A 72,089-nucleotide genomic window follows, 5' to 3' on the forward strand; every position below is an offset into this window, starting at 1 on the left:
TGTTACCCGTAACCTTACCGTATGAGCCTCAACTTGATGAATGGTATGTATATCCACGCCGTTCATACGTTTTCTCGGTTAATTTCATGACGTTATTTCAAAACTTAAGCAGTTCCAAATCTCCGGTGGACCATGCCACTGTAAAAAGTAGTGAATGACCATTTAAATATTTTTTAGACAATAGAAGTTTTGCACAAGGGATATTTGTATTTTCCGAGGTCCGTTTGAACTTATCAACGGATTAGATGGTAAGTAAACATTATAAATATTCTTAAGGTGGGCCTTTGAAAATTTTAATTACTAGTGCTCAATCACCGCTGTTTCCTTTTGTGTGGCCAACCTAAGATTTGGATCTACCTAATTTTTTTTTACCACATCCTAAAATAGGCTGGAAAAATAGATGAATGGCATGGATATATATCACATCATCAAGGTGGGCCCAGGGTAAGGGTAACACGGTAACACCTAATTCCCTCCCGAAAAAATAAGCAGGATAAAAGAGAAAATTAACACCGTAGACCCCACCTTTTATCAATCGTCTTTTATGAAAAATTCATAACTGACATTTTCAACTTATACTTTGGACGTATGGATAGAGCATTCGAGGGTGAAAATACCTCTACTTTTCAAAGTAAATTTTCATTTCTAAAGACCTAGAGCTACAGATTATAAGAGCCAGTTTGGTTTTGGGTTTCTAGTTCAAGTGTAATTACCTTGTAAATGAGTAATCATTATTTACCAAGGTAATTACTTGCATATTTCCCAATGCTGATTTGACCAGTTACTTTTTAAGCACTTAAATTGGGGAATTTGTAAAATAAATATGGGGCCTACCATAATGTGTGTGGCTTATCCACACCGCCCATTCCTTATGCCAAATGAATTTAAGGCATAAGCCCAAAAATTAGGTAAATCTAAAGGTCAAGTGGACCACACCACACAAAATTATGAGAATAGAATGCCTACCGTTAAAAACTTGTTTAGGCCCTTAGAAATTTTAGATCAAGCTTATATTTATATTTTTCACTTATCCATGTCCATATGATCCTATAAACGGGTTAGATGGTGAATAAACCTCAATGTGGGCTCAGTAAAAAAATCAACTTTCAACGGTGGACAAATTAAGTCCATTATTTCCTTTCATGTGGGTCAATTGAACATTAAATCTTCCTAATTTTTTCGATCAAGCCTCAAAATATTTTAATAAAACAGATGGACGGCACAGATATATTACATACATTATGGTGGGGCCCACGGATTTAAGTCTACATTTTGGGACCGTTTTTCTAGGTGAAATTACTTCCTCATTTTCAAACAAGCGAAAAAATGTAATAATTACTTTTTTTACAATGACTTACAGTGATTTACCTGGATTCTGGAAAACCAAATAGGCCTTAAGTGTAGCCATAGGTAGCGTAAGGAAGGTATTATCAGCCTTAGACGCTGTGTCCGTACGTGCAAAGGTCTAAATTAGGATGGTAAGTTTTGGATCTTCGTAAAAGACGTGGGATAAAAGGTGGGGTCTACAGTGGTAATTTTCTTAAAAAAAGAGAAAAAGACAGCTCCGCTACACAACACGTGCTGGCCTGGTGAGAGAGCAGTGCCGCACCCTAGTCATCATCTGTAGCCCATCAACTATACACGTGACATCCACTCTACCCGATCCCAAACTCATGTGGGCCAAATCGTAGAAAATTACATAGTCACGCGTAAAATCAGCAACTTCAGGTGGTATGGCCCACCTAAGTTTTGAATCAGGTTAATTTTTAGTATTTCCATTCCTTATGGTGAGGCGCACTTTAGTGTCTCTTATTATTTTGGTCCTTGAATCTATGAACAGACTCTCCTTTCACTCCTGTGACGTGGCCAACTTGATACTTGAGTTGTTGATAAACAATATCAAATCATCTTATTTTTAAAAATAATTATTCATGCTTTAGGTCTAGAGTTTTTCAACCCATCTAAATCCTATGATGTGACTTATAGGGACAGCTCATCTATCCAAATCATTTGATTTGAATTAATGTACCAGATGCCTATTAAAATGGTTGTACCCTTCAGTCAATTTTACTTGTGTAACCATTAGACAATTGGTGTAAGAAAGTGGCAAAATTCACTTTATACATTTACCAACCCTCATTATATATATAGACAATATAAAACTCTAGTGGGTCCCACGGTTGAATTGGGTGGCCCATTGTGGAGGGTGTGGATTAGGTGAGCCTGCTATAACTGCTTAATGGGTGAGTCTCTGTGAGGCTGACCTCAATGTATGTGTTATAACAAGCTTATTATTATTTATTTTAGAGCTTGGGTAAAAAGATGAAGCAGATGTAAATCTCAGGCAGCCTGTGATATAAGAAATAAGTAGTGTTGGATTCCTATAAACTTTTTGTGAGCTACTGAGGTATTGGATTAAGCTGGTATTTGTGTTTATAGTAAAAGGGTAAATATGCAGTATTGGTGGACCGTAGAAAGTTTTTAATGACGGACCATTATTTCTGTGGTGTGGTCCACTTGAGATCTGCTTTATTTTTAGGACAATGACCTAAAATGATCTGGAAAAATGGATGAATGGTGTGGATATACAACAAATACATCGAAGTAGGCCCCACGGTCAGCGACTCACCCAGTAAGCTGTTTCCTTGGACTAGCGCCCCATTGTTGAAACCACTGTAGATCTGCCCGCAGCGGCACCCTAGCGGCGTCCGTGTTTCTCTCCCTTGTTTCCTCTCCCCTGCTCTCACACGTGCACTACACTTGCCATGCCTCCTAAGTTTCATTAAGACAGGCGTTCCTCTCCCTTGCTCTAACACGTGCATTGCACGTGCCATACATCCTTAGATTCATTAAGACCAGCGCAAATGAGACGAGGATCTCTGACTGTCAGTCTCCGAATCCCGCTCCTTACACAGAAGCTGCAAAATCCCGTCCGTTCCCCTTGAAAACGAGTAAAACAACGATCCAGATACAGAGAAGAGGAGGAGGCGAGCTACGGAGATTCGCCATGAAATCGCGAGCTACCTTCGGCCTCTTTACCGCTTTCATGGCGCTTCTAGTTTTCGTCACCACCAAACTCCAGTACGAACACATAAAGGTATTAGCGTCACACACCCAATTCTCATTTCTTTGTTTGCATCTGTATTCCCGCTCTTACACCATCCAACGGCTGTGATCAGTTGGAGAGTCGCTGGTGGCCTTCCTCCTCAACCAAGGTATGTAAGATCGGATGTCTGTGAAATTCCATCTCGTCCTTCTGCTTTGTTATTTCATCGATGCAATGGAATTTTCGTTATTTCAGGATCCGGACCACGATCGCTTTGGGTTCTCGGGTTCTTTGCCTCGGGGCATTGTGAAATCGACATCTGACATGGAGCTGAAGCCTCTGTGGAAGAACTCAAGGTTAAAAGTAACTATTCTGTCCCACTTATTATTCTTTTGAATGTTGTAGACTAGTTGTTGCAGGTGACGAACTCCTCGCTGTTTGAAATTGCTTGTTGGTTTATGTTATAAAGATTCTCAATCTCAGTTTCTGCAAATCTTGAAGTGGTTGTAGAGCTTTCTCGCATAAATTCGGGGCCGTTGTGTCCTGAGCAGTGCTGATGTGATGCTTATCTCTAGGTGGGCCACCTCCTGGATGGGCCATCTCCCATGAATCTAGCTATTGGACTGTGGTATCCACCTGAAAACAGAGCAATGGTCCAAATCCCACGGCGAAGATGGTAATAGCTGGATGGTTAGGGTTGTCCCATCACCGTGGGGTTTGCCCAACAGTCCATCCATGCAGTGGCCCACAAGATCTACATTCCCGGTCACCATACATGCATAGAACGAATATGTCAAGCCGTTGCAGGGCCCGCGTTAGCTTCCCTTGCATCGCACAAACATTGAGTTGAGTTGTCATTAGTGTTTTTTCTTTTTTCTTTTTTCCCTACTAGGAACATTGGTTATAGAGTTGTAAGATATTTATTCAGTAAATTTCAGCACTGCCAACTGAATTGCCCATCTTGTTGTTCTTTTAAATGCAGAATGCAAATGGTGTTCAGTGATTGCAGGTAAAAATTGGCTGTTGATGTTCATTGGTCCTTGATTTTGCAGGGCACTAGCGAGAATTACATTGCTCTCTTGGCAATGCCTGTTGGTATTGAGCAAAAGAAAAATGTGAACATAATAGTTCGGAAGGTATTTCTTCTACTCCAACTTACTCATTAACATGTGACATCCAAGTACAATGATATGGCACCCACGTATTTGGTGTCATTGAAGTTCAGTGCTTGCTAATTGCTAATCTACCTTTTCTTTAGTTCAGTTTCTCTCTGCGAATTGCTCCATTATACTTTTTCATTATGATGGGAATGTGGATGGATGGCATGATCTTGAATGGAGCGAGAAGGCAATACATATACTTGCTCATAACCAAACAAAATGGTAAGTATTCATGGCATCTCCCTTTTTTCTCGGAACAAAATTTTCTGGTCAATAAAATCATGAACAATGCCACCATTAAAAAAGAAGAAGAAGGAAGAGTGTCTCAAAGGCATCTATTGTATTATTGCAATGTTACTTGGAGATGTTCTCTTGTATCTGGGGTCATCAAACCATATGATACAACATGTTTTATGGAAAAGACCATTTCATCTAACCATAGGGCTTGCATCCTGGCATAGCTTCCTGGACAAAGGTTACAAATTGAATGGTATTTACTGTAGTTCATATTTTATCTTATCTCGGTTGGTGGTATTCTATGCAATTTGAAACTAATTTTCATATTGTGACATGTTTGACAAGAAATACGATCTTGATTTTTAGATTGGGTTCACATTTGTTGCTACAGGTGGTTTGCAAAACGCTTTTTACATCCAGATGTTGTATCCTCCTATGACTATATCTTTCTATGGGATGAAGATTTAGGAGTGAAGAATTTTCACCCTGGAAGGTAATTCTTTAAGCTCATATTTGTGAAGTATGAACTGGTTACATATTATTTAGGTATATTATTGATCATTTTGTACAAAAGGATGTTGGTTGGCTTCTATATTAATTTAGTTAGGTTGAAGGACTGCAAAGTATTTGGTTGATGTTGCTAGGTTTATAGTACACTTTCTATGTAGATCAACTATGAATGTTTCTAGTAGCACGTATATTCCAATCATTTGAATACCTTTTTTGGTCAACTCTTAACCATGCAACTTTTGTATGGAATTTCATGAGCATCATGGTTTGGGGTTTATCACAAACTACAACACAGATGATGACAATAGATGCTCAAGTGAAGCAACATGTTTTGATTGACTGAATCCTCACCGGTCACCATAGAACAGTGTGAGCCTTTCCTATGTATGTGAAAGGGTTGCTAGGCATTTACAAGTATCTATCCTCTTTGGCGGGGTTACTGTGAAGACTGTTAGACAGGCTCACATACGTTGTATAGCTAGTATACCTTATATAGTTCGTTTCCATAGGTAGAAGATTCTAATTTTATTATTTTCCTTGTATAGATGACTAGAATCTCTATATATTCAACCCCTTTGGGTTGTCTCAAATATAGAAAAGCTTTCAGCTCATCTCGGTTTTCATGGTATCAGAGCTTTACTGATCCGAAACTGGCACCACCTGTCAGATCCAACCCCCCTGCGTCGTCCGGCTACCCCTGCTGCGTTGTCCGGCCACTCCTCTACTTGTCTGGCCCCTCTGCTCGTCCAGCGCCCCTCTGCGAAGGGCGTGGAAAGGGAAGAGGAAGAACATCGTTGATGCAGGACGGAATGATCTAACCTAATATGATGCCATGAAATTATAAGACAAATTAACTAGAGCAATGAAATGACAAAATAAAACTAATTTACCATAAATTTAGAAAGTTCAGATTCATAACGTGTCCAAATTCAAGCGTATGACAGTCCCACATTACGAATCTCATAAATTACTAATTAACCAGGACCTATGGGAGAGAGAACCCCTATCCTAACATAGGGTTAAATATGAATTCAATGGAAATCATGTGTTTTATAAGATTTTTGACGTGTTAGGGCTGTTTAAAGGTTTGGGAATGGGGGGAAAGGGTTTGGGGTATCTAGGCTTAAAGGAATTATGGTTTGGAACGTTAGGGTTGAGGTTTTGGGTTAGAATTTCAGATTTTGGGTTTAGGGGATTTAGGATTTAAGGTTTCTAGATTGAGAATATGGGTTTCAGGTTATGGGAATTGGGGATTTATGATTTGGCCAAGGGATTTCAGATTTTGGGGATTGGATGTCTAGGGTTTTGATAATCAAGGGGTGGAGAATTAGGATTTTAAAAATTAAGGTTTGTGGAATTTGGAAGTTTGGCTGGTATAAAAACATACTAAACAATGGTTCAACGCAAGGAATAGCTCCGGCTCATACATTTTCTTTTTGTTGTATGAAATGCTGATATAAGGCTTAAAGCTGATTATAACACAATGTACCCAGATGCCCAATAAGCTAAGCAAGATGATAATGCATTTGATGGCGACCCATGAAAGATCCACCTTGCTAACTTTTCCATGCAAGTGACTAAAATGAGATAGAGCATTCATGCTCAAAGATTAGAATAATCGCCAACACAGCAAAAGTGACCCTGCCTGTGTGGTTCACGAGGCTCCATACTTTTGAGTATCACTGCAAAATGGTGACAAGGAGCTTGGTGAATGTTAGTAATTTCACCATTAGATACTTCTTTTTGAAGAACAATCGGGCATTTATTAAAAGCCGAAATAGAATTGGACCAGTACATGTTATTCATTGGGGTGGCAACTTTTTGAAGGTTGAGGAGAAGATGTTTTGACAATGCTTAGGAAGATCCAAGGTTGGTTGACTCGTTGAGTCTACTTGGTACTCGCCCAAGTTCACTCAGTTTTAGACCCCCTACCGAGTGAAATCGGGGTCAATTAGTATGGGGAAAATCAGTCCACACTCAGCCCAGTGTTCCTGAGCTTTAGAGATGTAGTGACTCATCCGAGTGCAAAAACTTGGGCGAGTTGTGGCGTTTCATGTGGCCATTTTGTCGAACGTGACTCGGGCGAGTTGTACTACTGAAATGATGGTAAATGGTAAACTCATGATTATTGTATTTATTATTTTAGGGTTATTAATGGTGGAGAGAGAGAGAGAGAGAGAGAGAGAGAGAGAGAGAGAGAGAGAGAGAGAGAGAGAGAGAGAGAGATGTGAAATGGTTTGGACTTTATAGGAGAGAGGAGGGAATGGAAGGGATTCTAAGAGTTTCTCTCTCTCTCTCTCACGCACATCTCATGCCTCTCCCTCCCCTCTTTCCCAGTTGCAAGTTTCTAAAGTGGTAAGCATCTTCGTATTTCTTCAAGCGTCTTAATGTTCTTCTTCCCTCACACCCCATGAATCATAATGTGATTGTTGATGTGCTATTAATCAAAGTTTGAGTTGTAAATTCTTTTTGTAAATTAAAATTTTATATTTATAATCTATTTCTATAATTACAGAATTATTTAAATTCGAAAAACATTACTTGCTTGAGTCGCTACGTCAACTCAAGCCCATTTTTGTAGGTCGGCGTTGTCAAGTTTGAGTCCCGAGTTGGCCAACCTTGGCAAGACCTTGCTAGTTTGGAAAACCATTTTGACGTTGAGGAGGATCTTGCTGGTTTGGACCACTGATTTGAATTTGTGAAGGAGGATCATTTTGGCTTGGACCACCATTTTGAAGTTAGGGAGGAAAATCTTGCTGGTTTGGACCATCGTTTTGAAGTTGGGCAGGATGATCTTGCTAGTTACTAGTTTGTTCATGTGGGATCAGGCTGGCAAATGGATAGGTTGATGGAGGTCTCAAATGGGCTGTTTGGCTGATGCTCTTGCTGCCTTTAGCATCAACAAATGCCAACAAGTGCATTGGCTAGTGCGTGCACTAGTGGCATTGATGGTACTGACTGTTGTCGCTGCATGTAGTTATGCACAAGCACATGCATGCATACATGCCAATATGTTATTGACACATTCATGTTCATGCGGAGCAACGTTTAATATGACACTAGTTCATGGTTCTAAATATCAGTATCGGGGGGTGTATTGGCCTGACTGGAAAACGATATAGTATGGGCATCACTTTTCAGTATGGGTCGATTTTTTTAAGCTAAATAATTAAGGAAAATATTAGAAAAATGGAAAAAAATGAGATATTAAAAAACTACCATTTTTTGTATTTTAGATGTATATAGTGGTGTTTCGGACCATTCTCTGGTAAGAATGTTGTTTGTCAGCTTGACCCATTAAAAGTCAACCAAATGATCCTTAAATAAACATAGGGTTGTCAATGGGCCAGTCGTAGGCCTGGCACAATCGAAATTTTGAATAGTTTGTCCATCCCAAATAGATCAAAATCCAGGCGAAAGCCAACCCCTAGCTTCCATTGAACATAACTAAACACAAAACAAGCATGATTTGGTGAATTAGGGCCCCTTACATTGAAATACAACAAAAAAGATGATAAGAACATGAAAAAAGTGAAGATTTTACCATATTTTCCGATTTTCCCTATAATGATCCATTCCGCTTCAATTCATCAAATTACCACTCAAATATTTTGTTTTAATCCCAAAATAAGCATGGATTTAGTCTAAAATGACTAGGAGTTCAACTTGGGTGGGTTTGGTTGGGTTAAGGGTCAACTTAAGCCCAACCTGACCTCAAGAGGACCCAACTTACCACCCAACCTGACTTGAATTCCAACTCGAGGTGCCCAACCCGAAGTCCTTTGTATTCGACCAACCTGACCCTACCTGACTTGATCCAACTTGACCCAAATACATGAGATTATTCCCAAACCAACGTAACCCAACCCGATTTGCTCAACTCGAACATAACTTGTGGATGAATTAACGATGCATTTGCAAGAAGAGATCCCATGGTGTATGTTTTTTGAAGATGACATAGCTTTGATTGACAAGACAATGGAGGGCGTAAACACAAAGCTATATTTATGAAGGGTGCTTTAGAATCTCAAGGATTTAAAATTAGTTGGACTCAAATAGAGTATATAGAGTGTAATTTTAATATAACAGACATGGAAATGAGGAATTAGTTAGGATTGTTGACTAAGAAGTTTCCCACAATGACAACTTTCGATATGTTGGGTCAATAATTCATGAGAATGGATAGATAGAGAAGGATGTTGCCTATTGAATTCAAGCTGGGTAGAAGAAATGTAGATGTGCTTTTGGAATTTTATGTGATCATCATATACCACTTAAACTGAAAGGGAAATTAATGTAGGGGCATTTTCACACCGGGCTCGAGTGGGGTGGCCTGTGGGATGCAGGAGCACACTTGGGGTGGGCGGTTCGTGTGAGGTGGAACCCATGTGAAGTGGGGTCCATGAGGGGGGTTCGGCCGATGTCTTAACCCATGGGATGTGGGGCCTGAGCTATGAGATAAATGGATTGATTCTCCATGCTCTATCAGTTCGAGCTTTTAGAGCAAGTGGTTAGTTGTCTTGCATCAAAGTGATATTAGAGTGGGAGGTCTAGTGTTCGAAACTCCTCACGACCGATGGTCTAATTGCAGGTTTGGCTCTTGATAGAGAGGAATGGTAGAATGGGATTCATGTAGCCGACCACAATTAATTGGGACAAGGTTTAGATGATGATGATTTATTCACACTTTCAAGAAGTGATCCGATTGGTAGCGTTAAATATTCTTAGATAGGGAAGCTTTAATTACTTAGATTTGTTTATTTATTTTTATTTTTATTTTTTGTCATTTAGAACATCCATTCAAATGGAAGTTTGTCAATGTTTTTATTTTTAATTGGTATTCATTTTGTCATTTTTTTTTTTTGGGTTAGGTTCCTCAATTTTAATTCTAGCATACTCCCATTTAGTTATATTTCTTCTATAAGGATTAGCTAACCCTTTTCTTCTGATTGCCATCCATTCCCCAATGATCATCTATCTATAATTTGTATTCATTCCTTCTAGTAATGAAATTTTCAATGGTTGGTGGTTTAGGTATTTGCAAATCATGATTTCTGAAGGTTTAGAAATTTCACAACCTGCTTTGGATCCTGATCTATCTGAAATTCATCACCGCATTACCATCCGCAATAAAACGGGGAAGCTCCACAGGTTTTTAAAGCAATGATTGTACAGAATCTCTTTCATTGTGCATCTTTATTCTGTACCATCTATTTGAAATTATTAACCCTTCATATGTGATACTTAGGCGAGTCTATGATTTTCGTGGGAGCTTGAATTGCTCAGATAAAAGCAGAGGGCCTCCTTGCACTGGGTAAGTTTCTACATCCTGTGTCAAGATTTTGCATTAGTGTTAGAACCATGACTTTCCTTCAATTTGATGAAACAAATAAATTTTGTTTATCCTTACCACTGTTTAATTACCCCGGTCTCTCATGCTTACTCTATTTAGCTTCTCAGGCTCACAGCTTAGATGTGATTCTTGGAATTGCAGTTCCTTTAAATAGATGATGAGTATATGTACAGAACTTCTAGGCAACAGTTCATTTTATGGCGTGTTTGTTTTCCTATTTACCATTGTAAATGGTGGTAAATAGGTAATTATAAGCTATTCCCTTTGTTTGGAAGAGAGGGAATATAAAGGGTAATTACACATCGATTTTTGGAATTTACTTTTTGAAAAAACAGGTGGGAATGACTGAGTGAAATTTATGGATCCCACCATGATGTATGTGATCGATCCACACCGTCTATCTATTTTATTAGATCATTTTAGGGCTTGTGCCAAAAAATTGGGTAGATTATAAGCTCAAGTGAACCACACTGCAGCAAACAAGGGGATATTGACGTCCATTGTTGAAATGTGAAGCCATCCGTGGGTCCCACACTGATGTGTATCTGTGATCCAACCTGTTCATATAATCACACAGACACAGATGAAGCGAAAACACAAATATCAGCTTGATACAAAACTCTTATGCCCCACAAGAAATTTTCAATGGTGGGTGTTTAATCCCCGTGTTTCTTATGTTATGGTCCACTTGCACTTTGGATTTGCCTCGATTTTCAGTTTATGCCCTAAAATGAGCTGAATGGACGGCTTGGATCAGACACATATATCATGGTGGGCCTTGCAAAAGATTGAACTTTGGTACTAGTGTTGAGTCAAATCAAAGGTCAGTGTGTATGGGTGGGTGCAGTTTATTTCTTATGGGAAACAGTGATTGTTTATTTACTTCTATTTACAGCCGTAAATAAGAAAACAAACACCCCCTTACTGTTTTTGTGGAGAAATCCTTTTGAACTGGAGGATTTACAAATTTATATTTTGTATACAGATGGGTGGAGGGAATGGCACCTGTGTTTTCACGAGCTGCCTGGCGTTGTGTGTGGCATCTCATCCAGGTGCAATTTTGAGAACTAGGTTCATTGGATCTTTCATGTGCCTTTTCTATTACACAATTTGTGCTTTCAAGCAGTTAGATCTTTGGTGCAAGAACAAACTCATGACACCCATTGATTAGATACCATTCCCATAGATCTTGCATGGAGGATGGAGCTTGATCAGGTATGTGAGAATTGAATAACCAAGGGTGGGACATGATAAGTCAAAGTCTTAATATAAAGGGCTGCAACTTGAACTAGCTTATGCCCTTAGGATTCTTCTACATGTATCTCAACTGTCATTATGGGCCCCCCCCCCCCCCCCCTCCCTAATTGTCCACTAGGTTTGAACCATGGGGGTGCCTGAAGGACTCATTTTCACTTTTCTTTTTGTTGTTGAAGCTTGATTTTTAGTACATGCTACTAAAAACTAAGAATGAGATGGAGATAAATCTGCTAAGAAAGGTGGGTACTGGAGTTTGAGGTCAGGGAGAATGCCAATGGAGGAACAAAGTAAACTTAGCACTTGGGGTTGATTGTCCTTTGGAAAGCATAAGGGAAGGTCTTAGTTAATGCAAAGTTTGATTCGAGGAGTGGGAGTTTGTAGATTGGGTTTTGTCACTTCTGCGTTTTGTACCCTGTTTACAAATATGCAGCCTGCGAACTGTTTCATCTGCAGCCCAACTGATGCAATCAGCTCCCAGCCTTGCATCTCTTCCACAGCTGGGTACAGTGAATCTATGGTGATTTTAGCATGGTATTTTAGACAACTAAATTACGGGAAGTCTCTTTGAACAAGTATTTCATTATAGTGGAAGGAATGTATTTATAGTTGTTTTCTTTATTGAAAGTGCAGATTTTATGTAACTAGGAAGGTAGAAGAGTCATAAAATGGGAAACTCATATGAAATGATCTATAAATATGGGTATGACCCACATAAGCATTTTATTTTTTGTTGGATCTCCATACACTTGTCCAAGGGGCGATTTGAAGGGTCAAGTGACATACCTGTTTTGGCCATGAATTCTGGCTATTGAGGTTGTTGGAGAAGATGATGCTACCTGATCTTTCGCTCCTCACTTCCAAACGATGGGGCTTTTGCTCTACCTACCAGTGAGGGTAGAGGGGACCGAAGCTCTGCCTATGTGGAAGGATTGGCGGTGGAGAAATCCCACCATCGCGGACTCTCCACTATTGATCATGGCTTCCATGGCTCTCTCCAAGTGAGAGAGAATCCCATTCAAATTGTATAACATATAACCGTATGGTACTCCGAGGGTATTAACACGACTGTGCACATTGCCATTCTGTGGGTCTCACCTGATGCTTGTTGAAGTGATCCAAATCGTTCATTCCATCACCCGCAAGGCTGATACCATGTGTGGCCCATTAAAATTCTAACAGCCCATACATATGAACTCGTTATGAAGAATATTTTTTCATCATTATCTAAGCCTGATCCCAATTAATTGGGATTGGCTTATGAAGAATATTTTTTAATAGAAAAATTTCAGTTATGTGTCCCTGCGATGGGAATTCCTTTTCTATTAGTCAGATGCTTGTAGAAGACGGAGTGATGCCTGAGAAGCCCTAGGGTGTGCTGCTTTAGGCTTGGGTGGGTGGAGTGACTTAACCTATTTATCCTTCCATTAATCTTCTTATTCTAAAAAAGAAGGTATCTAGCTTCTCAAAGAGTGATCAGTTTCTTTCTTTTGAATCTAACTGCATCGACAAAATTGTTTGTACTGGGATATACAAATCTATGGTCTGGGACTTCTTCAACGATATGCATACTGGTTTTAGTTTTCCTTACTGAAGTTTACTGTTGCTGAGAGAAAGTATATGTTTGCTTGCATTGGTCTTTTGCTTTGACGGTGCTGTATACAATTCAGTGCCCATGATGGGTGAGAGACCAAGGTGAGGCTTCATATGCCTGTTGACAGATTTCAGGGTTATGTGCACCTCACAGCTTCAAGACTAAATCAGTACCCTTATCAGCATTGATTCTATCAACTGGAGCTTGCTTGGTGTCTCACCAAAATGCATCCACATGCTTCCTACCACAACAAAAATTGTGCAGAGACCTACAATACATTAATATCACAAGTCTATGAAATGTTCTTGATGCTGTAACTTTCAATACCTTGATGGCACTATTAGTTTCTTCATGCCTTAGTAAGGCTTTAGGCAAGACAACCAGGGAAGGGACCCTAGATCACTCACACACACTACACCGTTTCCTTGAGTTTTATAATATATACATATACATATGCATATACACACATGTATTGGTGTTTATATATATGTATGAGGGAGGGATAGGGGCACTAAGGGCAGGTACACATTATACTGTGACGGCGGTCCATACAGGTAAACCTAAGGGTTATGGCGTTTCTTCTTTGTTTTGTTTGTTCTGCTATGATAAGGGACATTGTTCATCAATGCTACAAGTTGGTGCTAGTCTTTGATATGGTCAATTTTGCTGCAAACTATTTAGATAGTTGAGAAAATTAGGATCTGACAGGAAGTGGCAGTAAAAAAAGGCAGCCCCCATACTGAAATTTATGAAGTAGCACATATCTGTCATTTAGACTTTGAACAGCATATGATGTCATGTATTGTCTGATTCGTGTAGGAATCAAGACATTAATGGGCTAAACAATATCAATCTAAAAAAAAAATGGACTCACTGATGCTGATTTTCAGTGCAAGACCCAGATAAGTTCACTGGTGGGGATTATGAGATCCAAATGAATATACACAGGCGAAACAAATGCTTGTGAATATCAGTATCTTTAATACCCTGAAAAGATGGATGCTAACCTGACTTTCAATGCTTTGATTGACAGTTGCTTCACTGGCACCTTTTCCTCTTTTAATTTGAGCTTGTTTCTCTATGTTCGTAATGAAATGTGTAACATACGGTTTTGTTAAGGGTTCGAGGAATACTTGGCAGCATCATTTAATTGTAGCTTCTTATCAGTTTCTTCTTTTCTCTGTAGAACGATCTGATTCATGGGTGGGGTTTGGACATGAAGCTTGGATACTGTGCTCAGGTGTGAGGAGTTTACACAGAAAGACCTTTTATAAATGTTTGCTTTACAGGACATTCACTGGATAGAACATTGTTTTAATTATTTAGTTTGGTGGCTGCCACAATTATTGGTCTAGTGTTCTTGATTGGTACTGAATAGGGCTGTCAATGGGTACCTGGACCCGTGGGCACCCAATGAAGCTGACCCGATTTTAAGGGCTCCGGGTCCCATCTTTCGGACCTGTTAGGAAGTTGGGTCAGGTTTGGGTCATGCCTTTTGGATGTGGTTAAACATAGGGTCTGGTCGGGTTCTGGTGAAGTCCATGTGATGGATCTGATTAAAGTAGGGGTGTACATCGAGTCGAACCGAGTCGAGCTCCAGCTCGACTCAGCTTGGTCACTAGCTGACCTCAGCTCGAACTCGGCTCGGCTCGGTCTTCAAGCCTGACTGGCCAGCTCAGCTTGGTTCAGTCAGCAGCTCGGGCCAGTTCGAGCCAAGATCGAGCCGAGTTCGCCTGTGCAGCATTTTCACAAACACCTGGACTACACCTTCAAAATCTCACTGTATGTAAAACAGCAGCAATAGTTTTACAGGTATTTTATCAAACACCTTCTAAGCAACATAAAAATCAAGAAAAAAGAGTATTTGTTTCATATACATACCTTCCTTGCCACCAGCCACACTTTGTTGAGTCATTTTGTCAAACACTTGGTGAGCAACATCAATATCAAAGTAACCGAATCACCGAATTGGTTCAATCCGAGTCGAGCTGGGGCCAGCTCGAACTCATTTTCAAGCTCAAAAAATCAGCTCGACTAGGCTCGAACTCAGCTTCGAACCGAGTCGAATCAACCTTTTTTGAATTGAGTCGAGCGAGCTAACCGAAGCTCAGTTCGTGTACACCCCTAGATTAAAGTCGGGTTGGTTTAGGTCTAGTCAGGTCCAAATAGTTTTAATAGCATAATGATGCAATTTAATATATTGATGATTCTAGCAGTAGCAGCAAAATAAGGTTTTCTAGGCCACATGTAAGAAAGCCTGTTACACACCATGCAAGTGTCAAACTGGTACATGGTTATGCGATCTAATCCATCCATTGGGAGGGCTGAACCATGTAAATGCTCTTATCTATCATGAACGCAACTCCAAACCTAGGTCCAAAGTCCCGATGGGTAACCGAACCCAATTGGGATCCAGGTCTGTGCCCAGACCCAGCAAGACCATAACCCGGTTAGCCTGGGTATGGGTACCATAGGACCTGACCTGTTGACAGCCCAAGTATTGAAGGATACACTTGAACTAATTCTTGCAATTGGATATGCAAACCTTCTCATCTTTACCTGACATCCATTAGACCTAAAGTAAAATTTAATGGAGTAACTTATCTTCACTGGTTTATTTGGCTGGTGCATTTTATTTGATATACAGGATCTTCCTCTTAATCTGGCTTTGATAAACAAGGTCAAAGTTCTTGGCATACTTGTTGTAGGCTATTATTCTACTGACGTCTCAGTTAATACTACATTCACTACTCAAAAAGACATATTGCCTTTTTCATGTTGTTCCTGATGTAGGTTAGCTGTGTACCCATCTTAGCAGCTCTAGAACAAAGTGAGAGGTGTCATTCTTGGGAATTTCTTGGCATCAGAATTTCTAAGGAGATTTTCAAATGTTGCTTCTTTTTCTTCTGACATATTTGGAAAATTCACATGCAAAGTTATTGAAAAACTAAAGAGGATAAATGATAAAGATAGAAAAAGAAGGCATTTACTCTGGGGTGTTTTGCATGGAGGTAAAAGGAAATGATGTGGTTTTGGTGTAATTTTGAAAATATTGCAATGCTTTGTTAATTTTCCAGAATATCCTTATTTTTCAAAATATTGACAATTTTTTTCAGTGCTTTACAAGTAAAAACCTTGTGTGTTCCTTCAGATGTGTGGTAGTATCCTTTGTTATTCTTGATCCGTAAGGAATCTGAGTTCATTAGGGATATCTGATTATTAATCAACCCTGATCGGGTGCGAGCCTGTAGCTCAATGGTAGACAGGGTGTGTTTCAACATTGAAGTCTCGGGTTCAAGCCCAGCTTACCTATCATAAATATTAATCAACCCCGGTCAGGTTTCATGTTTTGCATATAATGGGCTACTCATGTTTGGCTTGTAGTTCAGTTTTTGCATTTTCTTTAGAGTCAAGTTTATGCCTTATGTACCTGCACGGGGTTTGGGCGAATGGCTAGCGCCATGGGTTTGCTCCCCACAGACACGAGTTCGATTCCCATCCCCGGGATTACCCGATGCACGTGGTTTGTGGGTGATTGCATGCATCCGCAGGGATTAGTCCTGCCTTAAATGGGGCAGGGACACCCAGTTGTCATAAAAAAAAAATAATTATGCCTTATGTAGGTGATGAAGGATATTCATTTTGTATTTTGTCTGTAGAATTAAATGATCATATGCCTCCTTTCTTATTCTGGTATGATCATTCTGTTTGTGGAAATATTGTTTTAAAAAAAATTCTGTTTGTAGAATTAAATGATCTATTGCTTCTTTTGCTTATTCTGGATGAAGGTGATTGTGACATCCTCATATACAAATTGGTATCTTGTGAAAGCTTTCAAATGCAAAAGTTTTGGACCTTGAATGTCCCACTAATGAATCAACCATGAAAACGCATATGCGTACTTTGAATTCCATTTTCTTTTCTTTTCTTTTTTCCTTAAATAAATGCGAGATACAGTTTAACTGTAAGTCGTTGCATTAGATTCTTCTTCTTCTTGGACCTTGAATGTCCCATTAATGAATCAACTATGAAAACGCATATGCATACTTTTGAATTCCATTTTCTTTTTTCCTTAAATGCATGTAGGATAGAGTTTTAACTGTATGTCATTGCAGTAGAATCTTTTCCTTCTTCTTGTCCCATCCTTTCTATCATGGAAATGAAATCGTTTTCCTCAGACATGACACTTTCCACAGTTTGCAAAAAGAAAGTCAGCTGTGGCCACTGCTTGCAAAAAGAAAGCTGTGGAAACCAATTTCCTTTTTCATGGTTTTCCTCAAAGAAGCGATTTCCATTTCCTTATTAAAAAAGAAGAAGAAGAAAAACCTAGGAAATGATGATTTCCATGTTTTTTGAGAGAGAACTCTCACATTTTGACCATTGTCATTTTTATATTTCCATGGAATGGGTAATAGAGGCGTATAAAAGGGATAAATGCCTTGTCATGTAATGGGCGATGGCTTCGAATGTGATTGCCCAGTTTCTGGACTGTTGGTGGGAGTTGTAAAGTTGCTTTTTATACTTATAAATTTGGCTTTGGCCTTTTATAAATGATACTGTCAATGTTAAAATAATAATAATAATATAATAAAATCCATGGAAATCACATGTGCTAAAACAAAGAGGTCTAGTTGGATTCTTTTCTACAGAATTCTATTCCACAGATTTCCTTTAGATGTGATAGTTATCTTTCAAAATCTATGTTTTGAATTCCACTAATGTAAACAGGCAATGGAAAGGTGTCCTTTCTCCCTTCTCACAATCTTTATCCAAGACAGATCAGAATATCGGTATCATATCGGTTGATACAGACGTATTGCATCCGTATCGGCTGGATATGATACACGATACGAGTCCATATTGGCCCATTATGAAAAAATGGTACCCTATTGGCCCGTATCGGCCTTATCAGGTCATATCGACATTGATATTTTATAGCCGTATCGGTTTCAACTGATACAACTAAAAAAGACTCCTTTTTTTTTTTTGCATTTTCTTTGATTTGTTTTTGTTTTTCTCCTCTTAATTTCTTTGCAAAGATGTATCGTTTTAAAGAAATTTTGATGGGGACATCTCACGCATATGCACGCCCTCCTATGCACGTACGCAAGGAGGGCCCCACCATCGATCTGGATCGATGATGACGTTCAGGGAGAGCCTCTTAGTTAGAGGGCTGCGTTTTGATTCGTTGGAGTGGACCCGATAGTCATGTGAGTCCTACCATGGGTTCTCATGATCGTGGCCCACTATTCTAATTAATCTAGTACTTGGGGTTTTGCTTATTTTTGTTATTAGGAATATCATGGATGATTTAGATTGCTTTGAGTAATTGTTATTTTTGATTACTTCGTCGCCAAGTAATAGGTTGCGCACATGGCGCGAGTTTTGGGGTATAGGATTTTATTATAAATAGATACCCCTTGTCTTTTTTCTCAGGGAAGATTGAATAAAATTTCTACGTTTTCTTACTCCTTTCTAAGGTGTGAAAACCTAATTGGGTGCGAAGCCCTCCCTTCTTCGAAGTGCTAATTACCGTGGTGCAAAGCCACACCCATCCCGATTCGCCCTCATCTCCTACTATCAATATCCACCATCTCCTACGACCAACCAATCATCAAATCCACCATCCTTTCGAGGCGATTCTCCCCATACAGCAGAATTTCGGAATCTGGCCTTACAGGAGGGCTGAAATTTCGGTGGAGCATCGTGTTCAAACCGATCATCCGTTTGGCCTGAAACTTGGAGGGAATGTGGCCAACCCTTGGCCGACTAGGGCCAAGCTGGCTTTTTTCTGATTCGTGGGCCCCATAGCGCACGTGTGTCTAGCGGGTTTGCTGTCTATACGTGCGGAATCGGTTCCAGGTTCTCTCTTTCCTCTCCTTCACTCCTCTCTTACTTGATTTCCCTAAGCCTAACCCTATATTGTCCTAAATCCCTATTTCCATGCCCTTTTTAAACCCTAGGGTTCCCCGAATTGAAATCCGTGAATCCCTTGGATTGGGGAAATATTTCTGTGCATGTGTGGATGAATTTACTCTCATTTGAGTATTGTTTGGTCTATAATTTTTATTGATCCAGCCTAACATGTGTAGGCCTGGACCCGCTGTTCACCACCCTAGGTATAGGGTTGCGATGCAGTAATAATCTCGGTAAGACCGATGTCGAATCCACAGGGACTGAACCTTGTACGTAATCTGAAAGTAATTAGAACTAGAATTACTAGAAGATGTATCTAAATCAGAAGAATTTAAGAGAATAATTGTGAATTGTTAAACTAAAACTTGTAAAATTCAGAAGTGGGAAACTACGGTGCCAAGGATCCACTTGTAGAGATCAGGGAGATCTATGCTTGATTCATGAACACAACTGGATTTAGAGTCCCATCTTCATCCAGTTGGAGGATATAACATTAAAAATCAAATCTGAACTTCCTTTGATCTAGTTTTCAAGAGATAAGAAGGATGTGAATTAGACTTGATTCCATCACAAAACTATGCTCATGAGACAAAGTAAACAACAAAATTTAACCAATCCATATCCAATCTGAGAGAGTTATGAACGTTAGGAAGGGTTTCTATCATTCAACCATGCCCATGAGACGATGGTGAACAATAGGGCTTCCTAACTTCAGAATCACAGTAATGAAAAGAATATGCTCAAAGCTATCGCATATCCCTTGTAATTTAAGTCACAATAAACCATTAAAAACTAAAAGCATTCCTTATAATCAAATTAGAATCAAAATCAGTTCAACTTAAACATGAATCAAAGGCATAAAGAAAAGTCTCCCATCGCACTATAAGCTTCACCTCTTAGCCCTAGCTAAGAGGCTTAGCCCATCAACATGATTAAGCTAAAAACTCTTAGAAACATCAAAGGAAGAAAAATAAAGGAGGAGAAGAAGAAAATAACTCTTTGGCCGTCCATGTCTCTCTTCCTCTCTCTCGTTTCACGTCCGCCTGTCTGATGGCCCTTCTCACGTCAGATGATCTCTTTATGTAAGCTAGGAGGTCAGTTTTGGAACGTGCAGTCGGTGGAGAATACAGGTTACACAGCAAATCTTGCGTGTGAACCGGACTGCATAGCCGTAAAATGCAACAAGCTGCGTTTGAACGGGTTTCCAGGGAAAACCCCAACTATAATGTCTATTCTGACTTCATGGTGAAGGTCAGACACGTCTTGTGCTCCCTCTGGACGGTTCAGATGGCTGATCCAATCACGGACGGTGGCCCACAACTGCCCAGAAAAGCCGGGCGCGTCCGGACGTGTTTCTTGCGCACGTACTGCGCTGAGATGCTCGGTGGGCCCCACAGTGATGTTTTCTGTGAAATCCACCCTGTTCATTGGATTCCTAGCGAAATGTTAGTTGGAAATAAGTGGTTTTGGTAGAGTTTTGGTGCAGTCCACTATATCAAATCACCTCGTCATTCATCTTGTGTTTTCTGGGGATCCACGTGTGTATGTGTGCATGGGACGAAACGACCACCATGGCTAGGGTCGTGGCCACCCCTCGGGGCTAATGGACGGTCTGGATCACTGAAATACTCCACGGTGGTGGCCCACTACCGATCACAGCATCCGCAACTTGCGGACGCTGTGCATGAAGAAGACGCTGGTCGGGTCAGCGCTTGTTGACTGGATCGGCTGGTTCGGTGCGGCGTGGGAGTGCATCGGCTGTGCACTCTCACGCCTCCGTGGGGTCCACTGTACTGCTTATGAGAAATCCGCTCTGTTCATCCATTTTACCCTCCCATTTAAGGGGTTAAGACCAAAATTGAAGTATATCCAGATGTCAGGTGGGCTGATCTGTCCGTTGGGACACTTCTATAAGGATCCAATGGCTGAAATTCGACGTGTACGGTTAATTTAGGGTCCTCAGGTCAGATATAAAGTTTCGAGCCAAACGGATGGTGGGAACCTTGTGATCTTGCATTCAGGACGACTTTCAGGCCTCTTTATCGTTGATCACTTGATTTTCTCGTATATTTGGCGTGTAAATTCTTCGATCTCGGTCCTCTAAGATCCGTCCCTTGCCTTGGTGATTTCTGAGTGTTAAATCCATGCTTTTAGTACCTTTTTTTCAGTCTCGGCTCTTAAATTCACCTTGCAATAAAAACATGATTAAAATATGACGTTAAGCATTATCATGTACTAACTGGGGTCTAATATGCAATATTTGACCCTCAACACCCCCATAGATTTCCCTTGATTGAGTGCTTGACTTTATGTGGGATGTGGAATTTTGTGTGATTGTTTCTAATTTAGTATGATCTTAAGCCTGATTTTTTTTTTTTTTTTTTAATATCATGTTTAACTTTCATGTCCTGCATCAAATTTGGTATCAGAGCTTAGGGTTCTTGTAGGGGAATGCATTGCATGTTTAGGATTTAATTTATTTATGTCCATTATGCATTAAGTAATATCATATAGAGTTGTTTAGGGGTCCATAATTTCTGATATAGGCTGCTGAATTTTTTGCTATCAAAAAATCCGTATCTCTTTGCTGGATTTTCTGTTGACAGATTTTTTGGACAGATAGGTTGCTGGAAATTGAGTAGTATTGTGTCGTTTTCTCCATATAGAGTCCTATAGGAACATTTAGTCTTATCTAGGCGCATATAGTCGTAGTAGAAGGTCATTAGATTGAGTTAGTAGTTGTATGCCCACATGTACGGGTCGTGATTTTGGCTTGCACCCTACACTAAACATGGAGAAATTGCAAAAGTCAATGAACAAGCTGACTTAACAGTTTGAGTCTTTGGTAGGCGCTTGGAACAACATATGGATTTGAACAGCTTGATGTGCGCATTACCCAACTAGAGACCTTCGCCAGGGCAAACCCCACCATTGGGGAAGATGCCCAATCTCAGGTAGGTGGTTAGGAGGATATGTTAGACAGGCTGAAACATACCTTGTATAGACCTTGTATAGCTAGCATACCTTATATAGTTGATTCTGATTTTATTTCTTTCCTTGTATAGATGCTGTAATCTCTATATATTCAACCCCTTTGGGTTGTCTCAAATACACAAAAGCTTTCAGCTCGTCTCGGTTTACATGGTATCAGAGAATCACTGATCCAAATCCGGCACCACCTGTCAGATCCGACCACCCCTGCGTCGTCCGGCCACCCCTGTTGCGTCGTCCGATCATTCCTCTGCTTGTCCAAGCACCATCTGCTGCTCGTCCCGCGCCCCTGTTGCAAATCCGACTATCCCTTGCTCTTCCGAACGTCCCCTGTTGCAAATCCGGCCACCTCCTGCGCGTCCGACCGTTAGTCCGACCACCCCCTGTGCGTCCGACCGCCCCCTGCTGCGTGTCTGACCACCCCCTGTTGCGCGTCCGACCACCCCCTGCGCGTCCGACCACTCCTATTGAAGATCCGATCACCCCTGTTGAAGATCCGACCACCCCCAGCGTCGCCCGATCTGTTGCTGTTGCTGCTGCGTCGCCAGATCTACATTTTCCAGATCCACAGGTCCTGTTGCTGTTCCTATTCTTCTTCTGCTGCAACTGTTGCTGTTCCTTTTCTTCTTCTGCTGCAACTGTTGCTGTCCTGTTGCTGTTCCTATTCTTCTTCTGCTGCAACTCTTTGCGTGCTTTATATTAACTCCGATCAATGGACAAGAACTCATCGCGTACAGAGGCTCCAAGGTGTAGTTTTGATGGTACCAACTATTCACTATGGGCCATCCATTTTCAGAACTTCCTGAAGGGTCGTGGTTTGTGGGGACTAATTGATGGATCTGTTACTATTCCCACTTCCACGGATGCCGATAAATTGGCTGATTGGGAAATGAACAATGGACGGATTATTACCTGGATTCTCGATTCAGTCGATCGGTCCATTGCTGTTGGCCTCACACCTCATCGCACGGCTAAGGCAATGTGGGAGCATCTTCAGACAATTTATCAACAAAGTAATGCGGCCCGGTCATATCGTCTGGAACAGGATCTCGTTAACCTTACTCAGGGTGACGACAGTATTCAATCATTTTATTCTAAAATTGTCACAATTTGGACTGAGATGGCCTTGATGGATCCAATATTTCCTAATGACTTTAGGATTTTCCAAACTATGCGCGAGAGTGCGCAAGTTCGCCAATTTCTTATGAAACTGCGTCCGGAATTCGAGCATTGTCGAGCTGCTCTCTTGAACCGTAGCCCTACTCCTTCATTGAATTCGGTTATTAATGATCTATTGGCTGAGGAACAACGACTGAAAGTTCTATCACTTCCTCGACTCCGGGATCCTCTGATATGGTGCTTGCTGTGTCCACCACTATATCAACGCGTGGCTGCTCTCTTTTGACATGTTGCGGCTGCAACAAGGTGGGTCATGTTGTTGCTCAATGCAAAGAATGGTGCGCTTATTGTCGACGAACTGGTCATGGCATTCAAGACTGCCGTACACGTGCATATGCATCTTCTTCCGTCCGTGGACGTGGTGGTCGTGGTCGTGGCCGTGGTCGTGCTCTTTCTGCTACTGCTGCCACTATTTCTTCTGAGCCGACTGTTACTGATTCTACATGTACTGGTTCTGCTGAAGGCCTTTCATCTCCGTTGACTCCTGCGATGCTCCAACAAATCGTTCAGGCCCTTTCTGCGGCCGGTATGTCAGGTATATCCCCATCTTCTACATGGTTCTTCGATTCGGGTGCTTCCAATCATATGACCGGTGCTGTATCCCATCTTCGTGACATTCGTCCCTACACCGGCAATCAGGCTATTTCTACTGCGGATGGCACTAGACTACCTATTCAGTCTGTTAGATCATTGACTTTCTCTCCTTCTGCTCATCGCCAGTTCACCCTTCGTGATGTGTTTCATGTCCCCAACCTCTCCTCAAATTTAATTTCAGTTGGTCAACTCACATCAAATAACTGCTTAGTCATATTTCTTCTCAACTGTTGTTTTGTGCAGGATCTGGCGACGGGGAAGGTACTTGGGAGGGGTAGGCGGCATGGTCGTCTGTACGTGCCGGATTTTGATCCATCTGTCACTCCGGCCCGTTGTTTTTTTTCTCCTTCTTCATCAGATATTTCTTCAGCAAATAAATTGTGGAAACTATGCCACTTTCGCCTGGGTTATCCACATTCCGATCGGTTACTTCAGTTAATTTCGTCTGGCATGTTAGGGAATATTTCTCTTAATAAAAATGATTTGGATTATTCTTGTTCTTCCTATTGTCTTTCAAAAAGTAAGTGTGTTCCATTTTCCCTAAGTACTACAAAATCATCTTCTATGTTTGAACTTGTGCATATGGATGTTTGGGGCCCTTCACCAATTATGTCTCTCTCTGGGTTACGATACTATGTAATATTTATTGATGATTTCACACGTTACACTTGGATTTACTTTCTACAATCGAAGTCACAGGTTTTTGAAAAATTCAAGTTATTTCACTCTATGGTGGAGACTCAATTTCGGGTTTCAGTTCAAACTCTCCGCTGACTCAGGGGGGGAATATCTCTCAACTAATTTTCGTACATTTCTTCAAGGGCATGGAATTATTCATCAAACCACCTGTTCTGATACTCTACAACAGAACGGGGTGGCTGAAAGAAAAAATCGTCATATTGTTGAAACTACCAACACCCTGATGACGGCTATGAGTGTTCCTCGTTCTTTCTAGGCGGAAGCAATGTTACATGCCGTCTACTTGATTAATCGAATGCCAACCAAAGTTCTGAATAATAAATCTCCTTTGTTCTCACCGGCTTACCTCCTGCATATTCCACATTTCGTGTTTTTGGTTGTATCTATTATGTTCACCTAGCTTCACGTGAACATAACAAACTATCTTCAAAATCGGTCAAATGTATGTACTTGGGATTTGGGGAAACTCAGAAGGGTTTTCGATGTTATGATCCGGTTTCTCATAGTGTTCGGGTTTCACGACATGTTGTTTTTCTTAAACACATTGCCTTTCATTCATCTCTTCCTCCTCCGCACACTCCCAACTCTCCTGGTCTAACTGCCTTTCCAGAAATTCCGTTTGCCTCAAGTACTCTCCCTCGTCCGTTGCAAGTTTACTCACGTAGACCACGTACAGATCCACCACCTATTACTCAACCCGAACCTACTGTACCCGTTGCTGATCTCGAACTTACCTCGATCCGTCGTTCCGCTCGTGAACATCGAGCGCCTGATCGGTTGATATGCTCTATGCTTTTAGCATCCTTTTTGGTCCAGGCTCGTACATACACTCTGCATTATAAACACGATTAATCAGGCCATTAAGCGGTATCATGTGTGTAAATCTATGTAATAAATGGGTCTGATATGCAATATTTGACCCTCAACAGGTAATTGGTAGCAAATGGATTTATTCGGTCAAACTCAAGTCTGATGGATCATTGGATCGATACAAGGCTCGACTTGTCGCTCAGGGATACAAACAAGAATACAGAATTGATTATGATGAGACTTTCGCTTCCGTGGCCAAGATGAAAACTGTTCGTACTCTTCTGGCTATATCTTCTGTTCGCTCATGGCCACTCGCTCAGATGGATGTGAAAAATGCCTTTCTTCATGGAGATCTTCAAGAAACCGTGTATTTGAAACCTCCTCCTGGCTCCTTAATCTCTGACAATAAGGTATGTCGTCTAAAGAAAGCCCTGTACGGCCTCAAACAGGCACCTCGGGCATGGTTCCAACGCTTTCACGATGTTGTTACGGGTGCTGGCTTTACTCAAAGTGGTCATGACCCATCCTTATTTTTACGCATCACTGCTTACGGAATTGTCATTGTTCTGGTCTATGTTAACGACCTCCTATTGACTGGTAGCAATACTGCTGGCATCTCTGCTTTAAAGGAAGTTCTGCAATCCTCCTTCAAGATGAAAGACCTCGGCCATCTCACATACTTTCTTGGGCTTGAAATCTCACGTTCTAAACGTGGGATCCTGGTCAGCCAGCGTAAATATGCCAAGGATCTTCTCGCTTTGGCATCATTGACAGATCAGAAAACAGTTTAGACTCCCTTAGAACTTAACATTCATTATGGCCGCGACGATGGTGATCTACTTGCACAGCCCGACTTATACCGTCGTTTGGTTGGGAGTCTGGTTTACTTAACTATGACTCGCCCTGATATTGCCTATGCTGTCCAAGTCGTCAGTCAGTTTGTTTCTGCTCCTCGGACTCTTCATATGACTGCGGTGTTACGCATCATACGGTACCTACGTGGAACTCTAGATCGATCACTGTTCTTCTCCTCCACGGCGACTCTGGACCTTCGTGCTTATTCGAATGCTGATTGGGTTGGTTGCGCTCTCACACGAAGATCTACCACTGGCTACTGTGTTTTTCTCGGCACTTCTCTCATCTCTTGGAAGTGTAAGAAGCAGGCCACTGTTTCCAAATCAAGCACAGAAGTCGAGTATCGAGCGATGTCTGCTGCTTGTAGTGAGCTTGTTTGGTTACATGGACTTCTTTCCGACTTGGGCATTCCTGTGCAGAATCCTACTCCACTCCATGTTGATAATCTCAGTGCCATTCAGATTGCCTCTAACCCGGTTTTTCATGAATGGACGAAGCATATTGAAGTTGACTGTCACTTCATCCGTGAGAAATTTCAGTCTGGGCTCATTTCTCTACCACATGTTGCATCCCATGATCAGATTGCAGACATTTTCACCAAGTCCCTAACTTCTGCACGTCACTCATTTCTCGTTGGCAAACTATTACTTGTCGATGACCCGCATTATTTTGAGGGGAGATCTTAGACAGGCTGAAACATACCTTGTATAGACCTTGTATAGCTAGCATACCTTATATAGTTGATTCTGATTTTATTTCTTTCCTTGTATAGATGCTGTAATCTCTATATATTCAACCCCTTTGGGTTGTCTCAGATACACAAAAGCTTTCAGCTCGTCTCGGTTTACAGGATAGACCAAATAATGGAGGTGGCTAAGGAATCAGTTATGGGCGCGCACCTGTGCACCCACCCCGTGAGGTACATCTAGACCACTATGACTTCAATGCGCAACTTCTCAAAGGAGTTAGAGTAGATGCCCCCACGTTTGATGGCCACTTGGACCTTGAAGTTTTTCAAGATTGGTTGGCAGACATGGACCACCTTTTTGAGTGGTACGACATGTATGACCTTGTGGCTAGAGAGTGCACTAGAGGCTAGTGTAGAGTTACCCACTAAGGCCATTCCGGTAGTAGATGAGTTTCGTGATATATTTCCTGATGATCTACCGGATGAGTTTCCCCCTATGAGGGATATACAACACACCAGGACGTGGGACACCGTAGTACTTGTAGTCGAGTTTGCGTTTAATAGTTTTGTTGATAGGTCTATAGGTTTAAGTCATTTTGAAGTCGTTACTGGTTATAAACTTAGGAAACTTATTGATCTTGTCCCTATGTCACTGTCCCATAGGCCGTCAGAGTCTGCAGAGTCTTTTGCGCATCACATTCATTCATGGCATCAAGAAATCAGGCAGAAGATCATGACTAGTAATGAACATTACACACTTTCTGGAGACCAACATAAACGTTTCAAAGAATTCAATATAAGGGACTTTATGATGGTCCGCATCAAGCCAGAGCGGTACCCTCAGGGAGCCGTTTCTAAATTACATGCGCGTAGTGCTGGACCATTCAAAATTATAAAACGAAACGGTCTCAATGCGTATGTGGTAGATCTTCCACCTTCCATGGGAATTAGTTCCACATTCAATGTGGAGGATTTAATTGCATTTCAGGGGACCACTGATACACTGCGCAGCGTGTCACCTAACCATCTTGATTTTCCAAACCTTTCCCTTAATCTATGGCCCCATCCCGACCCATCTTCTCAACCTCTACCTCCCATACCTACCCTTCCCACACCCAGAGAGGAAATAGAGGATATTCTGGATCATCAGATAATATCTACGTCGGACGATGGGTTTTAGAAGTTCTTAGTCAAATGGAAGTCATACCCAGCTTTAGACAGTATGTGGCTTGCTGAGGAAGAGCTTTAGAAATTTGATCCTTACATCTCGGAGCGGTCCAGGAGTTTTGTTTCGCTAGTGGCGAAACCTTCACAGCCAGGGAGAATTGATGGGGACATCTGGCGCACATGTACGCCCCCCCTCCAAAATGCACGTACGCAAGGAGGAGGAGGGCCCTACCATCGATCTGGATCGATGACGACGTCCAGGGAGGGCCTCCTAGTTAGAGGGCTGCGTTTTGGTTCGTTGGAGTGGACTCGATAGTCATGTGAATCCCACCATGGGTTCTTATGATCGTGATACACTATTCTAATTAATCTATTACTTTGGGTTTTACTTATTATTGTTATTAGAAATATCATGGACGGTTTAGATTGCTTTGATTAATTGTTATTTTTGATTACTTCGTTGCCAAGTAATAGGTTGCGCACATGGAGCGAGTTTTTGGGTATAAGATTTTATTATAAATAGGCACCCTTTGTCTTTTTCGTAGGGAAGATTGAATAATTTTTTTGCGTTTTTCTACTCCTTTCTGAGTTGTGAAAGTCTAATTAGGTGCAAAGCCCTCCCTTCTTCGAAGGGCTAACTACCGTGGTGCAAAGCCACACCCATCCCGATTCGTCCCCATTTCCTATCATCAATATCCACCATCTCCTACGACCAACCAATCATCAAATCCATCATCCTTTCGCAACAATTTTTCCCCTATAGCAGAATTTCATAATCTGGCCCTGCAGGGGGGCTGAAATTTCGGCAAAGCACCGTGTTCAAACCGATCATTCGTTTGGCTTGAAACTTGGAGGGAATGTGGCCAACCCTTGGCCGACCAGGGCCAAGCTGGCCTTTTTCTGATTTGTGGGCCCCACACACGTGCGGGCCACCACTAGCGCACGTGCGTCCGACGGGTTTGCTGTCCACACGTGCGGAATCGGTTCCAGGTTCTATCTTTCCTCTCCTTCACTCCTCTCTCACCTGATTTTCCTAACCCTAACCCTATATTATCCTAAATCCCTATTTCTATGCCCTTTTTAAACCTTAGTGTTCCCTGAATTGAAATCTGTGAATCCCTTGGACTGGGAAAATATTTCTGTGCATGTGTGGATGAATTTACTCTCCTTTGAGTATTGTTTGTTTTATAATTTTTATTGATCCAGCCTTAACATGTGTAGGCCTGGACTCGCATAGATTCCCTTTGATTGAGTGCTTGACTCTATCTGGGATGTAGAATTTTGTGTGATTGTTTCTAATTTAGTATGATCTTAAGCCTGAAATTTTTTTGCATATCATGTTTAACTTCCATGTCCTGCATCAAATTTCCGACCAAATTCATATCAGATTCGAAGATCAAAACTTGTTTTTTCACATCAAATTGAAGAATTGAAGCTCCCGGGTCCAGCTTTACAAAAAGTGAAAAAAGTAAAAAAATATTTTTTAGATGTTTCGATTTGGAATCCCGTCAAAGCAACAATATAAACTATTTTGATCAGATCTTGGTTGATTTGATTTGTATTTGAGGTGTTTGTTTATTTACCCAAGTATTTTCTGAAAATTTTAGAAAAAGGTTTGTAAATGAATTTTTTTACTGATTTTTGTTATGATGCTTGAGTATTAGAAGACTATGGATCCACTGATGTGTTGAAGATTTGGGGGGTTTTCTTTTGTTTTTCTTTTTATTTTTTTATTTTTTTATTTTTTATTTTGTTAATCTATGTAGGTATTTTTTGAAAATTCCAAAAAAATAATTTAAATTTGTTTTTTGTTTTGTTTTGTTTTGTTTTTCTTTCTCATTCTTGTTATAATGCTTGAGGAGTGTTAGAGGACTATGGATCTACTGATTTATTGAAGATTTGGGGCTTCTTTTTTTTTTTTTTTTTAATTTTTACATAGGTCTTTTATGAAAATTTCAGATTTTTTAAAAATTAGTTTTTATTTTATTTTTACACAGGTCTTTTATGAAAATTTCAGATTCTTAAGGAGTATTAGAATATGGATCTACTGATTTGAGTTTTTTTAAATTTACGCACGTATTTTCTAAAAAAATCATAAAATAGTTTTAAAATCATTTTAAAAAAAATATTCTTATTATGATGGTTAAGGAGTATTAGAAGACTATGGATCTAATGATTTCACACATGCATTGATTAAAAAAAATATTTTCTACATTTTTTCTATTTTCAAGTTAAGTTTTGGGCATTTTTTATTTTTAAAAATAATTCAAGAAAAATCATATTAGTTGATAGATAATCATATTATCAATATATGATATCAATTTTTGACATGTATCAACAATTTATACAAAATAAAAAATAAAAAATCAACACCACACCTTACAGGAGGTCTACCCGTCAGGACAACATTCTTACCAAAGAATGGGCCCCACTCCATGCCCTAAGTGGGTGTCCGCCTGCCCAATACGCTAACAAGAGGTCCCAATTTCCTTTATATATATATATATATATATATATATATATATATATATATATATATATATATATATATATACACACACACACACACACACACATTTTTTTGCTTAAAAAAAGTCTGATCGATACAAGCTGATATGTGGCCTGATACGGCCTTGATGCCGATATGCGACGTCATCTTGTATCATTTTTTTCACCGGGCCGATATGGCGACTGATACCGTCATTCAGAACCATGATCCAAGTTCCTTTAGGCCTTCCTCCCATCCTCCTTTCAGGCCCATCAACCCTAATCAATGTTCCCAAGTTTTCTTAGCATATCTAAACCATCTCAATTGGCTCTAGATCATTTTTATCTCCAATTGGGACTACTCCAAGGTTGCATTTAGGGGTCTCATTCTTTATTTTATCATTCATGGTCTTCCTATGCATTCATCTCAACATCGTGGTCTCCAAAATTATTATTCTTTGTTCCCATGTCTTGAAAAAAAAATTCTTTTTAATGTCCTTTAAATAAAAAAGAAACTTATTAATGTCTTTTATTTCAAGTATGAGGCATATCCCACTTTCATCTCTAGCCTTTATAGCTTTGAACCTCTAGTCAAATGAGTTTATTTATATTTAATAAAAAGAGGCTAATTAATTTTAGGGTATATTTAACTGTTGTACCTAGGATCGAGTTAGTAATCACACCCACTGGTTGGAGCCTATGGTCAAGTTTAGGCAGCATTGTTCTCCGGTGATTCTTTTACCATACGACATGGCTTTTATACAGTAGGCTATTCCCCAATCTAACAAGCTTTCTTTTTTGTGGAACAAACTGTCTACCTTTTATTCATTCATGCCATGATAAGCATTTGGTTCTGCATGTTTTAAATAGGTAGAGTCAAAATCGTGTGAAGTGGCTGTTACGGACCTTTAGAAAGTCTGATGCATTTGATAGTGTTGAATGGAAATTTCTCTTTCTCATCTTCTTTTTCACTTTTTGGGAATAAATACAATCAGTGGACCATTTCTCAATACTTGTAGATTTTATTTATTATTATTTGTTATAACTTTAATGCTAGAAACAAGCATGGAGGTATGGTACTCCTTATAGCATGAATGCAAGGACTAAAAGACTGAATCAGTGTCTTTGAAAAATGGTTTTATTTGGGACATCAGACCTGTCATCCATATACAAATCCTCTGTTTTAAAGATCAAAATACGATATACTGGTAGGATTTGTTGTTGGTTTCTTTCTTTTTTCATTTATTCTTCTTTTCTTTTTTTAATCCCACTATATTTACAAGGGCTCAAAAGAAAATTGTACCCACATGCTCAATGTTATGGATTTGAATTTCAGGGGGACCGAACTAAGAAGGTTGGAGTGATCGATAGTGAATTCGTTATTCACCAGGGGATACCATCGTTGGGCGGATCATCTGCAAATAAGGTTCTCATTACCTGTACTTGTAAAAAAGGGTTCAAATTATCCTAGAAATAGCTTTGGAGGAAATCATACCCCTTTCTTAATTTCTCTAAAAAATGTACTTCCACAAAGTTTTCAATTGGAGACTTATTCATCCTTCTGAGCCCCTTGATATGTAAGCAAAACATGGATGCTCTATAGAATTTAGAAATCTCAGGATCTTCAGTTTGGGGCTCGGTCAAATTTGTTATGATCTGGGTCTAGTCAAACACTGAGTGGGGCTGAAATAAACCTGGATTCCTGCAAATATTAAGAAATTGCCTGCTACTAACCCCATGAAGTTTGTAGGTAGATTGGGATCATGCCTGCAACCTCAGTGCCCATAGCCCTTGCATCAAGATCATGACCTCAGCTTCAACCCGATATGTGCTTTCCTTTTATCTTCTGCATTGGCCGATGTGACTAAAGGCTTAAAATTTGTTCCCTAGTTTGTGTGCCATGTCCCTAATTCCATATTCATATTCTGTGTCCTGCCAATGCCAAGTATTTAAAGTTCCTATTATCAGTTGGTTCTCTAACAATTCGTCATGTAGTGAGGTCAATTTCCTTGATGAGATTTTTGTTATCTACCATCTCACAGAATTTGGCTGTTGGATTCTTGCAGCTTTCCAATCATGGCTCTTCAGAACATTCGACAGTGAAGGTGGATCCTATAAGCAGAACTGTCTTGTTTGTGCTCATGAATACTCCAATCGTCATGCTCGCAGTTGCTATTCCTGCACAACAATTGAAGGGTTATTATTATTATTATTATTTTATTTTAATATATATGTTTTCCACAGGTACAGGGTGAAAGATCCATTGATTTAAGATCCCAGGTATGAAGCACTATTGGTATTATTATTCTTGGTAGCTGATTTTCTATGTAGCTTGGATACAGTTCCTCCCTGTTGAGAAGCTGTCTCAGTGCTGTTTGTCCCACTGCTCTGTGGTATTTTTGCTGGATCAGCTGCTTGTTGCTTGAGGTGATGCAACAAGCATCACCTCAAGCAACAAACAGCAGATACAGGCATGTTAGTAAGAACAGGAATAATAGCTCTTGAGGTGATGCTTGTTGCAGTACACTCAGGTTTTTAGTTCTGACGAGTGGAGCCCATGGTTCAGTTATTCAGATCATTGGTCTTTTCTGTCCAGCCATGGAAATAGCATGCCCCAAATATTCCTAAATTGGAAAATCCTAGCCTCCAGCTGTAGTATTTCTTTCAGTTGAATGTAGGTCCTTGCTGTAGTTCTATTTTCAGTTGTCCTTTTTTTTTTTTTTTTGGAAAAGTAATGAAACTTTATATAAAAAAAACTCCAAATAGCTACTGCCCGACCGTAGACATAGAAAAGCAGCATCAACCCAAGTGAGGGAGACAAGGAACCATCGTCCAGGGCCTTTGAACAGGAGGCCCATTGCACTAAATCTAGTTTAGCCCTTCTGAACACCTCCGACACTGCTCCACAGTTATTCTGAAAGCTATGTCTATTTCTTCCCCCCCAGATGGCCCAAAGAACTACTAGCAACACTAGACGCCACATCACCTTTCGTTATTTTTCAACACCACCTCCATGCCAAAGCCGTAAAAGTGCCTCAATAGTTCTCAGCATTACTCACGACACTTGAAATGGAACCAAGAATCTCTCCCACGACCCATAAGCAAAAGGGCAATGAATAATCAAGTGGTCAACTGACCCGCATTTTGCATACGCATAATACATAATTGGGGAGTACCATTGCCCTTTTTTGAAGATTATCTATAGTAAGCACCCTCTTCCTTCCCACCAACTGAGGGCGAGAAAACCATACATGAGAAGTGCGATCATGTTTCTACCCCAATTGACTACTTCGAAGCAACTTGAAGAAAGATCAAATGGAAAACCAGCCCGATTTGTCCTTAATACAAACCATCACACCCCTCCCACCCACAGGGGCAAACACACTAAAGGCGCTTAAGAAGCCTAACAACGTCATCCACTTCCTCGTCCAGTAGGTTCATATGTTAAGGAGTCCAAACCACAACATCTGCGGAGTTAGAAAAGCATCAAGCAATCGGACTATTCTTCCTATGAGAGAGCCTAGCTAACCTCGGAAACACACTATAGAGCAAACACTCTCCAAGCCAAATGTCCTTCCAAAAGTGAATCCTCGTACCATCACCAAGAGCAAAAGTAACTCCCTCCTTGAAATTGGACTCCAATGTAGCTACTGCCTTCCACATCCCCAAAGCCCCATATAAGGACAAATTCTTGACCAACCATTCTTGAATCCCATACTTATTAGCGATCACCTCTCTCCACATACTCATTTCTTTTGAACAAATCTCCACAACTACTTCCCAAGAAGAGCAAGATTAGGAGTCTCTAAGCCCCTTATTCCAGCTCCTCCGTGCAGCCTATAGACCTCATCCCATCTCAAAAGGTGGAATTTGTGGTTTTCTGCACATTGGCACAGAGTCTCTTCTTAACCTTTTCAGTCTTTCTAAAATGGCTTTTGAACATTTAAAGAGGGACATGAAGTAGAAGGTTCAACAGGCCGCTTTGATAAGCGCGAGTTTGCCACCCAACGGAATTGGCTGCTCTTCAATTTGACAACTTCCCCTCTACCCTTTCGATAACTCTATCCTCGAGATGTTTTGCCGGTTTACCTATGCATAGGGGAAGACCAAGATACAATGAAGAAAAGAACCCACCCCACGTCCAAACACCTATGCCAATCTTTCTACCTTGCCCCTGGCCATACCAACACCCAACATCTCACTTTTCCAAATGTTAACCTTCATACCCGAGACGACTTCAAAGCACCTTACAATTTTCTTCCACCCAAAAAAAAAAAAAAAACCCCCCACAAGTGAGGCTGACCTCTTGGCCTCTTTCCAACATTCTACCGAGTGCTTCTGCCACTACAATGAATAGAAATGGAGAAATCGGATCACCCTGCTGTAGGATCCTCGATCACTTGAAGAAACCTTTGGGGGATTCATTGACCAAGAACAAAAATCTAGCCGATCTTATGCATTCCTGAATCCACTTCCTCCACTCTTGACCACATCCCAACCACCACAACACAGTTGAGGAAGTCCTAGTTGACATGATCATAGGCTTTCTCAATGTCCAATTTGCAAACTCTTGCCTTTTTTCCCCCTTCCCTTTGCTTCAAATTGATGAACTTGTGAGAGCACGGTATCCAAGACTTGTCTTCCAGCTACAAACTCACTTTGGATCTTTGAAATAGCACTTGCAAGGACCACCCAGATTTCTCTTCCCACTGCAAACTCACCTTGGATCTTTGAAATAGCACTTGCAAGGACCACCCATATTTGACATCCCACTACAAACTCACCTTGGATCTTTGAAATAGAACTTGCAAGGACCACCCATGTTTGTTTTCCCACTACAAACTCACCTTGGGTCTTTGAAATAGCACTTGCAAGGACCACCTAGATTTGTCTTCCCACTACAAACTCACCTTGGATCTTTGAAATAGCACTTGCAAGGACCACCTGCCTCAATTGTCTATTTGTAGGCCAAAGGTAGAATGCCAAGATTGTCCATCAAGGAGATTTTGGGGGAGTGGTTCATCCCACGGTGGGATATGACAAACCAATGGCCTAGATTACAACCATGGGCCCCCATTTGTCAGAATTGGAGACCTGAATGCACTGCTCAGAGCCTTAATTTGAGCATCGAGTGGCGCCTAGTAAGAAACTTCTTTTTTCTTTTTCTCCTATCTTAGGGTGTTGTTCTATGTATTGAGAATTACACAATGCCAGCTTGGGTCATCAATAAACTAGGCTGGCACATTGAGCTTGAGAACATAGCCCAATGCACCCGGGGCCTCAGTTTTAGGCCTGAGGCTGGACCCAGGTTCAGCAATTTTCTTTATTAAGGCCGTACCCAATCTAACTGCTAACCCTGTTTAAGGCTGTCATGGGCTGGTCTCAGATGTGGACCTGAAATTTTGGACCTAACCATGCTGAGCTTGGGCTGACCTTGGTGCATCCCATTGACAACCCTAGCATGGGATGGCACAACTTGAAGCTTTACATGGACTAGGATCATTGTCTTTTGCCACCAGCACCAATAGGTCATGGCTGGACAGTGGCACAAATAAATGAGACATAAATAACACTGAAAAACAGAAAATTAAGAAAGCAAGTTTCAGTAGTAGTTATAGGACGATGCATATCCACACCGTGTCTTGAGAATGTGCTCTTGCTGCCTTGCCTATTTGAATTTCTAGGGTTCATGTTTTTTGAATACCTCATTCTTATTTGCTACACCTTTTTGAATTATATCTAGATCAGGAGACAGTCGACAGCTGAACTGCAAATATTCCGGAAGCGGTGGGATCGAGCTGTGAGGGAAGATGAGGACTGGACTGATCCTTTCAAACCCGTCAGAAGGAGAAGGGCAGCTACTTGAACCATTGCTTCCATAAGGTTACGTTTTACAAGGAAGAATTTCCCATTATTTTATTATTCTTTAAGTGCGCCACCCCTCGCGACAGATTGGCGGTGAGTTGTTAGCCACCCTCTGATTAGTACCACAATCATTAGTTTTTCTATTCTTAAGAGCACTATAGTTATAGTGCTCCTAGTTGCATCGGTTCACTTGGACAGTCCATTGGATCGATCTGAACAGTCTAATAAGTCCAGAACATGTTTCATATGTTACCATAAAAAATCATACTGATCGGATGATCCAATCCATTTTTTACTAGACCTTATTTCCTACAGCCATCCATTTGAAAGCGATGGATGGGATGTTTACAATTGCCTAACAAAAGTGGTTCCTTAGAATCTAACCAATCCATGATGGTACCTAACAAATACATGGATCAAATTGTTGATTGGACCTATTTTGTGTAAATGATCTCGACCATCCATATTAAAGACCACTGACCAAATGGTTCATGTTTGTCAGTTAGGTGTGCAATTTGCATGGTAGCCCTTGATATATGTGCTGAACCTAATGAACAGTCAAGATCAACAGATTGGATTGTCCCAATGCAACTAGGAGCACTATAATTTAAAGTTCTGTGAGAACACTGGAGCATCTCTCCTTTGATTAATTGTCAGGACTGATCTCCTTTCAAAATTTTGCAGGTGTTCATTGGAGGTTCGGCGATAATTTTCATGCAGCAGAACACGTAATTGCATCCTTGCTGGAGTTGTGAGATTAGAAATACGTCTGATACCATAAATTCAAAAATATAAGAAGTTAGATTTTCAGTCTGTCTTTTTCCATGAACTTGCCTTTCACTATCATTCTGTAGCCCTGGGGTGTATTATTATGGTTGTACAGTGGCAAAATTGTAACTTGATAGGAAATTTTGTCCCTTGATTGCTTTAGGAGAGTCTGATTTCTGTTCAAATGCAGCTTACTCATGGGAAAAAAAAAAAGAGAGAGAGAGAGAGAGAGGTAGAAGAAGAAGAAAAGATATGAAATAGAAAAGGAAAAAAGAAAACAAAGAAGAAGAAGCAGAGGAAGAATTGATTAGCATTTCTATTACCTGGGGTTAGGCCATTTCTTGCAATTTCATTTGGAATATAGACCAACTACAGCTGAAAATGTCACACTTACGTAATGTATTTTTAGGGCTGTGTCATTACTGTACATGGCAGGTCTATATGGGTATGTTTGGTATTTATTGGTAGGAGGAATATTTGATAGGATGGCAGAGTACAACGGCCATATTCATGCAATCAGTTGTAAATGTGGGATGAATTTAGCACCAGTTGAACTGTCCAATTTTTGGACCCACCGTAGATAGGTTGAAATTTAGATTGATAGAATGATTGAGCTCTTCTGATTAACGGATTATTTATTTATTTATTTTGAATTTGGATCCTTTAACTAGTATTCATTTCAACAATTGCCCAGTTAGGGCATCAGCTCAGTGTAATTTCTGGTTCATGGCCCATTTAAAGTGGGATCCATGACTTGGATGGTGTAATTTGAGTTACATATATGCACGGTGCCCTGTTCTTAGGTGCATTACCATAGAAGTCTTACTTTAATTATTGGTACCTGGCCATTACGATCCATTACCAAAGCCTACCAATTAGGGTTTGTTAGGTTTGATGGACGCCATGTACGTACTAACAGCAGTCGATAGATGAGTAAAACAAATAAATAGAAAAAAAGAAAAATAAGGGAAGATGCCTTCAATAACAGTTGCTAGAATGTTTTGGTGGCTTGCTCTGTGCACGTGGAAATCCTGATCCTCAAGTAGGCCACACTTGGTCGTTGGTCCTGCATTTACATTTTTCTCTTGTTCTTTACCGTTACAAAATGGGTAGTGAATTGGTTGCTTTCTTTTAGGCCTCCTTTGGGAACTTTGCAAATACAGGTAGATGAGAAATTGAATTGGAGGTAAATGAATTGGGAGCAAATGATTTCCTCAGTTGGGAGTAAATAAAATGCATTTGAAATTCAAATATTCTGTTTGGATGGGAGTAAATGGGAGGAATTGGATTGTATTGGAAAATTTTAACATATTCACAGGAACATGTGATATCCCAAATTAGCTTTAATATCTCAAATTAGTGTACATATGTGATATGTGATATAATGGTTGTAATAAGCCCATTGAAATATATACTTCATCCAAAAATGAGGAAATTTTGCCTCACCAGCCATAAATGTAAGGGTCATAGACAAGCAACTAGCAAATATTTTTCAACTATCCATTTAGATGGCCAACCTTAATGGTTTTGATCATTCTATTAGCATGATTTTAGTGATGTAGCTGATAATTGGATGGTTTTAGAGTATCATTAGCGTGCCACATGTACAGCAAATGTGTGCATAGCTATGCCATATTCCAAGGGACTCCAAAAAGACATTTTATCCCATTTACTTTCAAACCTCTCCTTTGAAAGGATTCTATTTATAGTCTTATTTACTCCTAATTTACTCCCAATTCATGTACGTGCATTTTATGTGCCTGATTTTTGAGGCATCCCATCATCAAGTTGGGGTTCACCTAATGCATGGTTTGGATGGCAAACACACAATGGGGTAGCTCCAACTCCAGGCAGGAGAATGACACGTTGAATAATCTTATTCTACAATGCCTTGTAGGGGAGCCGTCTCAAATGCCCTCTCTAAACTGGGTTTTAGCATAGTGTATTTAAAAGTCAGCAGGTTTGGGTAATTTGCAAAGACTTGAACGTATATTCTCAGGCATATCTTTTATAAATTTCATAAAATCATCTGATTTTAGAACAAAAGAAAAGTAAATGAGACACAGGGCCCATCTGCTTTAAATGAGCATCATCAAGATCTTGTCCCAGCTATACCGACTGTGACAGATATGTTATGTTAATATCAGTGCATGTTTTAGTTCCCTGGTGTTATTGCCAAGCTAACCATTTATTTCAGTTGGATGGCTTTATCGTCTTCCCAACCATGACTGATACTATGACTTGATGATGTAGGTCACCTACCGATTGCCTTTGCCACCACTTTTTAAATGGTGGTGACTCATCTGAATGCTTATACGTCAATCCAGACCGTCCAAGTCATGGGGCACATTGTGTCAAACACAGCCTGAAAATTTCACTAATCGAAGAATCCTATCCATCTGACAGTGGTCATCATCTCATGGGTACTAAAAGTGAATCAGTCGGTAGGTCCAGAGTCGACAGGCAATATCAGATGGTTAAGACTGTTCAGTCAGTGGCATTTTTGGGAATGCTGGTCTCCATTAGCTTATGCGCATGCAATGCGTGTTGTAGATGAGTCGCAACAGTTTAGAAATTGGCAATGGATGGACCTAAATGTAGTCTAACACCTTTGGAATGAATGATTAATAAAATTACTTTGTTAGATGAATGGTTATGAAACTATCATTCAGAGAGATGATTACAAACTGAGGATTGCTGTATCCTTGAAATGCATTTTGAATTTCATTGATCTGCACATGGCTCATGGCCATTTTCAGCAACTGAGAAAATTAAATTTGCAATTTTGGAATTCAACTTGCTTAGGAGAATCTCCAAAAACTGCAAAATGGGGTTCTTTTGAGTTGTCTTGGAAAGCTCTATATGCATAGTTTCATGATTTTTGGAAATCATACGGAGAGTAGGAATCCTAAGATTCACAAATTAATTTTCTCACTGCCCCAGAGATAAAAGCAGCCTTGATCTTTTATGGGTCATTTGGCGATCTGGAAAAATACACTGTTGGAAGTGGAATCCTTAAGTAGGGCATATACTTGTGTTTGGTAACATGAAAAATGTAAGAAATGGATTTCAGTTGGAATCCATTTCCAGCATAAAACACCAGAGGGAATTTGTTTTATAAATAGACTTGAATCCCAAGTACCCAAACTCAGTTTCTGGATTCCACAAAATTTCTTTCCCATTTAACAACCGCAGCCAATAGAATCAGTTTCTCAAAGAATTTGTTTCCTGGAAATAAATTCTTAATGTTTGGTTTGTTGACTTGCAGGATTCTGTGAGTGGGGCCGTTGTTCAGTGGTCCAGGCCATTGATCTGATGGTCCCCAACATGATTGGGAGATCCCGGACCTTTGATCTTTGGACTGTTTTGTCTGTAGGCCACTGATTGAAGGGTTTGATTTTTCAATCCAGTAGATCTCTGAGGTGTCCTCATTGTCCATCTGATCAACATTCTGGATCAACCAATGTTCAATCAATTTATTTCTTAGTGGCAGGCGCCAGTTCTGCAACTGGCTCCACACACACAACACTGACCTGAAGGGCTTGAAGTTTGAAACTAGAATCATGAAGTGCAATGGCTTACTCTTCTCAACTGATTCACTAGTAATGTAAAATGACCTATTTCTTTCATCTTTCTTAATGTCACCGCCTCTTTTGATCCTCTTCTGACATTGTAATTTTTATTTTTATTTTTCATTTTCTTGATATCTTCAATTCTTCATGGATGTTTTGTTTTCTCATTCTTGCAATAACCACTGAAATGAGCCTGACATGTTGCCTGTGCCGTCTTAAACATTGCCATGATCAGTCAGACCAATCACCTCGATTGTCAGCTATCGGCCACTCGTTTGACAGTGATCATTTTCTCTATCTACTGTCAACCACCCACATCAAATTAACTGCTGCAAAAATATTCATGTGACAACACACAACCAACTGAAAAAATAAAAATAAAAATAAAAAATAAAAAACTGGCAAATGTATTAACGGGCATGGAATAAAAGGTGTATATGAAGTATGGCTTTACCAGGTAACCAGAACCGACGTTACCTAAGAGGTAAATATAGAAAAGGTTCCCAAAAGGCTTTTCATTTGATTATTATATATGCCACAATCTCCGTCAATTTACAGAAATTCAAGGGTTGCATACTATTTTTTTTGTCCTTGCCTTGTAGTTCCACCCACAATCTGCAGACAACTTTGATTGGTTAAGTGGAATTAATATTACTATAAAATCTTACTGTTCTCATCTAGCTGTTGAAAATTTGATCTCGGTTCCAATTTCCACTACGGCTCATTGTCCTGGCTGTCGACGTAAGTTTTGAGGGAAGGCGATTGAGTGAGGCGGTTGGGAACACCAGGTGTTCCTGGTTTGGTGCTTTTCTTCTGTTGCAGTCTTCTCCTTGCAATGTAGCCCCTTACCCAAGGAGTCACATCCTCGCTGATCTTGATCATAATGAAGAATAAGATGCGGTAGATGATTATCATACAGAAGAGAACCGTCAGGTCCAACCATTTCGAGCGGTCAACGTCAATCTGGAAGACATATTCTAGTATGTATTCACCGGAGATCTTTGGGAGATCTGGTGTCTGGTTATCAAATTCCAGGCCTCTCAGATCATTTTGGTATTGGCCCTGAGGAGAAAAAAGAACGCTTCGAATATTGAACTCTTTTAAGTGAAAATTCTACATTTTAAGAAGAAAATTGTCAAGGGCCTAAGTCTACAAGTTTAGGAATCTTTCGTTATAGTCTGATTCTCCATGGTTTGAAGCACTTTATCAATATATATATTTAAAATTTTCTTCCTTTTGCTGATCCCAAGTAATTGGGATAAAGCTTAGATGATGGTGATGGATTTTTCTACATCTTATTTTTGAGTTTTCTTGGGTCACATAAAAACCAACTACCATAACCCGAGTCTTGGTAGAGTTGACTCGGTGAGTTTTTCGAGCACCTGATCCTGTTTTCAAAATCTTGTGAAAAAAGAAAGAAAGAAGGATAACAAGTCTGTTTGGATCAACCCCAGAATGAGAATGTTGGGAAATGACTGCATTGTCTTAGGTAGAGGCATTTGGAGCACCCTGAAAAATGTGGCTGTTGGGATGCACTAAGCACTCACTGTCTGCAGAAACAACCACAACAGAAATACAATAGTAATGGGTTTATCATTGCATTCTCATTCCAAACTGGATGAATGGGTCTTCCTGTATTTCAAGGAATTCCAAACAGCACCTTAGTGCCTTGTTCCAAAAAAACACAGATTCAGATGGTTTTGAGTACCTGAAGTGCCCAGTAATGGAAACTGATGTAAGACATTGGATATCGCCAGACAGGTTTTGGGATGTCCTTTGGGAGCCTAAAATACCCAGAAACGAGCATGAAAATTCCCTGATACATGTTCAAAACACAAAATTATTGTCAGCCCATCTGATGGAGTTGGTGACTTTAGCTTCAACACAGAAACAAATATGGTGATATGTACAGGAGGCTGTTGAAGTTGAAGAAACGGAAGTCTTAGAATTTTTTTGAATGACTATAAAGGTATTTAAATTCAGTTTGTCATCTAAATACCTCAAATCATAATCATAACCATAAAAGATTTTTTAAATTTAGTTGGTTGTCCAAATGAGTCTTGAACATTTATTGAAAATGACTCTTGTCATTCAATATTCAAAACCTTGGACGTAACTCCAAGATTTTTTTTATTCAGTAACTCAGTCAAGTCAATGGTAAGCTCACCAACTTCATAAAAGAATCAGAGATTGGAAGGGAGTCAATCAGAGAGTTTCTTTAATTTTCTTTTTTCATCGTAAATTGAAAGGACTAAACACTGAATCATGATTATATAGTTTAGGGTGTGTTTGGGTGCACCATCGAACTGGATTTCAATATTTGTCTAACAAAGTGGAAACAGCCAAAATTGTATTTACCTCTGTTTGTGTCAGTAATGTGGAACTAGGAACAGATTACAATTTTATTACTTTCAAATTAAACATGAAAGGTACATAATTGCAATTTGAGAGATACTTCCTCATTAAAAATATAACTCTCTTAAGAAATTCAATGAGCAGACAAAAAAAAATAATTTACCTGCAAGTCAGTCCATGAACAGTGTAGTGTAGTCGAGACCATACATTCGATTGTTCATGATTAATGTTAGAATTTGTGAATTCATCAACAGGCAAAAATCCCATCATGGAAGATAACTTTGTAACATTGATAGTGTTTAATCCCATATAGCGGGGACAAGGATTCAAAACCTTAGAAAATGCAATATGCTCATACAGCTCTACAGTTGCATCTTAAAACTTATAGATATGTTGGAAAACATTAGTTTAGAATATCTGAGGACGTTGAAATATCTATCGAGATAATCTAATTATCAATAATAAGAGTATCATATCATAAAACGAGGAAAAAGAAACAATTAAGGGTGTGTTTGGTTGCACCAAATATCATGAAATTTCATGATATTTGGTACAACCAAACACACCGTAAACTTCTTCGTCGTCTTCTTCTTCTTCTTCTTCTTCTTCTTTTTAAAAACATCTTATTCGTAGTATTCTTACCTGGATACCAGCCCCGATAATGATTCCCATTAGGAAGTTAGGGATAACACTGGCAATAGCCATCATCAAGCTTTCCACAACTGTGACACTCGCATAGAGGCACAAAACGAAAAACAGATAATGCATGAACCCGGGATGGAGATGAACCATGAAATAGCATATTGTTCCAGAAATGAAGGTAATCATGATCAGGAACGGCGTCGCAGAAATTGTGTTGCCGATAACAAATGCTGCCACCCCATAGTGACCGTTCAACCTCTCTCTCTGGAAAACCTGTAACAATTGATCCCGGAATTTTACCGGTTAGTTTAAAATTTGCAGTGGAATTGACAGCATCTCATGTACAGGAATAGAATTCTCGCACCAACCTTCATATCTTCCACGAATGAAGGAAATCCTCCGATGGACATGAAGGTGACAAATCCAAAGACAAAAGAAGCACATGCGCCTCTTGCCTGTTTCACATTAGCGAAAATGAAATTAATCAAAATGAAGACAGCATGATGAATGAAGTGATCTATCTATGATCTGTGCATGAATTGGGCTGATTCAACAAAAACAACATTCAAGGCATTTTCCAAGCTTCCCTTTTGGAATTATGGATTGCATCTGTTGTAGTTATTTTGTGCATACATGCTTTTAGGCTTGCTAATTTTGTTTTATATTTTATTTTTGGGTGTGAGAATGTGAGCAGTGAGTGTTGTCTTCACTATCATTTTGGTGAAGTGCGTAAGAATGCTTGTGAATAATTTTCTCTAGGGTAGATTAATCATTTGGGTTGGTTAGAAAATTCAAAATTCAAATTTTACTCAGATGATGTGAAGGCATGTTCCACCGTCTCTTCAAGTTCAAGTATGTAATGGTTTGAAGTAAATGAAAACAAATTACATGAACTGTATTGCTTTTTGTAAGAATAGCTGTTTCTTCTTCAAAATTCATGATTTAGTTGTGGTGGGCTTGAGAATGTGTGCATATTTTCACATCGCTGTTGGTTGGTCTGGTTTTGAAAACATGAAATTCTCAACATGTTCTTATCCCCAAAGGAAAGAGAGCGATGAAAAGGAGAGAATAGAGGAAATTGAAAGAATATTGCACTGATGCCTTCCAATGGACCAAACATCCTAGTCAAGACCTAGAAAATACCAGAATGGAATGGTAGCTCGTCCCAACATTCAAGTAGATGGTTCCAATGCAGATAGTCACGACGATGTAAATCACGAGCCTCAACCAGTAATAACCGAAATCTCTTGACATGTTCACGAAGGAGCGCTTGGTTAAGGTGAATGCCTGCATTAAAAAACTAGCTTGACTGCCTCCTGAATCCAGCACGGTGCCTTTCTGCAATGGATGAAATCTAATAGTCATGTTCCGTCTATTCATGAATGCCTCTCTAAAGATTAGAAATATCATGAGGGACTGTAACTAACCACTTTGGATATTTCCTCGACTTTCTCTCTAGCTGTGTAGTAGTATTGAGAAGAATTGTAGAAACCTATCAATGTTCGGATTGCTTCGGCTGTGGTTGTCTTTTCCAGAGGGTCATCTGTGTTCACAAACTGAAAAAAGAGGAGGAAGTTAATGGAATTGGGGCATTTGGAGATTCACATTTAGATTTTAAGCAAAGATTGAATGGAATTAGAACAGGAAAAAAAACGTCTGTACCCTCATTTTCATGGATCCTTTTAGAGTAGCTTTCACCTTATCGAAATCCGAGTTTATGCACCGTAAGAAATGATCGGATGGGTTTCTCAGCGTTGGGCATGGGAAACCAGCTTGCGCGAAGAACTATACAAATGATAATGGAGATTAGAGTTTTTCTTTGAAATTGAAAGAAGACCAAATGAGACCTCTGCCTTACCTCATATGCCTCTGAAATCTTCCCAAAGTACACGGTTTTGCCGCTAGAGAGCAAGTACAATTGATCGAATAGCTCGAAAACCTCACTGCTGGGCTGGTGAATTGATGCAATAACAGTCCGGCCATCTCTAGATAGGGCGCGGAGAGTTTGGGTCACGAAGAAAGCAGAAGCACTGCCAATGAAAACTATATAAGAATCGAAAACAGAAGAGGTTGTTTATGATACAATTGAGAGACATTAAAAGGACAAAAGAAATTCAATCCATGAAAAGAACGTCAACGGATAGAAGACAATGGAAATTTATCAATGATACCAGTCTTTTATTGAGAAGATAGAACAAAAAGGGAACCGAACAGGTAAGAAAGAGAATTTAAGAATCAAAAACAAAATTCGGCTACTGTAATTTAGTAGAAAAATGAATAAAAGACGACTCAAGTGCATCATTTGAGTGGGAAGAGAACAAAAATAGAACTCAGATAAAAGATTCAAGAACAAGAAATAAACACACAAAGGACAATAGAAATGACAGTTAATTCAGCTATAACAAGTACAGTAAGAAGAGAGTGAAAGCATTTGGTCTCTTCTCTCATTTCTGCAAAAGGAAAAATAGAGAATCGGTTTCTACCTGTCGAGACCGCTTGTGGGCTCATCAAGGAATAGCAGTCTAGGTCTCATCAGTATCTCGAGTGCAATGCTGACTCTCCTCCTTTCTCCTCCACTGACACCCCGCAAATGCCAGTTCCCAATCACTGTATCTGCGCAATCTTGAAGACCCATTTCGATGATGGTGCTCTCAACAAGAGCTTGCTTCTCCGACCAAGGCATCTTGTCGGGGAGACGGAGACGAGCAGAGTAAGATATAGTTTCACGCACCGTCAAGGTCCCAATCAAGTTATCGTCTTGCGTCACATATGCCTGAGATTACAGAGAAGTTTTTGTAAAAAGATCTATATGCTAAGACAAACAGAAACAGTTATGAACCCAGTACATAGAAAAAATTCTAGAACATGAATTTATGCATTTTTTTTTTCTTTTCAAATCCCATATGAATGTCCAATGCCATATTGCTATTTCTCATTTGTGTACACATGAAATTGACAGTACATAGAATTTCAGGTTGAAGAATAAAAAAAACAGAAAAACAACAATCCAATGAAAATCAATTTTTTGAATTTCCTGCAAATACTATGAACTCAAAACCTGAAAAAAAAAAAAAAAAAAAAAACGATCAGAAGAAACAAAGATGCCAAGATGTTCTAATCTATATAAGAGCATCTAATGACTGAAAAATAAATAACATTTGAGAAAATTGAAATCTAAGTTGGAAAGAACAAAAACAAAGAAACCCATAAAAATTAAAATGGACTAAAACCATAGAGAGAGAGAGAGAGAGAGAGAGAGAGAGAGAGAGAGAGAGAGAGGATGAGCTGCTTATATAATGTATTCTGTCCGATCAACTAAAAAACAGGAATGAATTCTACACAGAAAACATCCTCAAGAAACCCAACAAGCATCTGGTGACTGAAAACCGAAAATCACATCCTCTGTTCACTACCATCTGAAACCCATAACAGAGAAAAACAGAGAACAGAAGCTACAGAAATTTCTACTCCAGATTGGATTAAAACACTTACCGCATTCCCAAACGACAGCTTCGCCTTCCGTCCATTAAGGAGGATAGATCCAGAGAGGAACGCATTCGTCGCCAGCCGACTAGACAGAGCATCAAGGAGCGTCGATTTCCCTGAACCCGAAGGACCCATGAGAGCCGTTAGATTTCCTGGCTCAGCATATCCAGTGAGCCCTTCCAACACCTTCTGCGTCTCTCCATTGCTGAGCGACACCGCAACCGTCAGATCCTTCCATGTGAGCCTTGCCGACACATCTCCAATGAATTCAGTGTCTGTCTTCTCTTTCCACAGCGTCTCACTCAAAGGACTCAATCCTCCTACAACAATACCATTGCCTGGAGGCTTACTAGCCTCTATCTCCATTATAACATGGCCTGCAGAGTCTCTCATCTTTACTCCTCCTTCCATATGAAAAGATCAAAAGCTAGCTAGCTAGCAAGAAAGAGAAAGAGAGATTATACAGAAAAGAAGAAAAAAGCCTAAGAAGTAGAGGGTGTTATAAAATTCAGAGAGAGAAGGAAAATGAGTTATTGGTTGTTTTGACTGTATGAAGTGAATATATGGGATTGAAGTGAAATTTCATGCAGAAAGAGAGCTTTTGGAGAGGTTTGCTTTTGGTGTGAACTGATTCTCTCCCTCCGTAACGACCACCCACCCATATCATATATTTATTATTAAATAAATAAGTTAAAATGTTCTAGTGCTCCTTGAGCATTTTAAGTTTTGTACTCCTATTTGTATTAGGACATGTGGACAATCCAATCCCACTGATCCAGACTGTTCATTAGGTCCAGTGCATATTTCATGAGTTACCATTCAAATATTACACTGATCTGATAAATATAACCATTTGATCAAATAGCCTTTGATATGAACGGTCAATATCATTCACAAAAAATTGGCCCACTATCCAATTTGATCCATATATTTATTAAGACCCATGGTTATGATTATTTAGAATCACTGATTTTAAGCAGATTTAATCATCCCATCCATGGCTTGGAAAGTGGATGGTTATAAAAATAAGGCCAAATAAAGGATGGATTGGATCATCTGATCAGTGAGAATTTTGCATCACAGCCTAGGGAATGTGTTATTCACTTACTGGATGGTTCAGATTTATCTATGAGATCACTGGAGCATTTCTCAATAAATAAAAGAGATTTATGTGGGTGTATGTTAACACCCATGTTTTTGTCATGTGATCCTTTTTGCTGTTTTTGGTTGGATGGAATGATATAATACTCTTGGCAGCATAGGAAGCTTTCATGCAACATACCTCCAAAAATATATACGGTAGATTGAAGACTGAATCAGAACCGTCCATATAGTATTAAATAATGTCTATGTCCAACCATTTTAAAATCACCATAATCTAACAATCCAAGCCATCATTTTTTTTCTCAGTGACTTATAAACGTTAATTTTTTCAATGCTAATGATCAAAGGGTTAGGATAATCCGAACTGGTAGTTTTTCAAATGTGGCCCATCTGTATTATGAATCATTAAATAGACTGTTCAGATCTACCTTCTACTATGCCACGTGCACGGACGAGAAGTTGGTTGTAGTGGGTTTTCTCATACACTACGTCTCCTTACCCTTGGTGCCAGAAAATACTATTCCGATGACCAAAAGTAGAAAAAAAGGGTGTATGCATCACAAAAGTGGAGGTGTAACTATGTGTTTTTTTAATACATTGAATGGGCTGGTGGATGTTGTTGGAGAAATTCAATGCAAGTGGCCCCACCTTAAATTCAGTTCCGCACAGATAACAGAAAGAAACTATGCTCATAATCCAAACCAATGCACGGAACCTAGAAATTAATATGGGCCGGTGGATGTTGTTGGAGTACCATTAGTCTATGGTCAGATACATATCCACCGCACATTCATGTATATAATCCCCAACCGTCAATTTTGGGAGCTTCTGTCACGGATCGTTTTTGATTTTCAATCTGGAATACTGACTACTCCTTTCAATTGTCCGTTGGACGACCACTCATGAGTCTGATTAAGATAATTTGATCAGCTCCTCTAAACTAGAGCCCACAACCAGGACTGTACATTAGTACTCGTTGACAAACATGAATGCCACGTACAATAGATGCGTGTGCACAGGGATTTTCAGCTTGCCAACCATGAAAATCCTGCTTGTTCCAGTCTTTTTTATTTTTAATTTTTTACACACGCACACACACCCCACACACACACGCTTACACACGCACACACCCCACACACGCACGCCGTGGGATTTCACCATTGATGGGTACTCGAACCCTTGACCCGTTGTTCCAATCTAATTGGACCACGTTATAACACATGGTTTTTAATGCAACAGTGTCAGTGATGATGTGGACCAATTACCAGCAAGCAGAGGATGAGGATGCTGATGCAGATGGCATCTTAGCCAGCACATCCATAGTGAGTCAGGGGTGTACACGAGCTGAGTTAGCTTGTTAGCTCGCTCGACTCCACCCGGTTCGGTTCGAAGCTGAGTTCGAGCTGATTTTTTAGCTCGAAAAAAATTTCAAACCGAGTTCGAGCTTGCCCGAGCTCGACTTGGCTCGGATCTCACGGTCTATCCAAGCCGTTGATTTGACCAGCCCCATAATGGATGGACCATTCCTAAAATATCCTCTCAATTGGTCAAACACTAACCTTCTTATCGTTGACATGCAAATACATGGTTAAAAAGAAATGCAGGGACAAACCACATTCAACAAGGAAAGACAAAAAATAATTAATATTAGTAGGGATCTTTCAATTTCATTTTGGGAAAACGTCGCTTCTTGATGGAGCTGGATGGATGGACGATGAGACCTACATGTACAACAATTCCCAGAGGCACACACTATATATTAAAAAACCAATTATAAAGAAATTTTTCCATAAAAAATCTTATTATCATTTGCTTGCATTTATCACCAACCGTAGTTGACATGAGAGCCCTTTGAGATCATGGACTCGTAGATGTTGGTGTTGAACGATCATCTTGATAATCATCATCCTAATAGCAGATTTTTGCACTTCCCATAAATAGATTTTACCATTTATATTGATAATTGCTAACCAAAAAAAAAAACGAAGGAAAATTAATTAATAAATGCAATGATGCAATGTGGATTGATTGGGCCAAATTTTTGAACCATGCCATTTGGGTTTCAGTTTGTAGAAGTGAGGCCTTTGATCCATCATTCAAAACCATTGATGTGATGTCTTAATCTGGATGGTCTCTAAACCAAACATTCCCTAAGTTCTCTTAGGAGAGAATATTAATGCAACTTGAAATGTTGTGTGTTTCGGCCGTACCGGTATTGGTAACGTACAGGAAATGTGTAATATATCTCCTTACAACATTTGCATTTGACCCCAGATTCTCACATTTATTTCGTTGATAGCAAAATTGTAATGACAATATTTTTAATGCCAAATTATTATTAATATATATTGATGTTGTTGTTTGGATTTAAGAATTTTATTGTATTTATATTAAAAAAAGTGCAATGATTATTTACAGTCTCCTAAGCATGCTTGGATGGCTGGATTCCATCATAATGTGGTGCAATGTTATGGAAATGAGTAATGATTCTCAGTACTACAGTGGCCTGAAGCAAAGCCACATGTAATACAATACTTACTGCAACTTCATTTTTTTTAACATGCATGTGTAATGTACTCAAGTGATTACATACATTTAAATATAATTTGTCTAATATGTGTTATATCCACACCATCTATTCATTTACAACATAAATATTCAGCTTCATCTAGCACTTTCGTGGGCCATGGGAAGTTTTTAATGGCAAGCGTTGGCCCCAACAACTTTCATTGGTGTTGTCAATTTCAATTTTGGATTTGTCTCATCTTTTATTGTCTCTTTCCATAAAATGATAATACGTGTGGATATAACGAATACCTCATGGTGGGCCCATTTAACTATGCCACATCAACGCACCTTGGCCCATCTAAATCAATGGTAATTCTATGAATTATTATGATTTGACAGCTTAGTTTATCTATCAACAAAATATAATGATGAAAGTTTTACTTTATATTACGGTGATATCCAACCATCCAGACAAGCTGTAAATATATTTGCATTTCACTGACAGTTTCTGTATTTGATTTGATGTAGTAAAAAGAGTAAAATAGGGAAATTGATGAAACAAGCTAGCCAATGATATTAATAATAGTAATAATATGAAATTGAGATGAAAATGGACATCCTAATGCAGCCATACTTACCAAACTAAGCCAAGACTCCAATGCAGCACTTTAGTACGGATTAGAGTCCTCTACAACACCTACTTATTATTATTATTATTATTTGCTTGGATCCATCACCACGCCTATATACTATAATAACCATTTTAGAACATGGACCACTAAATGTTGGTGTGGAACCATCATCCTGATGGTCGTATCCTAACTGCTTTCAAAAACTATAAAGAAAAGAAAAGAAAATTAATAAATAAATGGAATGAGGCAATATAGACTGATTAAGCCGAAGTTTGTACATACCGTTTGGGTTTCAGATTGTTGAAGTGGGCCTATGGCCAAACCATTTATGTTGATGGGCCTCACCAGGGATGGCCCGTAAATCAAACATTCCCTAGATTAGAGAAGCCTTTCCCCTAAATAGGAAGTAGAGGTGTACACAGAACTGAGCTAGCTTGATTAGCTCACTAGACTCGACTTGAAAAAGCTCGGTTCAACTCGGTTTGAATCTGAGTTTGAGCCGAGTCAAGCTGATTTTTTGAGCTCGAAAATTAGTTTGAGCCGAGTTAGAGTTGGCCCCAGCTCAACTCTACTCGGATCAAACCCAGCTCAAATTGAACTCAGATCAAACCAGTTCGGTGCCTCAATTACTTTGATATTGATGTTGCTCACCAAGTGTTTGATGAAATGACCCAACGAAGTGTGGCCAGTGGCAAGGAAGGTATGTATATGAAACCAATATTCTTTATATATATATATATGCTTGTGTGTGTGTGTGCGCGCGTGCACGCACGTGTGTGTTGCTTAGAAGGTGTTTGATAAAATACTTGTAAAACCATTGCTGCTGTCTTAAATACAGTGAGATTTTGAAGGTGTAATTCAGGTGTTTGTAAAAATGTTGCACAGGCAAACTCGACCTGATTTTGGCTCGAATCAGCCCAAGCTGTCGACTGAACAGAGCTAAGTTGGCTAGTCAGGATCGAGGACCGAGCCGAGCCGAGTTCGAGCTGAGGTCAGCTAGTGGCCGAGCTGAGTCTCGACTCACTTCGACTTGATGTAAACCCTTAACAGGAAGGTTAAGAGAGCTTTTTTTTTTTAAAAAATTTTATTTTTATTTTTAAAGGAAAACAAACACAGCAATAATGCACATCAATCAAATCCACCGCTAGTCTTCTAACCTGGGCGAGTTTTGGTGCATGGGCCGTCCATGGCGGGACCCATCTTACCAATGATTTGGATCACTGAAACATGGCCCACGTGTACAAACCAAAGTCCAGAAAATGCAAGAAAATGAATAATAGAAGGGTAGGTTGTTCTTACAGGAAAAGATGAATGAATGCACGTTGAAATGTGAACCGAATTCTCTGCTTTCTCAGATGAAATTCAAAAAATCAGAAATTGAGATGGAAATGGACGTCTAAAGGCAGCCGTATTTAGGGCCTGTTGGATTTGTAGATGTACAGGTAAATGGTGGTAAAATCACAGTCATGAGTAGTACCGTCTATTCGAAGGAAGCGGATTGGCTGGTGTACCACACCTAGTTGGTGTAGATACGTGTCGTGCGAAGACTAGCGCCAACGCTCCTTCAGCTCCGAGTTGTACGAACGGTTCAAAGGAGATGAAAGTGACATGGGCCCCACAATGATGTATTTATTATATCCACACCGTTCATCCATTGTTCGAAATTGTTTTAGGGTCCTATTTAGAAAATGAATCATATCCAAAGATCAAGCAGACCACACCATAAAGAGAAGTGGAGATAATGATTTTCACCGTTAAAAATTTCTTAAGACCCACCATAACATTTATATTCCATCCAATATATTCATAAGGTCACAAACTCTTGGATGAAGAGGAAAAACAAATTTCATATTAATCCAAAACTTCTGTGAACCCAAAAGGATTTCAATGGCAGATGTTCAATCCCCCACTAGTTTTTGCATTGTGGTCCACTTGATCGTTAGAACTGTCTTAATTTTAGTCTCAAGTCTGAAGACGAGCTCGCAAAAGGATGAATGGTTTGGATATAACACATATCTCATGATGTGACCCACAAAAAAAATAGTTGATGTGTGGTACACCAACCAATCCGCTTTTCAAATAAGGGTAATTTCGGAAGTGGATATGCTGGTGTGGAAACGGACTGGCTACTCCGTAGAGCTGGGCATGGACCGAGTCGACTCGGTCTGAGTTTTGAATAATTTGACCCGAATTTGGTCCGATCGGGACCGAATCAGGGTCATCTAACTCGATCCGAGTCTGACTTGGACAAGAAAATCGAGTCGGATCGGATTTGGTCAGGTTCGGTTCGGTTGTACACCTGTGGGATTTTGTAAGGGTTTGTAAGAGGAGACTTGAAACACATGGCATACCCGTATATCAATCTAGACCGTCCAAACACCAGGCTCCATCTTAGATAGTGCATATCCAACAAAAACACACTTGCCACAGAACTCTCACCATCCAAACAACAGCCATCAAATAAAAGTTTAACAAATAAATATCCACAGACAGGTATTAGATGTTTCACCCACTGCCATCCAATTCATGTGATTTTTACGACATGCTCAATCCACAATGCAGCCCACAATTTAGACAGTCTTGATCATATTACATTCCTGCCACGTCTACATAGTAATCTAACCATAAAAAACATAAAAAATCAACAGTGTAGGGTTTTAAAAAAGTCGCCCAAACACCAGGCGGTGCAGTGTAACTACCCTAAAACCCTCGGTTCATGTTAACAACCCCTGCTTACCTGGTGCCAAAAGGCGAGCACGTTGGACTTAACAGCGCAGCCAGGCAGCTCGTAATCGTAGAGGCCGGCAACCCCTCTGTAGATCCTGAAAGACGATATGTAGAACAACCGCCTCTCAAGTGTATTCACGATCGACTGACGGAGCGCCTCCCTGCTAGCGGAGCTCCCTTCACCATTACTTGCGGCGACGGCAACCTGGAGCTGGCTTGCGGCTGCAGCGGCCTCCAACTTCAGCGCCTTGAGCGCAGGAGCGATCATTTAGGTAGGGAAAAAGAAGGGAGAGGCCGAGCGATAGGGTAAAAGATTAAGGTTAGGGTAGGGTAAAAAAATAAAAATCTTTTTTATAGCACCCGCTTGAGTCGGGCCTGTTCGATTCGGTGCGGTTCCACTCGGTTCGGGTTTTATGTTCGAATCTGTTCGGATTGACGTCTATCCGGACCCGACCTGAAAAATGGATGGATCTAGAAATCCAGACTCGATCAGGCCCGATCTAGACCGTCGGTTTTGTTCAGAACGGGTCTGATCAGGTCGGAATTGGTCGGATCCGCTAGATCGGGTCGGAAATGCCCACCTCTACTACTCCCCTTGCCACTAGCCAATGGCTGGTGGTCGGTGCTCTGTGGGCCCCACCATGATGTATGTGTTTCATCCATGCCGTCCATCTATTTTTCAAGATCATTTTATGGTATGAGACAAAAAATAAGATATATCCCAATCTCAAGTGGAACACATTAGAGGAAAAAGTGTTGAATGAACTATGACAATTAAAAACTTTTTGGGGGCTAAAAGTTTTGGATCATATCTAGGTATGTATGACCTAATCAATAGATTGGATGTCAAATAAACAGTATAGTGGGCCTTATGAGGATTTTAATGGTGGATATCCAATCACTATTGTTTTCCTGTAATGTGGTCCACTTGAAATTTACATCCCTCTCCTTTCTGGGATCCAGCCCTAAAATGATCTTTAAAAATGGATGAACAGAATGGATGAAACACATACATCATGGTGAGGCCCACATAGCACTGGCAGGGAGAGTAGCCAATCCGTTCACGGCTGGTGTAGCACACGGAAGCCAAATAGCTGTGTATTGACGTGAGCAAGTTTTGTGGGTCTCATCATGAGGTATGTATTATATCCAAACCGTCCGCATCCATTTGGCGAGCTAGTCTTAAGGCTTAAGACAAGAAATAAGATAGATCTAACTATCAAGTGTACTACACTACAAAAAGAAGTGGGGGATTCAACGTCTACCATTGAAACCATTTTAGGGGTTACATAAGTTTTGGATCAATATGAAATTTGTTTTTCCTCTTTGTTCAGGTCGTTGTGACATTATGAACAGATTGGATGGAAAATAAATGTTATAATGGCCCTATTAAGTTTTTCACAGTGAAAATCATTATCCCCGCTGTTATTTGTGGTGGGGTCCATTTGATCTTTGGATATGATTCATTTTTTTGGATAATGCTCTAAAATTATTTCGAAAAATGGATTACCGGTGTGGATATAATAAATACATCACTGTGGGCCCATGCAACTCAGAGCAAGAGGAGCGTCAGCACTCTTCTTCGCACGACACGTACCTACACCAGCTATCTGGTGTGTGGTACACCAGCCAATCCGGCTCCGGGAATTTCATCTCAATTTTAAAGCTAAACTCAATCTATTAAAAGTAGAAATTATTTGGGCTCCACCGTGATGTACATGTTTATCTACACCACCCATTTATTTTCTAGGATCATTTTAGATCATAATCTACAAAATCAGGCAGATCCAAAGCTAGATTGGACCACACCACAGAAAACAGTGTGTTCAACAGTGACCGCCCCTTCCTTTGGTGGGTCCACCTGAGCGTTGGATCTATCCCCATCTATCCCCTTTTTGGGCTCATGTCCTATAATGATCTGACAAAATACATGAATGGCATGGATAAAACATACACAGTACAAGAGATCGCCCTGGATCTGTCCCATTTTAGGGCGAGAAATTTACGACTGTGGACCCCACCTTTTATCATATGGATATTCTTGAAGCAATACAAATTTAACATACGCACTTGACCTCCTCGTACGGACGACAGATTCCAGGACGAAAATACCCCTCCTTTTCTATAAGGGCGTGTTTGGGCGGTGGGATTAGAAGGTATTACGTCGGATGGGATTAAAAAAACACAATTATTACCCATAGCAGGGATTGTTTCCCATTGCCATGAGATAAGATTAATGTCATGTTTTATTTAAGACTATGATGTACCCACCATCATTTGAAATTATTGGGAATAATAAACGTGTTATATCTAAACTGTTTATTTGTTTTGTAACCTCATTTTATGGCATGGGCCTAAAAATGAGATAGATCCAAAACTTATGTGGCCCCAAAGAAGTTTTCAACGGTAATTATTCAATCCCCTTTGCGTTCTATGGAGGGGTCCACTTGAGCTTTAGATTTAGCTGATTTTTTGGGCCATGCTCTAAAATAATCTCAAAAAATGGGTGAACGGTGTGGATATAACCCAAACATCATGGTGGGACCTACACAACTTGCTAACATTAAATATAATTGGCATGAGACCTAATGCAATTCCATCTATCTAATTCCAAGCCCTTCCATTTTTCCCAAACATGAAGTGGAATTGGCACGGCACGGGACCAGATGAATCCCATCCCACCTAATCCCTTCTAATTGGTGATAAATTGAATGGATATACTCACCATCATTTAAAATTATGGAGAATAACACACGTGTTATATCTAAACCGTTCATTTGTTTTGTAACCTCATTTTAGGTTATGGCATGAGCCTAAAATGAGGTAGATCCAAAACTTATGTGGCCCTAAAGAAGTTTTCAATGGTAAGTATTCAATCCCCGTTGCTTTCTATGATGGGGTCCACTTGAGCTTTAGATTTACCTGATTTTTTGGCCCATGCTCTAAAATAATCTCAAAAAATGGGTGGACGGTGTGGATATAGCCCACACATCATGGTGGGACCTACACAGCTTGCTAACATTGAATGAAATTGGCACAGGACCCAATGCAAGTCCATCTAATCTAATTCCAAACTTTTGCCATTCTTCCCAAACATGGAGGGGAATTAGCACAGGACCAGATGAATCCCATCCCACCTAATCCCTTCTAATCCCACTGCCCAAACACACCCTAAACGGATTGGCTACTCCGCCTGCCACCCACCAATGGCGGATAGTCAGTGGTATGTGGGCCCCACCATGATGTATGCTTTTCATCCATGCCGTCCAAATATTTTCCGGATCATTTTATGATATGAGACAAAAAATGAGGTTTATCCAAATCTTAAGTGTACCACATTACAGGAAACAGTGTTGAATGAGCGTCAAACATTAGAAATCCTCCCCTGTCTAAGTTGGGGCCTACTGTGATGTTTGTGAGAAATCCTCCCCGTCTAAGTTCATTCATAGGGTCACAAAGACCTGGATGAAAAGGAAAAACAAATTTCCTAATGACCCAAAACTTCTGTAACCCCTAAAAGGGTTCAATGGTAGACGTTCAATTCCCCACTGCCTTTTACAGTGTGGTCCACTTGATAGCTAGATCTGTCTTATTTTTCATCGCAAGCCTTAATACAAGTTCGCCAAATAGATGGACGGTTTGGATATAACACATATCTCATAATGAGACCCACAAAAATCGGTGGGGAATACAACTGGGTAGAAAAAAAAAAAGTCAGCCAGTTGGGGTTAGAGCTTGGCCTATAGCTACGGATTATAACCATAGCCATAGATGTAGTCCTATGCACTTTTTTCTCTTTTTTATTTTTATTTTTTATTTTTTTTTATTTTTTACATAGAGAAAATTTTTCCCCTTACATTTTTCTATAATACATAATTATGTAAATATGTATATATAAGTATATAAAAATATTTTTCTTTCTTTTAATTCATTTCTTTGTCTATTTATTTAACAAGCATATCTCATAAACTAGAATGATTTACTTAACTTACCACATATGATTTTGGGATAGGAGAAGCTAATTTAGCCAACCAATCTAGTGATTTTCTAAGATTCCATCGGGTCGATGGTCGAAAATCCATTTCATTCAGTTCGTGGTCAATTTCAATCACTTCTTGGTCAAACTGGAAATTCAGTGGGGCAAACATGAAATTGAGTGAGACAAACATGAAATTGAGCAGGGCAAACTAGAAATTCAGTGGGGCAAACATGAAATTGAGCAGGGCAAACATGAAATTGGGACTGAAAGTCGGGCGGGTTGGCTTGGGTTGGTGCTCAACCCTAACCCAACCCAAGGTTTCTATACCTAAACCTTGACCCAACCCAACCCAATCTTGTGTTGGGAATTCTCAACCCTAGCCCAACCCAAGAGGGCTCGACGGGTTGATTGGGTTGGTCGGGTGTATACGTACTAATATTTTCGTTATTACATTTTATTATATTTGAATATAGGACTTATTTTTTGTATCTATGATTTTATTAATTATATATGTGATTATTCATAATAAAGATCTTCCTTTTTTTCTTTAAAAAAAAAAAAAAACAAGCTAAAATATAGGACTACTCCTTTAAAAAGTCATGTAGCATAGTACGCAAGCTATTTGGGAGAGAGAAATCCGGCATATCTTGTTAGCTCGAGTCCTTGGAAATGACGTGGACAAATGAGACCCGACATCACTAGTGTACCTTCTACACAAATAATCTACACTCAATTATAATTTATAAGTAAGTAATATATTGATCGGGTTCAAGTTGGGTCGGGTAACTTGAGACTTCAACCCAAGCCCAACCTAAGTTTTATCGAGTTGGTGTTTGTATAGCCCAAGCTTGAGATCGGACCTGATATATCTTGGCCGAGCCCAACCCAACGTTAGGTCGGTCACGGGTTGGTCGGGTTAAACCCACCCAACTTTCAGCCGGACATAAAATTGAGCGGGGCAAACTAGAAATTGAGCGGGGCAAATATGAAATTGAGTGGGGCAAATTAGAAATTCAACGTAGCAAACATGAAATTGAACAGAGCAAATTAGAAATTGAGCGGGGCAAATGAGAAATTTAGTGGGGCAAACATGAAATTGAGCGGGGCAAACATGAAATTGAGCAAGGCAAATATAAAATTGAGCAGGGCAAACTAAAAATTGAGCGGGGTAAACATGAAATTGAACGGGACAAATTAAAAATTCAGTGGGGCAAACATGAAATTGAGCGGGACAAACATGAAATTCAGTGAGACAAACATGAAATTCAGCGGGGCAAACTAGAAATTTAGCGAGGCAAGCTAGAAATTCAACCGAGCAAACTAAAAATTGAGCGGAGCAAACATGAAATTCAGCGGGGCAAACATGAAATTGAGTGGGGCAAACTAAAAATTGAGTGGGGCAAACTAAAAATCGAGCGGGGCAAACTAGAAATTTAACCGGGCAAACATGAGGTCTCTGTTAGGGACCGAATGCATTTTATATAAGGGAATGGCTATGGGAGAGAGTCCACCCATTGTAGAACTCTTTCACTTACCTATGTCTTCTCGATCTCTCACGTACAAGGAGAGAAGTCATTCTTTAATACAACTCTATCTTGAGTTGTCTATAGTACTTCATGCCTATGAAACCGTATATACACAATGTGATTAATTTAAATCAATCATTGCATTACCAGATAAAAACATGCCATACATGGCCAATGATTCCAACATTCTCTAACTTGGGATAATCATGATATTCTCTAATATGCAATGTATTATATAGTAATTCATTAACGATCGAGATTCTACTAGATATTTTAATGGATCCTATAAAGTATCCTAAATTATTTGGTCGATTGGAACTATCGACACTAAACCACGGCAATCATCACCTCATTCATCAAAGTAGGACTAAGTGTGATCACAATGTCAGCATTTCTAACGACATAAATACTGAAAACATTAGTATAAAACATGAAAATCTCATGCTAGGTGTAACTGGCATGCACACTTCTAAGTGATCCAATCATCTCTATCAAGAGATGCCTTAGCTTTAATCATAGCCATTCATAACTATTCATTTTACCTTATGCATGCATAATGAGTATATCTTAACAAACAAAAATCGAAACTATGTTCCCTCGCCCAATTTCCCTCGCTTAATTCCTAGGTTGCCTCGCTCGATTCCTAGGTTCCCTCGCTCAATTCCTAAGTTCCCTCGTTGAATTACTATGAAGGTTTTGACGATAAAATAAATGAAGAAGCTCTAGTACTAAAGTAGATCACGCCACATGCTAAGACTTGAACACAACTTGCCAAAATCCTCTTTTAGGGGCTCAAGGAGTTTTGGATCAAGATGATAATTTTATATTTTCCTTTTAAGTAGTTTTACATTATTTTATGAATAGGTTTAATGACATATATATATCATGATGGCCTCTAAGAAGGTTTCAACAGTAATATCATCATCATTACTGATTCTTGTGATGTGGGTGTGATTTACTTGTATTTTTTATATGCTTTCTTTTTAAGCTTGTGTTCTAAAATGATTTTCAAAATGAATGAACAACTTAAATAAAACACACATATTATAGCGGGCTTTATAAAAGGCCTTAGTAGGACTGTTCGACTCTAACTAAGTTACTCTAATAGGGAGTTTTGAAACTCAATTAAGTCATATGCAAACTAAATTGTCTAAAAGTTATGCAACTTACCAGTAACCTAGGGTTATATGAATTCCCTATAATCCAAAGGGATGCAGATTGCCCACAAAAACTTAGGATAGGAACTCCTTACTATTGAAAGCTACGTAGGTTTCACGTAAATTCATTTTGACTACTTTCGTTATAATATAAGACAAAAAATGAGACAAATCTAAAAAAATGAATCGACTACTCTCTCATTATATAAGAAAAAAAATGAGACAAATCTTTAAAAAAAAAACAGTAGGTAAGACAACTGACCCGGTCGACCCCAACTAGCTGACCTAGTTGATTGGGTCCCTAGACCACGGTACCTATGGCTACGGAGCGGTACCTATGGTTATGGTTATAATCCGTAACCATAGGTCTACGTTTAAAAGGACATGTATCAGCAATCCTATGGATCTTAAAACAATCCACTAACATCACCATTATTACCTTAAAATTGATCCCATCCCTTAGTTGGACGGATTGGAAGGTAAAATCCCGGGATGTGTCGGGCGTGCCAAACAAACCCAGTGAACTTGTCCCGGGATATAGCAATCCCATGGATCTTTTTCCAATCCACTAACACCACCATCATTACTTTAAAATCCATCCCATCCCTCCTAATCCCATGGGATTCGCCTAGCCAAACAGGCCCTTACTAGAACGGAGTGAAGAAAGGGGATGAAAACGGCAACAATGAAAGCAACGCAGTGGAAATGGGTGAAAGAAACGGGACTGAAATTAGCGGGGCAAACATGAAATTGAGCGGGGGAAACTAGAAAATCTGCGGGGCAAACTGAGGAAATCAGCAGGGTAAACATGAAATTGAGCGGGGAAAACTAGAAAATCAATGGGGCAAACTAGGAAATCAGTGGGGCAAACATGAAATTAAGCGGGGGAAACTAGAAAATCAGCGGGGCAAACTTAGCAGATAGTTTCATGGCTTAAGCCGATAAATTTAAACGTATCCAATGTTTAAATGGACCACCCCAAATGAAATTTTGAATTGAACTTCTAATGTTGATCATTTCTTAGGGGCCACAGAAGTTTTAGATCAAGCTTATAATTGTGTTTTCTATTAATCCATGTTTGTATAATCTTATGAATAGGTTTGATAACAAACAAACATCACTGTTAGGCCCATTATGGTTTCAATGGTGGAAATCATTATGCCCACTGTTTCCCGTGGTATGATCCACTTGATCTTTTGATATGCTTCAATTTGGGGCTAAACCGCTAAAATTAGATGGAAAAATGGATGGACGGCGTGGATATACTACATGCATTCAATGTGGGCCCAACTGAGTTTACTTAGTACAATGAGAGCGTACTGACTAACTCAGTACGCAATCCGATTATGCTTGCTACGCCCCATAATGATGTTTTATTTATAATACATCATGTTCAATACCCCTCCATTTTCATCGAAATATGTATACACCAAAACCCCATATGTGAGAGGGAACTTAGACATTGAAGGAGGGAACCTAGACATTGAGCGGGACAAACACGAAATTGAACGGGGCAAACATAAAATTCAGCGGGGGAAACATTAAATTCAGCGGGGAAAGCATGAAATTCAGCGGGGGGACACAAGAAATTGATTGGGGCAAACTTGATTTTCAGCGGGGGAAACATGAAATTCAGTAGGGCAAATCATGAAATTCAACAGAGCAAGCTAGAAAATCAACGGGGAAAACTAGAAATTCAGTAGGGCAAACATGAAGTTGAGTGGGGAAAACATGAAATCAGTGGGGCAAACTAGAAAATCATTATGCCCACTGTTTCCCATGTGCTGGATTTTGTGAAATAAGGAGTCGTATCATGCTCCTCATATGCCTGTCCATAATTGTATCTAGGAAAGATAAGATGTGGTAGCTTAATGAATTTTTTGAACTAATTCTGCTTTGTTCCGAAATGTGGTGGTTTCAGTAATTTTATCATAAAGCTAATGCATAAATTACTGGAATTCACCAGAGAGATACGGATCTAACTTAGGTGCAATAGCTAAAACTGCAATATTATGATTCCAATTGACAGCAACTACTTAAACCCTAGATAAGCGCAGCCCCAATGGTGTTTCTTCTCACAATTTCAGTAAATTTAATGAATTCTCTTGATGGCTTTGGTTTTCTAGATATCCCATATTCATTTTTACACCAATTACAAATTAGACAAATTGGAGAAGTTTAGAAACAATTGTAATTCTATCATGATTTTAGATTGGATGTCCTAATTAAAACCATTTCTAGTTTGCCCCGCTCAATTTCTAGCTTGCCATCCTCAATTTCATGTTTGCCCCACTCTATTTCTAGTTTGCCCCGCTTAATTTCATGTTTGCCCCGCTCAATTTCTAGTTTGCCCCGCTCAATTTCATATTTATCCCGCTCAATTTCTACTTTGCCCCACTAAAATTCTGGTTTGCCCCATTCAATTTCAAGTTTGCCCCGCTCAATTTCTAGTTTGCCCCGCTCAATTTTCAGTTTGCCCTGCTCAATTTCATGTTTGCCTCGCTCAATTCTCAGTTTGCCCCCGCTCAATTTTCAGTTTGCCCCGTTGATTTTTTAGTTTCCCCCACTCAATTTTCGGTTTACCTCACTGAATTTCATGTTTGCCCCGCTCAATTCTAGTTTGCCCCGCTCAATTTCATGTTTTTTCTGGTTTACGCCACTCAATATCATGTTTGCCTCATTGAATTTCCAGTTTGACCGTGAAGCGATTGAAATTGACCATGAACTGAATGAAATGGATTTTCGACCATCGACTCGATGGAATCTAGGAAAATAACTAGGTTAGTTGGCTAAATTAACTTCTCCTACCCCAAAATCATATTTGGTAAGTTAAGTAAATCATTCTAGTTTAGGAGATATGCTTATTAAATAAATAGACAAAGAAATGAATTAAAAGAATGAAAAATATTTTTATATACATATATATACATATTTACATAATTATATATTAGAGAAAAACCTAAGGGAGAAAAAGTTCTCCATGTAAAAAATAAAAATAAAAATAAAAAAGAGAAAAAAGTGCATAACATTTCAGTTATAGTTACGGTTATAATCTGTAGCCATAGGCCCAGCTCTGAACAACTCGCTAGTTTCTTTTTCTTTTCTTTTTTTCCTTTGTTCCCTGTTGTAATCCCCACTAATTTTTGTAGGTCCCATTATGAGGTATGTGTTATATCCAAACCGTCCATCTATTTGGTGAACTCGTATTAAGGCTTGAGATGAAAAATAAGACAGATCTAGCTATCAAGTGGACCACACTGTAAATGGCAGTGGGGAATTGAACGTCTACCATTGAAACCCTTCCAGGGTTACAGAAGTTTTGGATCATTATGAAATTTATTTTTCCTCTTCATCCAGGTCTTTGTGACCCTATGAATGAACTTAGACGGGGAGGATTTCTCACAAACATCACAGTGGGCCCCACCTGAGTTCCCATCGCCGGACCGTCCGTCAGCGCTCGTCTCTGCACGCCAGACAGAGGAAGGCAGGGGTATTTTCGTCCTCAAATTTAATGTCCGTACGAGGAGGTCTAAGTCCGTATGTTAAGTTTTTATTGTTTCGTAAAAACCACTGGATAAAAGGTGGGATCCACAATCGTAAATTTCTCATTTTAGGGCTCATGTCCTAAAATGCTGCCAATGCAGCACTATAGACCGGTATCATCTGCAACCCCTGTTCTAGTACATGCAGCCCCTGAAACATGCAAGATCCGTGGAGAGTATCAAGTTGAATATGTAAAATCCACACCGTCCATCAGATGAGAACCCTTATTTTAACCATGAAAAAAACATCATCCCAACAAAAACTGAGATGGGCCACACCAACGGGAAAAATGTAAATTACTCCTAAAACTTCTTAAGTTCACGCACGGGTTTGATGAAAGATGCATGCCAGGGTGGCCCCAAATACAAACCTATCCATCTTTCCATGTGGTGTGGCACACATGAGTTGTCCATCTGGATGATTTTTGGCCATAATAGAGCTAGATGTCATACAGAACGTAGTGGCCGACAGACCATGGGTCCCAACATTTAATACGTGGGTATTTACGATGTTGAGTGTTTTGTCACATCATTTGGACAGGTACTTACCTTCATTTAATAAATTTTAGACTTAGTTACTAAGGAAAACATGATAGATGGATCTGGACGTTGATAGATCTGAAGATAAAGGAAATCCAATATCCAAGGCTGGCTAATGCCACGTGTGTATAAAATCGAAGCCATCCATTAGGTGGGTCCCACCCTTTAGATGCAATGAAAGAAAAATCAGCATGGTTTAGTCATCATGCGGCCCACGATGATAGGATCGAATATACGGCTTAGAAAAACTTGGGCAGAATTCTTCTAAATGGTGGGGCCCAACTAATGGGCGTCATTTATCTATGACATGTGGCCAGTACCGTTAAATCAGGCCGGTCCACTTATTACATGGACCACAAGGCCAGAAATAAATAGACAACTTAGAAAAAAGAAGCCCAGATTCTGGTTTATATTTCATTTAAGCGTAGCCCAGAACCTGACCAGCGCAACTGCCTGACATGTGGTGTGAGAGGACTTACATGGCAGGAGATCCACTCAATGGACGGCTGGGATTTCTTGTATGTGGCTCCATATAGATGGGCTGCGTTATACTTATACATGAGTTTGTACAAATTCTACACACGTGTAGAGACCTGCTCATCCATACTCACATGTGGTAATATACAGCACGTGTTCAAAATCTGAGCTGTCCTTCTTGTTTGAAATAATGTCTTGATCTTCTGTCTTAAAAATCAGACAGTTCTTTCCCTCAGCTGGCCCACACTCTAAAAACTTCCATTCCAAGAGAGCGGATTGCATGTGCCCCGGGCCCGGGACTGTGTAGGGCCCACAGAGATGAGATGTCCGTGATAAATCGACTCCGTCCGTCTGTTTTTAGAGACCACAGTAGTATAGCATTCTAAAAATCAGGCAGATCCAAAAACGAAACAGTGGAACAAAAACGTCCACCGTTAAAACCTTCATGGAGCTGACCATGATGTTTATAAGCCATCCAAACCGTTCATATGGTTTTTACCACTCAGATAAACGGTAGGAACAAATATCATCCTTATACAAAACTTCTCTCACCCCCGGGGGTTCAATCCCTACTGTTTCATGTGGTCTGGCCCACAAGAGTTTTGGATACGTCTGATGTTTAGATTCTTATCCTTTTGCGGTCTTTAAAAACAGATGGACGGAGTGGATTTGTCACAGACATCTCTGTGGGCCCCACACAGCTCCGGCACAGGTATATCTTCACCGAGGGTACATGCAATTCTTTCTCTTATTCCAGCCATCCATTCGTTTTGGCATGCTGTGGCCCACTGAAATTTGAAATGACCCAAATGAAATCTCAGGTCTCACACGTATCAGAGTTTAGGACATGTCTCTGTAGAGGATGTGCTGAGCTCCCATGCATGCGGACTGGGCAAACATGAAGTTACAAATAACTACATGAAGATAAACGTCATTTCACTATCGCTCTCCATTTATGGAGAGACAGCGACACCCCGAAAAGGAAAGAAAAAATTAGCACTCCAGGCTCTTCCATTGTATGCCTCAACCCTCAAAAACTTACTTCACCGAGGTAGATTTCTACGGCACGGAAAAAGGACGTTAGACGAAAATACCCCTGTATTTTAGAATAGAGTAGTTGAAAAAAGTAAGAGTAGTTTTGTCTTTATGAGTTCATTTCTATAAATAAAGGTATAGTTTGGTAAAATAAGTTTCGTTCACGTAAAATAAAAAAAGCTGAGTGATACATCGGGTTTATAGTAAAAATTTACGGCCGTAGCCACAGCTCACCACCATTTTCCAAGTTGTCATGGTGCATCCGCAGAACATGTACCATACACGCAGGAAGAACCGCCCGTTCAAATTGTGGGCCCCACAGTAGATAGAGCAGAGGCTGAATTTTCTAATTGATTGGATTTTCATGAGTTTAATATCTGATTTTTGTGGACCATCAACCATTCTAATTTAATCATCTATCTTACAGGCACAAGTTGGATGGCTGGATTCGTTGAATCAGTGAGATTTTTGGGATATGACCCATCTACAGTGGTTGTTACAATTTGGACGGTTTGTATGATGTATTATACAATATAAGAGATCCGTTATGAATTCTGCATCCCTTATAAAGGTGTGAATTTATGTATAGGGGAGTTATTTGATACTCTGGCTGTGCGTGGTGCTTGGTACGCAGGCACTTAGAAATAGTAAATTCAGAATATATTAACTCAAAATAAACTCACTATGAACCTAATGTTCTCTAGTTTATAGTCTAAAAATCAGATTGGTTAAACCATCCTAAACCTAAACCTGCCACGTAGACGCCTATTTTCTAAAATAAGATTATTGAATATTTTTCATTTTTAACCTTCCAATTTTGGTTCATCAATTTTCAGTAATATCTAGTGTATCATCCATCCTCTCATTTGGGGGCTTTTAATGGGAGGAATTGGAATGCATTGGAAATTATCAATATATTTATAATAACATAAGCAGCAAAATCAGCTTTAATATATTAAATTAGCTTATATGTGTGATATTTTATAAAATGATTGTAATAAGACCTTGAAGTATATGCTTAATTTTGTAAAAAAAAAGAATATTATCCTCTTTTACTCTTAACTCCCCCTTATAATCTCCATTTACTCGGTTCAAATTGCCCAACCCATTGTCACTAGGTATGAGGAAGTCCAATGGGATGGAGTATGATAATTAGGGTAGTCAACGAGTCGGGCCTGGGGTTGAATTGTTTCCGGCTTGGCCATTGGGCTGGCTATATTCAAAATTTTAATTTTTCAGGCTCGAGCCTGGCCCATTGACACCCCCAATGGTAATTAATTAGGAGAAATGATCAAATCAATGCACACGATGGCGCCACAGTTTATGATGCCGCACCATCTTTTCCATCGACATAGCACGTGTAAGGCATTAGCATGGTGAAAACAGTAGTCCCCAACATGCAGATCTCGCTTCTCCTTCTCGAAAATCAGGAGATCCGTTGGGTAGGTGGGCCAAACTTGGTAGTTAGACTGTCGATTGTCCATTGACTCCAACATTGTGGACCACCTGATGAGCAAAATGACATGATTTTTATCCCAAATGATCTTCACGATGGGTCCCACCGGTTTCACGGTAATGATGTCTCACATAACTGTCATGTCGGTGGGAAAGCCACCCCAAGTTGTGGCACCTTGCCCATAACCTTCCTAGATATGGCAGTTAAATGGTGGCTATGCATAGCTTTACATCCACGTCGCATACGCGGATGAGATCTGGACATTCATTCAAGTGGTCCAGTAGTGAAGTGAATTTCTGTAAAATAATAAAAGAAGCTGAAATGTTAAGGACATGCTAAATCACGTGTGATTACGCTCTTCTTAAAGTGTTATCGCCTCTTCTCTAAGTGACTGAGACAGTTAATAAGTTGCAGGCAAATAACTTTTAAAATACTGTGAGCCCTACAACTAACTTCTAAAATACGGTGAGCTTGTATGTGGTTCTGTGTTCAACAAACACAGAGAACCACCAATGGTACTATTTCTAACCATTATGTATGTAGGACATTTAAGTTGTTGCATGCTAGCCATTTAAACTCATTGACTAGCCGTTTTATAGCAGTTGGGCTAACTACATGCAACAGTTTATATATGATCCGATTTAATACTACATAAGCAATTACATTTATCTTAAAGTGCTAGTTTCCAGCATTGATAAAAGATAGACCGATCTCATTCGGACCACTTGCCTGTAATACTCTAGTCATCTGACCCATAGCCTCTATCGCACCATTTCGCAAGGGAGCAATCCATTTGCGACAAGATGCAGTGTGCGTGCGCATGTGTTCTAGTGCGAATAATAATATACTCTATACCTTATATATAAACACAATATTTTTTGTTAGAATATTTGGTTAAATTAAATAGACTATTAAAAATCTAGAACCAAAAAATAAAATAAAATAAAATTTAAGAAAGATGACTTATTGAATTGAGTCGAGGCGTAACATGAGTCACTCGGCTTGAAATCGAATTTGCTCCCCTTGGATAGCGTCTCAAGTGCAACAGATTTCCAGAGCAATCGACTTCCATGATACAACGACTATGACCCGGTCCCAGTGGTGCACTCACTGTACACGAGCTCAAACCACTTGCAGTTTAACCCGAAAGTGCCAAGTTAACTTAGCGATAAACTCAACAACAACAAAAACTTATAAACTAGTAAAATAGAACAGAGAGAGTTTTATAAGAGTTTTATATAGACTCTGAAATGGTGCATAAGCACCCTTTAGAAAGGTTTAGGTTTGTTGGGTTCAAACCCAACAGATGCGACCAATCGGAACGGACACATCTTTCTGGTTTAAAACGAAAAGGTGTGAGTACACTCTCATAAATAAAGGCGTGAGTACACTCTCATAAATAAAGTCCCGCGAGTACCCATACACACACACCCCCACGCGTGTACAATCGTACTCGCACTTATGCCCAACCCAGCCTGTCGTGCACGCGGATACGAACTCGGCACTATACAGCGCGCGTATGTGATCAATGACATAAATTAGAGCTATTAGCATAGCCTCTCACACGACTAAATTCGCATGCTCTTTGAGCCCCTAAAGTAAAAAGTTTATCTTATATACAAAATGTTTTTCTTCGGTAAATTCGATGTGGGACAAAACCCACAACCCAAAAGCACCAAAATTTCAAATGTGGAAGGAAATTGAAAATTTTGAAAATCAAATTTTAATGTTTATTTTGAAACAAAATACAACATTTTTTTCTCTCCTTTTTAATATCAAATTATTTCCAAAATACTAAAAAAAACTCTAAGTTTTTTTTTTTTTTAAAAGAAAATTTAGGAAACACATTATATATATATATATATAAAATTTAAAATATTTTTTAATCAATATTTTCATATCTTGCTTAGCCACACACACGTAAAATCCCTGCCATTTTAAACGGAAGCACACGTGCCTTCACGGCATGCATGTTTGAGACCTTACCTTTTCATTGGGTTAGGACACTGATAAGATCTTCGGGCAAAAAAATCACGGTTACATTCTTACGTCGGCTGCCACGTGCAAGCATACAGACGGTTGGAATAATATTTTCAACCGTCCATTTGTTTGGTAAAGTGACAAGACCGGAGTGAAACAGCCAGCTTTTCGTCTTTTAAGCAGGTAAAAAGTGTGACCCACCAAAGCTCCGATCAAGCACGATTGGACGTTAAAAGTCAAAATTAACGGTCCTTACGTCCTGTCAAAAGTTCATTGATTAGACGGTTGCGGTCGTCTGGAAGCGGATTGGCTGCCGTACGACACAGTTATATAGCTGGTGTAGGTACCTGTCCTGCGAAGATGAGACCAAAGTTACGTGGCCCCACAATGATATATTTATTAGATACACACCGTTCATTCATATTTTGAGATTATTTTAGAGTATTTGATAAAAATGAATCATATAAAAAGCTCAAATGGACCGCACAAAAAATAGCAGCCAGGATTATGATTCTCACCATTAAAAAATTTGTAGGGCCTACCGTAATGTTTATTTTTCATCTAATCCGTTGATGAGGTCAAAAATACATGGATGAAGAGAAAAAACAAATTTCAAATTGATCCGAAACTTATGTAATCCAAAAATGGTTTCAATGGTAGAAGTTCAATCCCCACTGTTTTTTAGGTGTGGTCCACTTGATTTTTATTTATGTCTTATTTTTAGGCTCAACTCTTAAGACTATCTCACCAAAAGTTTGGACGGTTTGGATATAATACATACCTTATGATAGAACCCATAACTTGCCAACGGCAATACACAGCTATTCTATGTAGCTGGTGTGTGGCACACCGGCCAATCCGCTTCCGTCTAACTTGGGCTACTTTTCGTGGACGCGGATTAGCTGCTGACAGGTTGAGAAGCGCGACTCTACTTAGGTGACGTCACCTAATTCTATGGGTCCTATAATAATATATGTTTTATATCCACATCGTTTACCTATTTGGAGAGATTATTTTAGAGCATGAGCCAACAAATGAGTTAGATCCAATTCTTGCGTGAACCCCAGCACAGAAAACAGTAAAGAGAGAGTTACGTCTGTTAAAAACTTCAAAGGGCTACAAAAGTTTTCGATAAGCTGATATTTCTTGGGAAATGGCTCTTCCCGCTATTTTGTTTAATAGGGTCAGCTCTAGATTTGGATCTTTTTCATTGTTCTTCTCGTGCCTTAAAATGATCTTTCCAAATGAATGAGCTGTGTAGATACAACAAATACATCATGGTGGGACCCACATAACTAGGTGACTTCACTTCATTAGCTAATTTCGCTACCCAACCTGTCGGTGGCCAATCCGCATCCACTTTTCGTTAAGTGGCATGTATGGGACAACGATGGGGTACCTTACTGGAAATGGATTGGTTACGAGTTGGGTCAGGTTGGTGCTTAACCCTAGCCCAACCCAAGGTTCCTTGATCTTAGCCCTAACCTAACTCAACCCAACATTAGGTTGGGAATTCTTAACCCAAGCCCAACCCAAGCGGGCTCAGTCGGGTTGGTCGATTGAATACATGGTAATATTTTCATTATTACATTAGTCTATCGTATTTCATTACAAGTCTTATTTTTTGTATCTATAATTTTATTAATTATATATGTAATTATTTATAGTAAAAAGCTTCATTTTTTATTTTTACTTTTCTAAACAAGCAAGCTAAAATATAGGGCAACTATTTTTTAAAAAGTCATTTTGTATAGCATGCAATCTATTTGGGAGAGAAAAATCCAGCATATCTTATTAGCTTGAGTCATCGGAAATGATGCGAACCAATGAGACCCAACACAAACAATCTACGCTCAATTATGATTAATTAGTAACTTATATATAATCGGGTTTGGGTGGGGTCGGGCAATCCAAGACCTCAACCCGAGCCTGAACCAAGTTTTATTGGGTTGGTGTTTGTATAGCCTAAGCTCGAGATCAAACTCGGTACATCTTGCCCAAGCCCAACCCAATGTCGGGTCGGTCACGGGTCGTTCGGGTTGAACCCGCCCAACTTTAAGCCCTACTGGCCACCAGCCAATGGTTGCTTATCGTTGCTCTGTGGGCCCCACCATGATGAATGTGTTTCATCCATGCCGTCTATCTATTTTTCTAGATCATTTTATGGTATGAGACCAAAATTAAGGTATATACCAATC

The 72,089-nt window shown here is 39.7% G+C and overlaps 2 protein-coding genes across 8 annotated transcripts; one reads left to right on the plus strand and one right to left on the minus strand.

Moving 5' to 3' along the window:
- Nucleotides 1–2,707: 2,707 nt before the first annotated feature.
- LOC131236788 (uncharacterized) lies at nucleotides 2,708–38,144 on the plus strand. Of its 6 annotated transcripts, none has more exons than XM_058234222.1 (15): nucleotides 2,709–3,097; nucleotides 3,180–3,215; nucleotides 3,302–3,409; nucleotides 4,099–4,182; nucleotides 4,310–4,428; nucleotides 4,835–4,936; nucleotides 9,988–10,104; nucleotides 10,202–10,267; nucleotides 11,292–11,358; nucleotides 14,341–14,394; nucleotides 31,877–31,966; nucleotides 32,583–32,645; nucleotides 32,785–32,820; nucleotides 36,284–36,423; nucleotides 37,090–38,144. In XM_058234222.1, the coding sequence occupies exons 1-14, from the start codon at nucleotides 3,008–3,010 to the stop codon at nucleotides 36,404–36,406; spliced, it is 1,155 nt and encodes a 384-aa protein (XP_058090205.1). In that variant the 5' UTR covers nucleotides 2,709–3,007; the 3' UTR covers nucleotides 36,407–36,423; nucleotides 37,090–38,144. The 6 variants fall into 6 exon arrangements, 1 of the variants encoding a protein (XP_058090205.1); XR_009166877.1 differs by having other exon boundaries at nucleotides 2,713–3,097; nucleotides 36,284–36,498; XR_009166878.1 differs by having other exon boundaries at nucleotides 2,722–3,097; nucleotides 32,607–32,645; nucleotides 36,284–36,498.
- Nucleotides 38,145–41,136: 2,992 nt separating this feature from the next.
- On the minus strand, nucleotides 41,137–47,879 carry LOC131236787 (ABC transporter G family member 11-like). 2 transcript variants are annotated; one of them, XM_058234220.1, is made up of 10 exons: nucleotides 47,235–47,878; nucleotides 46,226–46,515; nucleotides 45,601–45,772; nucleotides 45,405–45,527; nucleotides 45,170–45,298; nucleotides 44,886–45,080; nucleotides 44,111–44,197; nucleotides 43,743–44,015; nucleotides 42,454–42,561; nucleotides 41,137–41,807 (listed from the first exon to the last, which is right to left on the minus strand). In XM_058234220.1, the coding sequence occupies exons 1-10, from the start codon at nucleotides 47,637–47,639 to the stop codon at nucleotides 41,460–41,462; spliced, it is 2,130 nt and encodes a 709-aa protein (XP_058090203.1). In that variant the 5' UTR covers nucleotides 47,640–47,878; the 3' UTR covers nucleotides 41,137–41,459. The 2 variants fall into 2 exon arrangements, with proteins under 2 accessions (XP_058090203.1, XP_058090204.1); XM_058234221.1 differs by lacking the exon at nucleotides 41,137–41,807 and adding an exon at nucleotides 41,841–42,295 and having other exon boundaries at nucleotides 47,235–47,879.
- Between the last annotated feature and the right edge of the window lie 24,210 nt (nucleotides 47,880–72,089).

This window comes from Magnolia sinica, chromosome 2 (assembly GCF_029962835.1).
Source record: "Magnolia sinica isolate HGM2019 chromosome 2, MsV1, whole genome shotgun sequence".
In the NCBI taxonomy this organism is placed as follows: Eukaryota; Viridiplantae; Streptophyta; class Magnoliopsida; order Magnoliales; family Magnoliaceae; genus Magnolia; species Magnolia sinica.

Excerpts from the sequence above, each read along its gene's own strand:
- LOC131236787 (XM_058234220.1), bottom strand. The coding sequence starts at position 47,639 with ATGGAAGGAGGAGTAAAGATGAGAGACTCTGCAGGCCATGTTATAATG. Across the intron at positions 45,773-46,225 it reads CCCACAAGCGGTCTCGACAG|TGCTTCTGCTTTCTTCGTGA; the intron begins GTAGAAACCGAT and ends TTTCATTGGCAG. Across the intron at positions 45,081-45,169 it reads TCGAGGAAATATCCAAAGTG|AAAGGCACCGTGCTGGATTC; the intron begins GTTAGTTACAGT and ends CATCCATTGCAG.
- LOC131236788 (XM_058234222.1), top strand. The coding sequence starts at position 3,008 with ATGAAATCGCGAGCTACCTTCGGCCTCTTTACCGCTTTCATGGCGCTT. Across the intron at positions 3,216-3,301 it reads GGCCTTCCTCCTCAACCAAG|GATCCGGACCACGATCGCTT; the intron begins GTATGTAAGATC and ends TCGTTATTTCAG. Across the intron at positions 32,821-36,283 it reads CCATTGATTTAAGATCCCAG|ATCAGGAGACAGTCGACAGC; the intron begins GTATGAAGCACT and ends AATTATATCTAG.